Genomic DNA, 72,089 nt, shown 5'->3' on the forward strand with positions numbered 1-72,089 from the left:
CTTGCTCCTCCTGCTCCTCTTGCTCCTCCTACTCCTCCTGCTCCTCCTGTATGTATACTGTGTTCCAGCCTGCCTGTGCTAAACAAAGGCCAGGCAGACAGGAAGTGAACGGACCAATCAGCAGCCTCCTTACATGGTGTGGGTGAGCGTGCCCAGTCTGATCATGTCTTTCATCAGAGCAGTGAGGTGGACAGCTCTCAGAGCCGTGGCTGTGCTCTGAGCAGGGTGAGGGCTGATAGGACTGTCCTCCATGTTCTAATAAGCATTGACATGACACACAGAGTTTGTATCCATGCGTCCACAGAGGTAAGACCCACTTTGTTTCTTTCACATGTGCTTGTCTGTCGATAAGGCACCGCCCACTGTGTGGGATCCATGCCTCAGTAATAATACAGGTTTGTGTGACAGACTGGGGGAGGGGGGGAGTGTTTTACCCCACAGCAAAGGAGTGGAGCTGTTCAGGAAGGGACAGAACGGTCCATGGAGCAGACGTGGTCCCCAGTGGACGGACAGTACAAGGGTGGGGCCACCTGTGAGGTCATTGTTGTACTGACTGACTAAATCTGTTTTCTTCTGTCAGTATCTAAACAGGGTGGTGGTGGTGGTGGTGGGGGGGGGGGTTCTGGTGCCCTTGGCCTGTGCTGTCATGATGACAGGCCTGGGGAGGTAGCCGGGCCGGATGGGACAGAGACAGGGATCAGAGGCATCCCCGGGGGGGGGGTCACAGATGGGAAAGTCACAGCACAGTCAGTAGAATGTAGGCCTCACACCGACAGGAGAGAGGACCACTGGTGTTAACGGAAGAACAGACCGAAGGGAAAAAGAACACATTTATCAGCCCAAACACAGATCACATCACTATTATGACCCCCCCCCTTTTTTGTTAACTTGGTGAATATAATTCAGAGCTAATCCTGTTAGCTGCTCACCACTTTCCTTAAATACCAGTGATCTAAGGCCTAAATATGATAGAGCAGACTTTTATCCAGGTCTGGAGGAAGTACCTCCTCTGTCTGTACCTCCTTTGTCTGTTCCTCCTCTGTCTGTTCCTCCTCTGTCTGTACCTCCTCTGTCTGTACCTCCTTTGTCTGTTCCTCCTCTGTTTGTTCCTCCTCTGTCTGTAACTCCTCTGTCTGTTCCTCCTTTGTCTGTTCCTCCTCTGTCTGTGCTTCCTCTTTCTGTGCCTACTTTGTCTGTTCCTCCTCTGTTTGTTCCTCCTCTGTCTGTAACTCCTCTGTCTGTGCCTCCTCTGTCTGTTCCTCCTGTGCTGTTCCTCCTCTGTCTGTACCTCCTCTGTCTGTAACTCCTCTGTCTGTGCCTCCTCTTTCTGTGTCTCCTGTCTGTACCTCCTCTGTCTGTTCCTCCTCTGTTTGTGCCTCCTGGGTTTGTCTGTACCTCCTCTGTCTGTACCTCCTGTGTCTGTACCTCGTCTGTCTGTTCCTCCTCTGTCTGTGCCTCCTAGGTCTGTACCTCCTTTGTCTGTACCTCCTCTGTCTGTGCTTCCTCTGTCTTTGCCTCCTCTGTCTGTTCCTCCTCTGTCTGTACCTCCTCTGTCTGTTCCTCCTGTGTCTGTTCCTCCTGTGTCCGTGCTTCCTCTGTCTGTGCCTACTTTGTCTGTTCCTCCTCTGTTTGTTCCTCCTCTGTCTGTACCTCCTCTGTCTGTTCCTTCTCTGTCTGTGCCTCCTCTGCCTGTTCCTCCTCTTTCTGTACCACTTCTGTCTGTGCCTCCTCTGTCTGTACCCCTGTGTCTGTTCCTCCTCTGTCCTTGCCTCCTCTGTCTGTACCTCCTGGGTCTGTACCTCCTCTGTCTGTTCCTCCTCTGTCCATGCCTCCTCTTTCTGTACCTACTCTGTCTGTTCCTCTTCTGTCCGTGCCTCCTCTGTCTGTACCTCCTGGGTCTGTACCTCTCTGTCTGTTCTCCTCTGTTTGTTCCTCTTCTGTCCGTTCTCCTCTTTCTGTACCTCCTCTGTCTGTACCTCATTTGTTTGTTCCTCCTCTGTTTGTTCCTCCTCTGTCTGTACCTCCTCTGTCTGTGCCTCCTCTGTCTGTACCTCCTGGGTCTGCACCTCCTCTGTCTGTACCTCCTCTGTCTGTACCTCCTTTGTCTGTTTCTCCTCTGTCTGTGCCTCCTCTTTCTGTTCCTCCTGAGTCTATACCTCCTGTGTCTGTTCCTCCTCTGTCTGTTCTTCCTGGGTCTGTGCCTCCTTCTTCTGTTCCTCCTCTGTGTGTTCCTCCTCTGTCTGTACCTCCTCTGTCTGTTCCTTCTCTGTCTGTGCCTCCTGTTTCTGTTCCTCCTGTTTCTGTACCTCCTCTGTCTGTTGCTCCTCTTTCTGTTCCTCCTCTGTCTTTACATCCTCTGTCTGCACCTCCTCTGTCTGTTCCTCCTCTGTCTGTTCCCTCCCAGTGCTGTCGTCTTCATCCATCTACAGACTGTCGTCCATTTTGTACCTTCCCCTTTCGTCCCTCTGCTCCTAACACTCTGGGTGTTTGTATGGAGGAGGAGAAAGACGAAAGGAAGCCCTTCCTCTGAACAGGCTCTGCACAGAAACTAAAGAGGCTTGAACAGCAGTTTGAAGTTGACCAGGTCTGATTATATTTGGTTATCTTTTCTGTCTTCTTGGATGCATGAGTCGGGACAGTGTTTGGTCCTTTTCTGTTGTCCAGTCCCTCTGTCTTCACACTGGTTCTGGTTCTGTATTGGTTTAGCAGTAGTAGATCCTTCCATATTAGTGTTTTTAATTGTAACCAGAGGAACTATGGCCTGGATTTACTGACACATATACTGTTACTAGGGTTCAGGGGCTGCCTGCAATGACTGAAACAGCCAACCCCCCCCCCCACCCAGTGTTCTGTGAATGGTCCTGGTAATGCGTCTAATCCTTTCATTCCACTCTGGTGGGAGGGTTAGTGTTGGCACACTTCAATCTGCACAAACACACACTTTGTGTCTGTGTTTGAAACAGTGTGACCTGAACTCATATGTACTTTGACTTTGATTAATTAATAAGTATTACTTGTATATTAGTCCAAATATGTTGCATGATTTGAGGACAAGCTTTTAATAAATGTATGATAAGTCACATCTCATTGTCTAAGGACGTTGGAGAAAATGACCTGAAATTCAGGACATAAGAAAAAATCCTTTGCTTTCACACGTAATTCATGCACACAAACATGTGACCAACGCATTCACACAATCTGACCAGTCAGATGAAGCTACTTGAATGAAGCCAAACCTTTCCAAAAACCCTAGTCATTAGCAAAATGACAGTTAACTTAATATATTCATTACAGGTTGGATCCTAATCAGAACCAGAGCAGTGACCCTACATGTGATGGATCAACTCATCTGGAACAAAGACAGAATACGGACGGGTCATGTTTCAACAGCAGAATTAACAGAGGATGGTGAGGGAGGGAGGACAGTGAGGGAGGTGTCCAGTGCACTTAAAAGAGGCCTGGGACATGACTGTTTTTATCTGTGGAGCTGGGGCTGGTGCTGCATTTGAATCCTGTAAGGCTGGCTCATAAAGAGTGCCTGTGGTGTGTTCCTGCAGATTCACACAGCGACCACACACAGGCAGATTGTACCTTCAAAATGGACGCCACACACACACACACACACACACACACACACACACACACACACACACACAGGCTGAGAACACAACGGCAGAGGGAATGTGATCATCAGCCGGTCCATCCTGTGAAGCTGTGTCTGTCACTGCTCTGCTCTGTCTGCTCAGGCTTCGATGGGAAGCATGGACTGTGTTTTCAGGAGCTCTGTGCAGCTCTGGTGTCTGCATTGCAGCACTGAGGCAGAGGAGAGCGGGGAGAAGAGAGCCTGTGTGCCACACTGAGCTCAGCAGCCAATCAGGCACCTCCATGTGGTGCACGAGCCAATCGGCAGCCTGCAGTCGAGGTTAAAGATTGACAATTGCAGGAGAGAGCAGCAGGGAGAGAAGGCCTTCTGGGAAACCTGGACCCATCTTTCCCTCATCGCCCTCAATAATGACAAAGATGAAAGAATAGGCTGAAGAATCAGTGTGTGAGTAAAGGCAGAAGGTACGATGATGATTCCTCTGTTGAAGCATGAATGTTCTGTCAGCTGTGGGTTGTGGGGGGACTGTAGGACTGGGTTACAATAGGCACTGTTTTAAACTGGGTTGGTCTGATTCTGAAGGGGTTGTTCTGTTGTTGTTGTGTTGCTGTTATTGTTGTTGTGTTGTTGACAGCCCAGACAGTATTGATTCCTCTGTTTTTTCCTGTCTCTGTCATTGGTCTTGTCTGGTGTTGCTGATTTTCTGGCCTGAACAGGATGTGGATTTACTGGGATAGACTGTGTGAGTGTGTCCATAAAGGTTAGATGAAGAGGCCAGAAAAAGCCATTTGCTCCAGGTCTGTGTGTGGTGTGTGTGTGTGTGTGCGTGTGCGCGTGTGTGTGTGTGCAGAAGTTGCTGTGCTGTTGTCTGTCATTTCATCTTTCTGTTGTGAGGAAGAACAAGGGTGGGGGTTGGTGTGCATTTGAGAAGGAAGCAGGGTTTGTGTCCTCAGTGGTAAATACACGGAAGACGGTGTTTTCCTCAGACCTAAGTCAAATAGAAAATGTTGACAGCTGAACACATCCAGTTCTGATGCATATGCTGTGGCGTCAACAGTAACAGGTCGAGTCAACGAGGCGCCTGCAGACTGAGGTGGATCCTGTTAGACTCATACTGACACAACCTGTTGGGTCGGTCTGAAGTGGCTGGTGTTTGAAGGCTGTGTTTTTTTTTTTGAACAGTGGCTGTGTTTGTGCCGTCCGTTATGATAGACTGTCTGCTCTGCTCTGGACCAGGGGATGTTTCTGTTCTTCAGCAGGTTCAAACCTACAGGATGGTTCTGGTGTGTGTTTTAATGGTTACTACTACAGGCCGTTGGTCCTTTTAGGCGCATGTTTGATATTGGTTATTCATTTAATTAGAATATGTGACGATATAAATAAGGTAACTCTTACCGTTGAATTGAATTAAAACATTTAGAGGACATGCGCTACACTGCTGAGGCTTTTTCTTCTTTTACTGTAATTTCTTGTCTCATTTCTTCCAAATTTTCAGAATTGCTTTTATGTAATTGATTGAATTCACATAAGATCATGTAATGTACTGTTATATAAAACATATACTAGAGCAGGGGCATCCAACCTGGTCCTCAGATCTACTGTCCTGTATGTTTTAGATGTTTCCTTTCTTCCAGCACCTGATTCTAATGATAAACCTATCATTCAGGTCTGCAGAAGACTGATAACAACCGTCTGCTGGGAAAAATCTAAAACATACAGGAGAGTAGATCTGGAGGACCAGGGTTGGACAGTAGATCTGGAGGACCATGGTTGGACAGTAGACCTGGAGGACCAGGGTTGGACAGTAGATCTGGAGGACCAGGGTTGGAACAGTAGATCTGGAGGACCAGTAGATCTGGAGGACCAGGGTTGGACAGTAGATCTGGAGGACCAGGGTTGGACAGTAGATCTGGAGGACCAGTAGATCTGGAGGACCAGGGTTGGACAGTAGATCTGGAGGACCAGGTTGGACAGTAGATCTGGAGGACCAAGGGTGGACAGTAGGCCTGGAGGACCAAGGGTGGACAGTAGGCCTGGAGGACCAGGGTTGGACACCCCTGGACTAGAGTACCCTGAAGTCACACATTTTCAGCATAGACAAAAAATTGGCCTGTTTTACATAAATGTGTAACCGGTCACAAACAAGACGCTGTAGATAGCTCAATATATTTGATTGATCCCAAACCGGTAAATTGCAGGAATTGTACTGTATCCCAGCATTGTCATTTGTGTTATCTGTAACCTTTGAAAGTGTCGATACTATTTATTTCCAGACTTTTACTCTTCTTTGTGTGACTAGCTGAGTGAACCTGTCTGAAAATGACTGTGGTTGGATACATTTAAGGGTTTATGGAATAAAAAGTACTTATAATTGTGTAAGGATTTATGGAATAAAAACTGTTTTCCGATTGTGTTAAGGGTTGTGGAATAAAAGTACTTATGACTGTGTTCTGACAGATGTCTTCATTTTACCGTACAGACATAAATACTATGACTAAACACCAGACGGACCTACCTGAGCTCTGTATTTGGATAGAAACCAGTCGTGTTGATGATGAAACTGTTTCAGTTCCTGACACTAAACGTTGTTTTTTTAAGGACAGTTTGGTTTTGGCTAAAGTTATGTCCAGATATTGTAGAAAATGAGGAAAAAGTTTAACATTCCAATGAAATAATGATGTGAAGCTTTGACAATTGTCACTTTTCATCAGTTTGTCAGAAGAAGACGGGAGGAAAACGGATCCAGCCACAGAGGGAATGGAGATCTCAACACGATCCAAGGTACAGACTGACAAAGTTAATGATACATAATACTGATGCATATGATAATACTGATGATACTGGTGATACTGGTGATACTGATACAGGTGATACAGATGATACTGATGATACAGATAATACAGGATGATACAGGTGATACTGACGATACAGCTATACAGTTGATACAGGTGATACAGGTATACAGATAATACAGTGGAGACAGATGATACAGATACAGACGATACAGGTAGTACAGCCAGTACAGCCAATACAGCCCTCCTTTTCTTCTTACTTGTACCCAGTTTCTTTAATGTTTCAGTGCGCTCGTACATGTGGAGTATACAGGTCAAAGGTCGCTGTGGACATATTTAATGTCCAATCCAGGTTTGAGGAGGCCCTCAGTGTTTGCTCCCTGGTGTGGGTGACCTTTTGACCTTTGTCTGCAGTTTCAGACTCTGGCTCAACTGACGAATGGCCCACAAACGGAAGATGCCAAGTCCGTCTCAGTCGTCCAACGGTCACTCCTCTGCTGAAGCGTCCCCCTGTCCAGTGAAAAAAAAGAAGAAACCAGGTGCTGTAAGCAGCAGCAAAGACCAGGTAACTAGCCCCAAGGAAACACCCCCCCCCAAAAAAAACCAAACAAAAACAAACAACAAACCTGGATTTGACCCCCCTCCCAATCCAAACCACTAAATCCATTTGGTATATGGTGTCTGGAGCTTTTACTGTTTTGTAACATTTTGATCTTCATATTGTTGTACAAAAAATATTCTAGTGTCATTAATCTGTTATTGTTTAATGTCAGTGTTTTAGTTTTTAGTGTCTTTAATAATAATCACTGATACTTGTTCGTAAGTACAGGGTAGGGAAGCAAAATTTACAATGAACATTTAGTTGTTTTTTTTCTCAGCAGGCACTACGTCAATTGTTTTGAAACCAACATATATTGATGTCATAATCATACCTAACACTATTATCCATACCTTTTCAGAAACTTTTGCCCATATGAGTAATCAGGAAAGCAAACGTCAAAGAGTGTGTGATTTGCTGAATGCACTCGTCACACCAAAGGAGATTTCAAAAATAGTTGGAGTGTCCATAAAGACTGTTTATAATGTAAAGAAGAGAATGACTATGAGCAAAACTATTACGAGAAAGTCTGGAAGTGGAGGAAGCAACAAAAAACGAACCAAAGCTTTTTTTAAAGCTCTCAAATCCTAAAGGATCCAACCAAATCCATGAGAAAAATGGCAATTGAACTTGAGGTAGACACAAGACTGTTATAAATGCAGTAAAATATGATTTGAAGTTAAAATCTTACACAAGAACACCAAAACACTTGTTGACAACAGCAACAAATCCAACTTTAGCAATTTTTGGGAATCATGTTTATGGCCGCCTTCTAGCCCAGATCTAAACCCTCTGGATTATGCTATTTGGGGTGTTTTAGAACATGCTACCAATAGAACATCACACAGCAATGTCAACTTTCTTAAAGATACTATTAAAGAAGAATGGGAGAAGTTGTCACCCGAATATTTGAGGAACACTTGCGCAAGTTTCAGGAAGTGTGTGAAGGCAGTTATTGAGAAGAAGGAGGACACATAGAATAAAAACATTTTCTATTATGTAAATTTTCTTGTGGCAAATAAATTCTCATGACTTTCAATAAACTAATTGGTCATACACTGTCTTTCAATCCCTGCCTCAAAATATTGTAAATTTTGCTTCCCCATCCTGTATCACTGAGTCTCTTTCCATCACCATAAAAGTCTGATAACCGGGACTAATTAGATAATTGTAATAATCCAATCTAACACATTTACATGCACTTCAGAAATTCAATAAAAACTAAACCCTGGTTTGGACACTCCAGTCCATTATCGGGTTTCTGTCAGAGTTCGTACGTTCGTAGTGATGGCCGACTTGAACATCCTTCTGTCTTTTGCTAACGTTTGACTACATCACTTCCATTTTCTATGATTTTAATTGTGTTTCCACATGCGCAGACATCACAGAACTAAATAAATCAGATGAACCTGTATACATGAAGACATTGGGGAGAAATCCAGGTGTGTTCATCTGATTTATTGTAATCAGATTACTGCTGTTACCTGATCAAACAGATTATCCAGTATTGGTGTAGACGTAAACAGACTCACTGACGTTAAAGCACAGGCCCTTTCTGGGAAGTACTCGAACACATAGAATGATACTTTATGGACTTTGACATATTTCTTACTGTTAATGTTCCATTCTTTGATGTTCCGATGGTTCACTGTAGCTCATCTTCCTCTTAATGTGTTTGTTTTACTTCCATTCATCTTAAAAAATCAGCCACTGTGACTCTGTGGGAGGTTTAGTTTGGAATCAGGGCCTGTCCACAGTTTATCCTCATGCATACCAGTGATGCTTTTGTCATGAAACACAGACCGGAACAGAACCACAACAGAGCCAGAGCCAGAACCAGAACCAGAACCCGAACCAGAACCCATTACAGATGATGTTGATGCTGTACATGTCTGCTTGGTGTCTTCAACCTCAGGCCTGATTTTGACCTCCCCCCACTTTGTGTTTCTTTTGCCTGCGTTCCAGTCAGAACTAAGACATGGTCCCTTTTACTATGTGAAGCAGCCAGCACTCACCACAGACCCTGTTGATGTTGTACCGCAGGATGGCAGGAACGACTTCTACTGCTGGCTGTGCCACCGCGAGGGCCAGGTGCTCTGTTGTGAGCTCTGCCCCAGGGTGTACCACGCCAAGTGCCTCAAACTACCAGCCGAGCCCGAGGGCGACTGGTTCTGTCCGGAGTGTGAGGTAGTCGCCCAGGACTGTGTTCTCCACCTGAATGTGCCAGAAACCAAACCATCTGTGCAAAAGCAAAGCCTTCACCGATGTTCCTGTTAATGTCTTTCAGAAAATAACGGTTGCAGAGTGTATAGAGACTCAGAGCAAAGCCATGATGATGCTCACTATAGACCAGCTGTCTTATCTACTAAAGTTTGCGCTTCAGAAGATGAAACAGCCAGGTGTAAGTATTCTGGGCCCCCTCCGCCTTCTTAATACATTTATACAAAAAAAACGTGCATCTATGCTGTTTGGGACAGGAAGCCTTACTCTGTTTACCCTGCTTTAAATTCCCTCCTTCCTAAATTTACTTTCCTTTATATTAGAGACTATTTTGGCTTGTGTTCTCTTCTCTGGTCATCATATTCCCATCAGATGTTAAGGTCTAGTCCCTCTAGTATGACCTGTCCAAATAAATGTCCTGCATGATGAAGTCCAGTTTTGCATGTGCAGTTGATCTGTAATACAGAACTAACTATCAGTCATTGTACTAGACTGGGCCTGTCATGGCTGGAAACCATGAAGGTAATCCCTACTCGAGGTGGTGAGGATACAGCTGCCCCTTTCACTCTCTTTCAGGACCATCCTCGCTTGTCATCCTCGCCCCCCCATGCAGCTTCCACGCAGAGAAAGACTTTTAATTGGGTAATCAATTACACCACTAACAAGACCCCGTCATGATTTCTACCTCACTGGTTTTCCTTCTTTTGTTTGAAGCGCTTTTAGAGTTTGAAGTTGTAGCACGGTGCTAGCATGTTGATGTGCAGTGGGGGGTGGGGGGTTGCAATGAGTTTGACATGAGAGACCGCTTACCTTCAGTCTGTTTCTGTCCACTCACTGTTTATAGACCGAACCCTTCCAGAAAACCTGTGTCACTTGAACAGCATCCAGATTATGCAGAGTACATTTTTCATCCTATGGATCTTTGCACACTTGAGAAGTAAGGTTAGAAGCCTTATTGAGCTCCTGTGGTTACACAGATGTTGAACAGTTTGTCACCTTTCCGTCTGTTTGCAGAATATCAAAAAGAAAATGTACGGCTGCACAGAGGCCTTCCTGGCAGATGCAAAATGGATTTTGCACAACTGTATCATATATAATGGAGGTATGTGGTATAATTTGGAAGACATTACATAAAACAGAACAAAACAATTGAACAGAAAGAACTTTGTTCCACAGCTGTGCATGAAAAAATACCAGTGTGAGAAGTTTGGAATGGCATCAGATTTGGTTTGATCGACACAAAGTTTGATCATTACAGCACATTATTGAACATTTGATATTGTCTATTGAAATATTACCTCCTAGAGGAGTTTAACATAAATCTCTTTCCTTTTCAGGGAATCACAAATTAACTGCTACAGCTAAAGTGATCGTAAAAATCTGTGACATGAGGTATGTGTCTCTTTACATCTGTTTTATTTCCTGCATTTAGTTTAGTGTTTATGTGACAGGGACCAATGCACAATTTTACAATTGCACCCAGAGTCAGCTAACAGCTAATTAACATCCATCATCCCTGGGCAGGTTAGCAACAGTTAATCCAGATAGAACCATAACAATAAATACAAAGTCTATAAAACAGGCAGACAAACTAGTAAGACGACATAAAAGTAATCCATTAAAGTTATAAATATAGTAGGTTTGGGTGTCAGTACAAACTATTGAAACAAGTTCAAATATGAATGATTACACATTTGTGTGGATTTGAACCCGAACCAGAGCTGCAGATGTTTTTTCAACGATACGTAGCTGTTTGACTGACATTAGGAAGGAGATAGTTCCACTGTCCACCACTGGTACTGTGAACGCAGACAGACCAACACGGTCCTCCTAAACTGGTACCAGTCACCCCATGATGGAAGCTCTGGTCTGAGCCCAGACAGTCTGGTCATTGTGGGCGGGGCCAGGCATGTTGTCAAAGAGGAGGATGCGAGTCCATGTGTAATCTGGACCATCAAGCAAACATCTGAATTGAACAGAAAAGGATTAAAACTAAGAAAAAGATACTTAACAGTTTAATTATAATGAAGTGCTTTGTGGTTTACAGAGATAGGACAGTTGAGATGTAATTGGACACTGTTTGCTTCTTTTTTGTGCAGATGAATGAGATTGAAGTTTGCCCTGAATGTTATCTATCCGCCTGCCAAAAGAGGGACAACTGGTTCTGTGAGCCTTGTGTAAGCAGAGGAACCCATTGTTGATTCCATCATCTGTTTTCTACCGTACATCCCTGCAGGACATCCACTTAGTTTCTGTGTTTTACCTGTATTTTTGCAGAGCAATCCACACCCTCTGTTTGGGCCAAACTAAAAGGGTTTCCATTCTGGCCAGCGAAAGCACTGCGGACCAAGATGGACAGGTGGATGCTCGCTTTTTTTGGCCAACATGACAGGTATCAACCCTTTGTGTATCTTTAAAACATGAAGTCATACTTTGTGTGTTGGACACGTTTTGATGGACATCTTTTTCCCTCAGGGCTTGGGTCCCTCTAAACAACTGTTACCTCATGTCCAAGACGATTCCATTTTCTGTAAAGAAGACCAAAAAGCATCTTCAACAGCGCCATGCAAGAGATGGAGGTCTATGTAGAGAACATGAGGAAGAAGTTTGGGGTGTTCAACTACGCCCTCTTCAGGACACCGTACACTCCTGACAACAACTTCCAAATGCTTCTGGACCCATCCAACCCCATTATCCACTCCTGTCAAACCTGAAAAACAGGAGAAGATCAAGTTGAGTTTTGATATGACGGCGTCCCCAAAGATCCCTTTGGTGAGGACCGTGTTGTCTGGTTCTGGGGTGGGAGGGGGCACAGCGAGCCGGCGGCTGCCTCTCACGACATGCCTCGCTACCCCCATGAGTACGAACTCCTCTGCTCACACCGGTTCAGATGGAGAACAGGAAGCTCCAGACAAGTCCCAGACCAAAGCTCCAAACAGCCAGTCGAGTGCAGGAGAAGAGTCCATGGACTGTACAGGTATTCCAACGCCAGAACCATATGTTTAAGAGCTGCCCTTTTCCTCTGCATTTACTGAACACTTGTATCTGTTCACAGCTTCACCTGCCCATCCCAGACCTGGTCCTGCTGGCACCTCCCTGGACAGCCCTAAACCATTCCACTCTCAGACTCCCAGTGTCACCAAGCAGGAGAAGACACCGCCAACGGGAAGCATTCTGAACCTCAATCTGGGTGATTATTTTCATGAAGAACCTTTGACTGATGAATAAATGTATGTTAAAGTCACCGTGTTGGAATTCAGATGCACGTATGTTCCATTGTTCCAGATCGGAGTAAAGCAGAAATGGACCTTAAGGAGCTCAGTGAGACGGTTCAGCAGAAACAGGGGACCACACCGGTACTTACTTCTCCTAAACGCCAGATCAGAGCCGTTTCCAACTGAATCTGGATAAAACCATCGAGGAGCTGCAAGGCACAACTGGGTCAGTGTGAGCTTCAGAGAACAGGGTCACCATGGGATGGTCAAAGTATCATCTACTCATATACAGGTCTGGAAATGTGTGAAAATGTCCTATGACGCATGTTTGATACATCAGTACATTAGCATCAGCTCTTCACAAGTGGAGAATGAAATGATTAGTAAAAATAGGGAGGGGAGGGTTAATGTTCTTATGGGGCCAGATGAGAAACTTTGACAGTGTTTAAGGCCGGACCAGTCCACCTGCAGCTCTGCTCAGTATCTATGAAACAGTAAATGAAACAATACAATGAAAACATGGAGCACAGAATACAACTAGTTAATGAATATTCACAAAACATTTGGAAAATGTGTAAAACCAGCTCCACATGAACGTTAAATGAAAAATTTACCATCTACATAATATGCCTTTAAATTGCATTTATATTCGTCTTAAAAAAAGGTTTATTGACCCTCAGACCTACAGAAAACCTGTAACCAGCTGATAAGTGACAGCATGTGTGCCGTCACTGAAAGGTGCTTGTGTTTGTGCAGGTATAGATGACATCTCTGTGGACGCATACAAAGGTGTAGAACACAGCGACTCAGAAGACTCAGATAAATCTGACTCCAGTGACAGTGAGTATGGTAGTGATGAGGACCCAAAGACCAAGGACAACCAGGAAACGGCGCATGAAGATGACATCCAGAAAGAGACACCCAAAGCTAGAGCTAAAGACCAACCATCCCAGAATAAGAGGACAAATGTGACGCATCTACAGCGCTCCGAGACCACAACGGACCAAACCGGTGTTTCTGCAGCAGAGACTCCGAACACAGAAAAAGACTCTGAGCAGGAGAGTCCAGAGAAGGTCAAAGCACCTTCAGCACCACCTGTTTCCAGGGAAAAGACTCAGGGGAAAGAGGAGACCAAGCAATCGGTGCCAGCAGAGGATTCAGACTCAGAGAGGGAGCTGGTCATTGACCTCGGAGAAGAACAAGGAGGGAAGGACAGGAAGAGGGGCAGGAAGGACCACACTAAAGACCCATCTACTGCTAAACCCGATGGTGAGTGGGACAAATTACAGCCTGTCTCTGTCTGTCTTTTTTAAATGTAATTTTATTTTTCTCAGGGAGGTCATACATAGTCCAGAATTCAAGTCATGTGACAAACATCGCTCTGATGAATAAAAAACCAAACCAAAACCTCATGTTTGGATAGCACTGACCCTCCATCGACTGCTCTGCCTTACACTGTCCATGACATTTCAGTGATGTGATGCATATATTTTTTCTTATAGGTAAAGCCCCGCCCCCTTCGACTCTCCCCTCACAGAACAGCACCGCCCCTTCCACCCCCTCCAGTGCATCTACACAGTCACAGATGGCCATTCCTGTCACCATGGTCTCCTTCACCGCTCCATCTCCTGCTACTATCAGCCTAGCAACCATGTCCAGTGCTACCACAACACCTCCACCCACGACCTCCTCAGCTGCCAACGCACCCAGTGTAAAGAAACAGCGCCCTCTGCTGCCCAGAGAGGCAGTGCCAGTGGTGCAGCGGGCTGTGGTGTGGAATCCCACTGCCAAGTTTCAGACCTCCTCTCAAAAGTGGCACATGCAGAAGGTTCAGCGTCAGCAACAGAGCCAGCAACCTGCAGCAGCGGCCCAAACACAGGCCTCATCTCCAAGGCAAGGCCAGACGCAGGCAACTGGCAACGCAACATCCTCTTCATCAGGAGCACAACAGTCCTCACAAAGCACACGCTATCAAACCAGACAAGCCGTCAAGGTACAGAACATTTGAGATAAAGTTTTACAAATGTGTTCAACAGCTACATTTTCAAGCAGCTTCTACAAGTAATAAGTTAATATCTCCAAAGAATGGGACACTTTCTCAAAATGATATAATTATTTAATGTAAGAAAATAATGATAAAGTGTCCAAGTAATGACAGTATGTCCCACTAGTGTCTGTCCTTATTCTGAGAGCATATGAAGTTAACTCCTTAGGATCTCATGTTAGTGTAAAACCAACAACACGCCAAAAAAGTCCACAATTACAAATTCAAAAAGTGACAAATTAAACCTTTAATGTTTTTATAGATAAACCAGGAATTCTTTCCGTCCTGTATTTTTGTCCAACCCATTTCTCTTAGACTTGTCCCCTGATGCTTTTCAAATGTGACACAGATGTCCTTCCCCTCTAGGACAGGTTCAGTGCAGCGTTTGACGGCTCAATTTCAATTCTAGGATTTTTTTTGAGAAGATTGAAGGTGAAGCCTCTAAATGCATCCCTGGGTGGGCAGGGTTTCAGTGGGCAGGGGGGCCACAGTGACTGGGTGGGCGGGGTTACAGTAAGCAGGGGTGCCACAGTGACTGGGTGGGCGGGGCATCAGTGAGCAGGAGGGCCACAGTGACTGGGTGGGCGGGGTTTCAGTGAGCAGGAGAGCCACAGTGATTGGGTGGGCAGGGTTTCAGTGAGCAGGAGGGCCACAGTGACTGGATGGGCGGGTTTCAGTGAGCAGGAGGGCCACAGTGACTGGGTGGGTGGGGCATCACTCTGCAGGAGGGCCACAGTGGGCGTGTTACTAAGCTTTGTCTACTTTTTCATGTTTTTTACGACTATCGCTTTGTGTCTTAAGAACTTTCTGATTATAAGGGGTGTCTTTTCTAGCTGTTCAACAAAAAGACGCCCCACCCAGCACATCCACCACAGCCATCACCCTGGTTTCCAGTAGTCCGGCCTCTGCTACTGTGGCAACTACAAGTTTAGCGACACCTGCATCATCCTCCCCGGTGGCGACAGATGTATACATCCCAACGGCCTCTGCAGATGTGGCTGCAGATATTGCCAAGTACACTAATAAAGTTAGTATTTAGGCCACTCCCACTGAATACCATCTGAGGCATCATGTCCTGTCTTTGTCCTGTGGCTGGGGTTGGTTCATTTATGCGTTTATCGCTGCAATATTATTTTTTTTAGTCAGACATCAGAATCATCTGCTTTTTTTCAGATCGTGGACGCAATCAAAGGTACAATGACTGAACTCTACAATGACCTCTCTAAATGTGCTTCAGGGAACACAATAGCAGAGGTGGGTGTGTGTTCTGCACCATTCACAGGCTCAATTCAACACACAGGCCTCGAGATTCAAGAATGTTTGTGTGTTTTATTTCATATTTGCAGATAAAGCGACTGAGAATTGAAATAGAAAAACTACAGTGGTTACATCAACAGGAACTGGCAGAAATGAAGCACAACCTTGGTGAGTTTAATATGACACAGTTTCACACTTTTCCACGAAACTATTTGCACAATGAAAAAGGAATACCAAAAAAGGAAACAAATATTTCCATGAAGGAAGACTTATTTTTTCTAATATGTCATTTAATAAATTAATCAGTAAAAATGAATGAAGGTTTGAAAAGAAACAAGATCAAACATTAGTTTGAAAAATCCCAGCAGAAGGACAAACTAATTAATTTATTTAAAGGGAGAATACTTTTAAAAATAACTGCGCATTTAAGAGGCATTTTAATTATTTACTCTTTGAAAATTCAAAACAAAATCTAAAATATATGAATAACACAAAGCTCAGTTTCTTTGTGGAATCACTATGTGATCAAAATAATGATGTTTTGCCTATTTTTCAGTGGCTACACTATTTAAAGAAGTTATTTCTAAGAAATCAAACCAAACCAAATGTTCTGCCCCATTCTTACTGAACACAAAACAATGTGATTATGTGTCAGATTGTATTTCTTCTTTTGACTTGAACTCTTGCTGCTTGTACTTGAGTTTCATCAGGTTTGTGTTGTGTCCTTTAGAGCTGACGATGGCAGAAATGAGGCAGAGTCTGGAGCAGGAGAGAGAGAGGTTAGTGACTGAGGTGAAGAAACAGATGGAGCTGGAGAAGCAGCAGGCAGTGGATGACACTAAGAAGAAGCAGTGGTGCGCCAACTGTAAGAAGGAGGCCATCTTCTACTGCTGCTGGAACACCAGCTACTGCGACTACCCCTGTCAGCAGGCCCACTGGCCAGAGCACATGAAGTCCTGCACGCAGTCAGGTACGAGCAGGAGTTATTTAGTCTGAGGAACAAACACGACCCACACATCCATCCAGTCTGTAGATCCAACACATTTATAAACTAAACACCACTTGTTCAGTAATCCATGTGTACAGTCAGACTGAAATGGAGGAGGCTGAAGCTTTGTTTCCTCTTTATACACGATCTTAAAACACATCTTCATGTGACAATGCACATTCTAGACCTTATTCTTTTTTCCCTTTACCATCTGGAGTCATATTTACTTAAATATTCTGCTTTCTTTCACTTTTGTTCTATTTGTAGCAACTGCCCCCCAGCAGGAACCCGAGGCTGAGTCGACGGTTGAACTCCCAAACAAAGGTCTGGGGCAGTCGAGCAGTGGTCCAAACCCTCTCAGAGACACTGTAGCCTCAACACCATCAGACAAACACTGTGATCTGGAGAAGAGCGCCGACGCACCTCCTGTCCCTCTGTCATAGCTGACATTATTGTACTTGAAAATGTACATTAGAGATTGTTTTTTTATTGTAAGAGTATGTGTATGTAAGATGTTCTGGTCAAGTGATATTAAGGACACAGTCCAAATGTTTTAATTTATATATTTTTGTTTGCCTTTCAATGCACACTGTTTGTCCCCGGTGCACAGTGTTATTTAAAATATTTGAATTGTGGAGAAAAACTGACAACACATAGTTAGTATCCACTAGAGGGGGCAGTTTAATAAATGTCTACTGCATATTCATGGACTCTAGACAGATGTCGGTGTAAAGGTCTGCATGAGTTTAATAAAACATTCACAAAGTGTAAAGGATAACAGTTGAACAGATGGTAAAATGGAACCTCTGTTGATGGACCACCTCAGTTTTAGATCAGGGACTGGGACAGAAATGTATGTATAGTACTTATTTTGTATCTATGTTAATTTATTTGTTATTCTAATGTTGCCTGCTGTATTCTGCAAAGAAATAACAAATACAAACATCTTATATGCTGTGTCTGCTGCTTTCCCAAACAGTCACTATAGTTTCAGCTCTTTGTTAGCAGCTAATCAGATTTTTCAGAGGATGGAATAATATTATTCAGAATATTTTTAATTTTTTTTCCCAACATTCCTATTATATGCTTTAAGGCTACTTTCTGAACTGGCATTATCACCATATGTTTTTGCAAACATCCAGTAGCTGCTTCATGCATTTTAAAAGATATTTACCTGAAGTTATAATTGTGACTGGTGTGGACGCTATAGACATTAACATTTTCTATACAATTGGAGAAAAAAAGGCTTTCTTTCTCTTTATTTATTTATGATATGCAAATAACATACAATATAATCATACAAAACTATTTTTTCACATAAAACATAACATGAAAGAAAATAAATAACAGACAAAATACAGACACAACAGCTCCTTCAGGTCAGCAGTGGTATAGTATATACAGTACATATATTCAGTTAGCACAAGTATTATATATTTGTGGTCAATAGATAGAATCTGCTGATTACGATTCAAATTAAGGCAGAAATATGGACCCAGGTATGAACAATAAGCCAAATGTAAATATTTTTGGTCTCAGCATTTCTAAGCTTTTAGTCAGTTAAACTTTACGCAGTGGTATCTTGAAATAAGACAAGCATCATTTTTTAAATTCATAAATGTAAGTCAAATGACGTGGAGTAATTGACTTTTCATAATTTTCGGGTGTAATTCTCTCAGAGCTAAACCATCAAATTGAACAGAGCATTCCAATATTAGTCGTATTGATGATCCTTGCTGTAGTTCTCCCCCTCACCACTGGGGGCGCTGTAGGTTGTGTGCGCGCATCCCGCCAGCCGTCAGCCATCTGCCGCAGTCAGTTAGCTCAGCTCCAGCGGGAATGGAAAATGGAGGACTGAACCAAGAAAAAACGAGGACAAGTCGTCGTTAGTTTTAGCGTTGGTGGGTACTGCACATTTTAAGGCTCGAGTGGTGCCGTGTTGTCATTCGGTCAGGTGTTCTCCTTTGTCAGTTCCAGTGTCGCAGAAGTTGATGTGCTCTGTCTTCGTATCACATGCAAGGTTGAACAAGATGCGCTGACATTAGCTGTGACGCTAACTTAACAACCACTAGCAGTGACACTACGCCATTTACTTGGACTTGGGTCAGCAGTTACATAGTTTAGTAAAAGCTGTACTGTTTAAAACATTTCCCAACGCGTTTCGTCTCCTGGTTGCTGGGTGTTGTGTAAGTTTAACGCCACTCGTTATATTTGTGTCGGTTGTGTCGAAGGTTAGCATGCTGGTGCTCGTGTTGGCTAATGCTAGCTAGGTTTGCTAGCCACAGGTGCACGTTTCGCAACGGTCGCACGTAACACGAAAAGGCAAACGAACTAAAAAGCCGCACAGCTTAATTTGTACTCAAGTTGGCTAACGCTCCTTGCCCAACCGATGACTTGTTTCTGTGTGTTCCGGTTTAAATTAGCATCAGTGAGCTAACTGGTGTAGCCGTTTGGTTCGGTGCAGTTGACTGCGGCCATCAGTGGTTTTCTCGGATACGCACGCGTGTCCTACAGTAGACTTCATGGATTGTCATGTGATATAATCCTAGGAGGCAATCAGTGGTTGATGTATATTTGCACGTTACATTTTATATGATATGTGGTCATAGCTGTGGTAACTGCACAGAATTATAAATGCGTGGGTCACGTGCACACAGGCCGGGTGCAGCCCCTCGGCTCCGGGCACCAACATGTCGGATCAGCTCACTTCACTTTGGTTTAATATGTCTAAGAGTCAACTTAGTCAACAAAACGACGTTTTGTTGATGCTGTCTTTGCAGTATTTTAAATATTCGATTGTTGTGAATGCGGGGTCTGTTCCGAACCCCTCCCACACCCCTTAACAACACATCTCCTTCCATTCACGTGGCACTGCGTCGTGACCGAGTCATTGGTGGATTCTCCGTCAGAGGAGTTGTTTTCATGGTGGACGGTGCAAAGACCAAGGATCATCAGTTCAATTTAAACCAGCCTTTGTTCTACTTATTAATCAGAGAAATGTCATGAATCCGAAAACTGCCCTCGTTTATGCAAATTATGTGTCCCACGGATTTAAATGTTTATAAAGTGACTTTGATGAAAAGAGCAAAGTTATTATTGCAAATGAATGGAAATTTTAATGTACATGGACAATCCTTAATATCTGGAACATTTATGCTGTTGTGCTAGTATATTCATCAAAACCATTACTTTTGTTTTCTGGTGCATTTACATATTCACACACTGTGTTCACATTGTTGTGAGTTCCACGGTGCTTTGGCTTTAACCTCTGTTCTTTCTTTTTTCAGATCCTGTGACCTTTGCCTAAGACTGATGACTAATGCCAAAAAGCCTTTGTTTGTTAGAAGAGCTTCTGGTATCATCTCTGCAGAACTGCAGGTATAGGCATTACCTAATTTAATTTAGAGTTATTAACAGTAAGTGTGAACAAAGTACAGTCGTTGTTCTTAATACTCACTTATACTTAACAGAATTAAGTGAATAAATGTGATGAAAAACATTTTTGTTTTAGCTTTGGATTCCTGAACTTAAGCAACTGTTTAACATTATTTTGTTATATATAGTTATACACAGCTATACACTAAAGATGGAGGAAGCAGTTAATGAGCAGGTTTTTGAATTTCTGAAAGTGTGATGAAATCTGAAATGTTTTACAAACCTGTCTAGAGATGACTTGGAAGCGCAGGCATCTGTTTTATTATTAATTTGACTGAATATGGAAGAAGGATGTGGTAGGCGGGCATGAATCTGCTTTTATGTCTAATGTACTGTCACAATTTTTTACACGTCCATATTCTATATGTATTTGTTTCAAACTACATTTTTTGGTTACTTTTTCCAGATCTTGTCATGTCATTGTATACCCTCTGTGTAGCTTTTATTGAAGAATACTGAGGCAATCAGTGCTGTTTTATTCACATGAAGGTTTAGTTTAAAGTTTGAAATATGATTTTGGAGTGGGAATGTCATGTAAGAAATTTAGGAATACAATCACTGCAGTCCCCAGTGTTTGTCATGAAATGCGCAACAAATAGTGACTCAAAGATGGTGTCCTGTGCTCTTCTCCTAACTGTAGACATTCAGTTTGAAAGTAGTGATTGACTCCATCATCTATGAAGGAGAATGCAAACCCTGAGCTCTCTCTAGCTCCTGAGCCAGAGCAGAGCCAGGACCATATGGATAGCTTCTCTCAAGGTATCTTGATGAGCTTATTTTCCGTCCTAAGTAATTAATTGGTGTAGATGTTAAGTCTGGGCATAAATTTGGTGTTAGGTCCTGTGGTCTTTAATCATTTTAATTATGGGTTATAGTAAGGGTGAATAAGTGAAGGACACTTTAAATTCACATGAATGATTAATCACAACACAATCGGAAGTTTCTTAATAACATTGTGTTGCACTGTGGTAATAGATTACTAGAAATGTTGCTATAGCTTTCATCAATCTTGTGCCTACAGGGGTTAGAGAGGGAGATAACGACCAGAAGGAGCCAGCTCAAACCCAGACTGAGAATGTGGCCCAAGAGATGCTAGAAGAGCCACATAAATCATCAAAGGTCAACACTGAAGTAAAAAAAACTTGGGGTTTCCGTCAGTCCACTGTTGCAAAGAGAGAGATGCCAGTGGAGGCAACAGACAGTCCAAATCCTGTACGTCGCAGTGGCAGGCAATCGAAGCGCACTGACAAACTTGAGGAATTCCTCTCCACTGCTAAAAGAGGGTCAAGAAGGAGTGCCCCTGCCACTCTTGAAAGTGGGGATCCCCCTTCCCAAACTCCAACTGATGCTGAAACGGCATCTGAGGCCAGTTTTGATGGTAGTGTTGATGTTAAAACTGCAGAAGACAATGTAGAGTCTCCGGAAAGAAAAACGAGAAGTGTCACAAGGAGACAGATCCAGAGGAAAGGACGTGGAGGCAGACGAACCAGAGCAAGCCGGGGCGGGGCCGTGAAAGACGATGGCAGCTCAGAGAACGAGGAAGACTGCAGAGGAGATGATGCTACGACGCCTCAGGTAGAGACTAAAGATGAGGAAAAGACTGATGAGCAGAGTCATCCAAGTCCTGCAGACGTGGGAAACAGTGGACAGCCTCAGTCAGAGCAGGACTCTGAGAACAAACATGATCATGGAGATAATAACGAGAAAGTGGAGACAGACGAGACTGAAAAAGATGACGAGGAGGAGGAGACGGACAAGCCTGCAGCGATGCAAGTAAAACGTGGACCGGTCAGGACGTACATCAACAAAAAGAGGGCAGCCAATAAGAACACAACCCCTGTCAAAGCCCCTGTTACTGTCAACAGGGCTACCGCTGCAGTCAAAAAGGAAAACCAACCAAAAGGGGGCTTAAAGACACGCAAGACCCACATACAAGAGGACAATGAAGATGAAAATGACTCCTCCATGTCCTCGTCATCCTCATCATCATCATCCTCATCATCCATTGAGTCTGACGATGGTGGTTATGATCCAAACGCACTTTACTGCATCTGTCGCCAGAAACACAATAAACGGTAGGTTTTCTTATTATTTTTAGAATTAATACTGTAACTTTTACATTTTCACATCAGTCTCAGTGTTTGTTTTTTCTCTAATTGTTCGGTGTACAGGGATTTTTGCTGTGTCATTTGGTTTTGCCTTCATATAGTGATGTCTTGATTTGAAATGTCATGAAAAGTGCTGGTTAGCATTACTTTGAGAGGAAACCTACTATAAATGTTCTGTGGTCTCTAGGTTCATGATCTGCTGTGACCGCTGTGAGGAGTGGTTTCATGGAGATTGTGTGGGGATCACTGAGGCCCGTGGACGCCTGATGGAGAGAAATGGAGAAGACTATATCTGTCCCAACTGCACTGCCAAGAAGAGCCAGGTGGTCAGACCAGCCACATGTACTCTGTCTGCAAACGCTGATACCGGGAAGCCCAAAGCCGATGTTGCGTCTCCCACCTCTGCTACCCCTGTTCCTGCTGTCACCTCCTCTGAAACAGCCGAGAGAACTACTGTAAAGGTGTCCGAGGCCTCTGTACCCAGCTCTCAGGGTGCATCAGTTCCTCCATCCTCTACATCTACTGCAACTGAAGAGAAGGCAGCAGAGGACCAGGGCATCAAGGGGAGGATAGAGAAAGCCACCAACCCAACTGGGAAAAAGAAGATTAAGATCTTTCAGCCGGTAGGTGACTGGTACTGGGTTCAACATGGCATTGACTTATGTGGATGGTGTTCTTACTTTACAGACTGGAATTAGAAAGTAGAGACCAGTTTGTCTGTGTTCTGGTTCTTAACTGACTAGTGCTTTACAGTAGCCAAAGCCAATAAAAGAACAGGTCACATTTATATTCAGGCCTTCATAGGAGTCTTTACTCTAACCTCTGTAGTTACCTACAGTGCACTCATTCAGTATAAAATCAACAGAATGTAATGGGTTTGTGGAAGGCTTCTGTGCTCTGATGCAGGTTTTTGGTTGTTTGACGTTAAAACAGAGTTTCTAGGAGTGTTGTAATAGTTTGGAACACCCTGTAAATGTCAGTATTTAATCAAATCTAAACTAAGAGTTCTGACTAAAAATGATTGTGGTTCACGTAACAGCAACATTTATCAGCAGATACTGGCATCTTGTGTGTGAGAATGAACATTTTCAGATGTTTACATACATTTTTATTTGAAATATTTGCTAGCTGATGATGTAAAACAGGCTGATGCCAATTTTCTACAATGACATTTAATCAGTCACCTAATTAATCAGCCTATCTGTACTTTTCTATCCCTGATCCATAATAATACCAAACATACTGTAACAACTTTAAGCTATTAAAGCTGCGTGACAAAAATGTCTACATGTTTAAACAAACACTATTGTATCTATCATTGTTACTCACATAATTGCTAGTGAAGACTTAATCACATGATTCAAAACATCACTTGATTTTTATTGTGCACTGACTTGAAGCAGGTAGTACAGCAGTCAGCTGAGCAGAAGGCAGCACCAAAGTCGGAAAAGACCGTACCGTCATCAGAGCCCAAAGCGCTACCAGACACAGAGCAGAAAGTGGCATCAAATGTGGAGGTGAAAACCACACCGTCCACAGAGGAGAAGACAGCCCAGCAGAAGACGGAGTCTGTGCTTCCCAAATGTATTGGACCTGGTTGTGAAAACAACGCCCAACCAGACTCTGTTTACTGCGGCAACGACTGCATCCTGAGACATGCTGCTGCTGCTATGAAGTCCATTACTGATGTGAAAGAGCCCAAGCAGAAGGACAAGGCAAAGACTCCGAAAGCCAAGTCTACACATAAGGTAACTGGGACCGCTTCAATCAGTGCTTTTAGCCTGACCTTCAACTAAAATGATCTGTCATTCATCCAATGACAAAGAGCTGTGCAGGTTATAAGGTTATAAAGTTCTTGGAATTTTCAATATTACTAATAACTGAAATTATGTGTGACTCTAAAACCACCTGTGGAACAGTAATGTCTGTGTAAAACCGTATATTTCATGTCTTGAGCACATTTAAAACATGTGAGCATCAAATGACTGGTTTATTGTTGATGTATCATGACCGTTCACACTGTATCCTGTTGAATGTGTTTTTTCATTCATAAATTAATGGAAATGGACTAAACAATAACCTTATTTAAGTCTCATCTGGATTTGGGGAAACACTAAAATGTTTTCCAATGTTTCTCAGAGTTGTCATCTCAGAGTTCCCAGTTTCTTGCTGTGCCGGTACTGTCTTCATGTTAATGTTTTATGTCAGTACAGGAACTATCGTCATAGCCTTAATAAAATGGTTCTGGTTTACGCAAAAGTTCTTGAAGAACTTGACAAATGGTAGTGTTTGCTACATATTTATATCTGAATATCTCGATGGATGAAAAGTCTTAATCTTTTTTTGCCTTCGCTTGTCTTTGTCACAGTAGAGGTAATTATTGATCTAGAGTTAATTGAACAGGACATCAGTGGTGTATTTATTGGAAAAGAACAATTGTAAGCTCCGCTGCTTTGCTAACATGATTTGGAACATTTTCAGTGGCTCAGAATGAGGGAGTTGCACATCTACTGGCCTATCATCTACTGGAATAATGGAACGGCCATTTGCACTGGATCATGACATGGATTAAAAACACTGCATGTACAATAAAGTGACATTTATTTGAAGAATGGAGCCATGTGTTAAGACACCCTGAATGAATTTGCTTCTCATAGTTATAGTGTTTACATGATATTAGTGCTAAGTAAAGCAACAATGCTCTCAGCCTGGGTGGAAGTTTGGTGGAAATATATTTTAGATGTAAATATATGGGCTGTAAAGGTGACATATTGTGTTCACTGCATATGGGTTTCAGTCACAGATGGTCATCAAAAGTGCATAAACCTTTGGCAATATTTGCTTATATTTTTGTAGATCGTAGTTCGTTCTATACTTGTACTGGCTTAAAGGGCATCTATTAACTCTGTGTTAAGAATCTGTGTTATTCTTTCATCATGAAGTCATGAAGTTCATGTTTGTGCCCAAGTTTTGTCTGTAATTAATTCAATCACCAGCCTGTCTTGTTGGAAGTGATTAGTAATTTCTTAAAAGCACCATCACTTCATGTTCCGACCTAGAAAAACTTAAGAAGCCTCTGTCCACATTATCTTAGAGGTGTTTAAGATATTGACCTTAAACGGTCTTTCATGTGCACAGATACTGGATTTGAACAGATATTTAAAGGTATTAGGTGTGAAGGGGACGTATTCTGGATCCATCCCAGAGGATGCATTTCTTGTGGTTTCTATTCTGTGCACATTGTCTAGTCATCAGTAAGGATGAAGACAGAGCAGTTGAAACCATTAGATGGTCAAAATGTCTTGGTGATCTTCTAAAGCAGCACATTTGCCAAAACGGCATGAAATGGAATTATTAAAATGCAACTTATTTTTTAGAAAAAACTCTGTGGATTGCAATAAAACACCACATGCTGTGGTTGATGTGTCTAATTGTCTTCTCCTGCCCATGCAGAGGAGCTCCACTGATGGAAGGAAGACAGCGAAGAAGACCCAGGATGACTCTGATAGCGATGAAGACTACAGTCCTGATCCAGATGATGATGATGAAGAGGAGCATGCTGAGGAACATCCGCCTCACCCGGCCACTGCGTCCTGGTCCAGTGACCATAATTACATTGCAGTAACACCAGAAAAGACTTCATCCATATCATCAACAGTGTTAAACAAAAAGTGTATGTATCTCTTTGAAGGTCTTGAGCTGTTGTTGAAACCACATTGCTGTCTTTTCGTTTTAAAATGTGGTTCTTGCCATGCTATTGATTTAGATATGATCCATACCTCAACATGAGAGATGAACTTCTCTGTACATTAGACTTCACTAATTCACACTGTTGGGACAGTTAATGTAAAGGTTTGTTACTCAATGAAATATTGGCAGCTGTGGAAAAGGTAAGTTTCTAACCTTGGTTTTGGGTAAGTATTCAACCATGCAGCTTCTGTTTCTGGAGTCACTGAGGCCAAAGTCAGATTCAACATGTATAAATACCATTTGGTAGATGTAAGATGAGTAACCCAGCTGCTTTACTGTCATGTGGTGGGATGCATGTGCAGCCGATGCTCCATTTGCTGCTTATTTGCCTGAGTTTCTTCACATCCTGGGCTCATGTCAGCTGATGGTCTCAGAAAACCTCCTTTCCCCTTTCTCCAGCAGGTAGGTGTCAGAATCCCCTGTTTATGTGGATGCTAGAAGCTAACTGTTGATACTGAGCAGACAGTATCAGGCATAAACCTGCTTTGAAGCACCACCTTGTATTTTTGACCTTTAATTCTGTGGGTAACAGGCTGAACTTTTTTTCAAAGTTTTTCAATCCTATTGAATTTCATACTTCTTCTCGTGGGAAACTGGCTTTAAAATAAAAGGTGATATGACAGATTTTTGGATGCCTCGATTGATTCTGTGAGCAGTGTTGGCTTGCTGTAGGATGTCCTCACCACTTCAGCTATTAACAAGCACATAGAAGTGATGAATCTACACACACTATGGCAACGTGACACTCCTGACCTGCCAGATGGTTAGCGGCCACACAAGGAAGACCCTGCCTCAGAGACCGGACCACCTGGGGTTGCAGTGAAAGTCAGGAAAGCCACAAGACGCTGAAGACGGGGGCTGAGTGCACAGAATCAGAAGAGTCATCCTCAGTTTTTCACACATTTGAGTGGAGATGTGAAAAGTGGATATTTGGTTTTCATTAGTAACAGGTCTCTGAGCACAATAAGCTTTTACTGACATGACTTTAAATGAAGAGTACATCTGCTTCGTCAACAGATCAGATAGTTTTGTGGTTTGACGACATTCTTGTAGTTACTTGTTCATTCTAAACCTATGTCAAGTGAACGGGCAAAGGTTTAATGTTTCATGATTTGGAGAATGGGCGTCTTGGTGCTTTGGTTTTCAGAACTGCTGGACTGTTAATGATTATTGTGTATTTCACTGCTGTGGGGTTGTGTGAACATTTTTAAGCAACTTTAATCCACGGTATAATGGGCTTTAAGCAGTTTGTGTGATAAGAGCTTACTATTACTATTTATCAGCAGGTGTAATTGTTACTGAACTTTCTAAGAATGGGACTTTGCCAGAAACCCTCTGCACCTCATGCACTTGTGCTGAAGCATTAACCAGACCAAGGGCTGTGGCTCTGCTGATCACAGCTCCTTCCTCCTGTCAATAGATGATATTTGGAAGGGTTTGCACAGATCCAGTGGTGTTAAGCACCGTGTCCGTACACCTTAAGATGAATAAGTTAGGTTTAAAGTGAATTCCCAGTTCCTATTTTTCCTTTAATATGCATGTAATCTGTGCAAGTCTTAGGAAAATAATTATCTACACCTGAGTTAATGATTAATTAGCTGATGCTGTGTTTTCCCACTAGTAAAGGAGTCTGATTACATTTGATGTATTCCCTACAGCAGTTAATAAGTGACTTAAAGTAATAAATTAGGAAAAAAAAAACAACAAAAATCACTCCTCCACAGCAGTCAAGTTTTAAAATAATGGCCTGATGCAATTTAAAGCAACCGTTGTATAATATTTAGGAGGGAACAAAAACTTTTCAAACCCATGTGTGAAGAACATCATGTATCTGCAGTTCAGTGTCCAGCCCCAAATAAAGAGGGAACAAGCATCTGCCGAGGGTCATGTTTGTGTTCCATGCAAGACGTTATTTTCACTGTGCACTGAAATATGGTTATTAATGTGACAATTATTTGTTTCAGTTAAGGAAGACCCTTGCCTAGATTTTTCATCCTTTCATTTTGTGTTCTATAACTTTCTCAGTGTGTATTTTTTAATCCCACCACTAGTGTTGTTAATATTAATACCTATAGAGAGGATATCCAAGTGGGTACTGGAAGTTGTGGTGTGTTTTAAAATGTGTGGTCTTGTTCTGGATTATTTCAGCCCCGCAGAAAGAGGAGAAGCCCAGCGAGAAGGAGCAGAAAATGAAGGAACCCACCCAGACACCAGAGAAGCCTTCTCCAGCATCTACAACCCCAGCAAAGGCAAACAAGAAGTCCCCAGCTGCTAAAGGAACGAAGGTGTCCCCGAAGGGTAAGAAGCCTTCGCTTCAATCCCCGAGCTCAAAGGCTTCCAAGAAACCTGCAGCACCCCCAAGTAAAGCTGCAGCAAAGTCCAAGAAGCCAGGTCCACCACCCGCCCATGCACCGTCCCCCTTCCCTCCTGGTCCCATCCATGTCACAGGAGCCCTGAGGGTCACCAAGTCCAACTTTACCATTCCAAAGAAGCAGCCGCAACACAAGGACACTACATCCCATAGTCAGTCATCGTCGTCCTCGAGGGTCCCATCGGCTCCAGTTTCTTCAGCTCCCTCCAGCCAATCCACCTCCTCCAGACCACCCCATCCAGGCGCATCTGCACCCACTGTGTCCCCCATGCCACCTCCACCCAACAACCAAATGAGACAGAACATCCGCCGCTCTCTGACAGACATCCTCTATAAGAGGTGAGTGTCCCTCACAGCCTGTGTTCAGTATGTTTTCACACTTTAGGATGAATTAAGTGTATTTTCTGTGGATATTATACTTATTGTGTCACTTCTCACCAGGGTGAGTGACAGTGATGATCTGAAAATGACTGAGAGTGAGGTGGGACGGTTGGCAGTTGGTATTGAGAAGGAGATGTTCAACCTATGCCTTAGCACCGACAGCAAGTACAAGAATAAATACAGGTCCCTCATGTTTAACCTCAAGGACCCCAAAAACAAAGTGAGTCCACACAATCATGATATAAAGCGAAGGAATGAAAAGTTCTTAGCATCAAATCCATTTGGTTGAGTCTGTGTCTGAATTTGACACTGGCAAATGGTAAAGCTTTGGTTTTGTGACTTTCCATAACGGTGCTCCATGCTTGTTCCCAGGGATTGTTCTACAGGGTGATTGGTGGAGAGGTTAGTCCATTCAGACTGGTGCGACTAAGTGCTGAAGAGCTGCTTTCCAAAGAGATATCTGAGTGGAGGAAGCCTGAAGCCCCAGAGGTAACTGTTGACCCTCTAAAAACCAAGATCAGCCAATGTGTTGAAGTTTACATTTGTTATAGTCACTACAGGTTATATGGTATGGTCTGTACGTAGCAGATATTGTTAATGTTTGGACATAATGCATAAAATTACAACATTATATGGCGTCCTCCCACAGACCCAGTCTCCAAGTGCTAGAGCACATTCAGGACACAAACTGGGCAACAGGCATGACTCCAGCTCCCACAGCATGGACATGGAAGACGCTCCACCAGCATCTGATGCAGATGTATGTATCTCTGCCACCACTTCCTCTTCTCGCATGGCTTCTGCTGCAGTAAGTGGTGGCATGTGGTTCTTCTGCTTTCACCCTTGACCTTTTCTCTGAGTTCTTGTGCACAGACTGTGGAGCTGTAGATATTCCAAGTATTTCACTGTAGTCATCTTACCAACTGTGTTTCCCTCTGCTGTTTCTTTTCTTTGGACACTATAGCAGCTTGTGTCTACTTTGCAGTACACCATGGTCCAGAACAATATCATTTGATTTAATTTTTGACTGATATCCTCTTCTCTGTCCCACAGGACCAAGACGAAGGTGGCTCCACTCCGTCAGTTTCATCTCAGCCTTCCTCTGCGGAGGGGAGCAGCATGCCAGATATTTTCAGCAGCATGCTTAAAGACACCACTTCTGAACACAGGACTCATTTATTTGACCTCAACTGTAAAATCTGCACAGGTAAATGAGAGGCCAGTGCGACGTGTGGTCGGTGTTCTGCCAGTGTGACGTGTTGTACAGCAGTTAACTTCTTTACTTTTGTAAAATCTTGGCGTTTTAGGTCAGAAAGCAGAAGATGAGCCAGCAGCGAAGAAAGCCAAACTGACCAAGAAACCAGAAACTAAACCACCAAGACCAGAGCTGCATCCATCCAGGTCAGATGTTCCACCTGCAGGCCAACCACAAGTCCCAACACCCTACCAACACCAAGATGCCTCATCCTACCAATCCAGCACGGAGCCAGCTGTCCCAGAGTCACAACCACAGCTTTACAAAGATGACCTCACCAGTGTCACACCTCAGGCTGTGGCCCCTGCTGCTGTCACACCCACAGTGTCTTCCGTCAGCATCACCCGCAGAGACCCACGCATGGCCCGGCACAGCTCTGCTGTGACTGTGACCTACACAGCTCCAGAAAAACCTGCCAACAACTCAACAGAACCAGCACCAGCTGCTGTCACTACTCTTATGGATGTTGGACCCAAAGGACCCCTGCCGATGCCCCCAGCTCCACCACCACCCAAAACTACTAAAACAAGGTACTCCACAAGTGTCACTACTTTTGTTATGAGAGCTGTAATAAAATAAAACACATATCCATTTGGAACAGCAGTGATAGTGTTACTGTCAGGGCACCTGCTTGTCATCTCATGTGTCTTGAATTGATTTGTGAAGTAGGATGTTGTTTTACAGTATGTCTGAGCCTCCACCTGAAGGTGAAACGGCAATCTTCCTCCATGGTCAAGAAAAGATCTGGAAAGGATTTATTAACATGCAGTCAGTGGCCAAGTTTGTGACCAAAGCTTATCTGGTGTCAGGATCCTTTGAACACCTGAAGGAGGTTAGGTTCTTTCCCTGCTTTTCTGACCTTTATACTCAGTGTTTCCTGCTGGTCTTTATTTTTTAATAAATAAGCAAAAACCTAAATATTTCCTTTGTGTGGCAGGATTTGCCCGACACAATCTATATCGGAGGGCGGATATCTCCAAACACAGTGTGGGACTATGTCGGGAAGCTGAAAACCTCACTCTCTAAGGTTTGTTTGAAGATTTCTATATAGAGAAATACTTGACTTTTTTATTTCAAGCCCTGCATTAATATGTTTTGCTGTCTTTCACTTTTTAGGAGTTGTGTTTGATCCGTTTCCACCCAGCTACAGAGGAGGAGGAGGTGGCATATGTCTCTCTCTTCTGTTACTTTAGCAGCAGGAAGCGATTTGGTGTTGTGGCAAACAACAACCGGCGTATCAAAGACCTGTATCTCATCCCACTGAGCTCAAAGGACCCGTTACCCCCCAAACTTTTACCATTTGATGGGCCAGGTAAGGATTTACAGGGATACACAAACATGCTTCTGGGGTGAATTGAATATAATTTTGTATTTTTCTTGTCATAAATGTTGATTTTCAAGCGGTGAGTATATTTTTAATGTGTCTTGTGTTTTTTTGGTTTGTGGTTGAGGTGAAAGCTTGTTTGATTGATTCATGGGTTTGTACACTAGGGGGCACTCACACTCTTTGTTGGACCTCCTTTGGAAACCACTTGTGTGCATGTAACAGCTACTCTGTTTTCTTCTATATGTATCTGGTTTTGTATGACACATTTCTAATAAAAGAAGTTTGCATCGCAGGTTGGTGCAATTTGAGTTCAGTCTCAGCCTGTTGTTTCTTAAGACATGGCTTATTCTGCATCATTTAATAATAAGTTACTTTTCATTCTGTAACATTTTGGATCATAAAAATAAAACTAAGTCAGTGTACACTTCGTACAAAAAAAGTAGTTATTGTACATCACTGTTAACGGTAGCACAGGATAAGGAAGCCTGACTAAAAAAATGAGGACTTAAGCCCTGGGCATCTCAAGCATCCGTTAATAAATTGTCTGTCAGACGATGGCATCATCACATCCAGAGATATTCCTCTTTCGACTGAGTGGGAGTGAGCGGAATGCTGAACAGAAACTCAGAGCTACATGTTTAATATAATAATGTAACTTGCACATTTAAGTGATTTCATATGAAAATGTACATCTTCCACATCACTTCAGGCCTAAAGTAAATGAAAGTTAAATTACCTGTGGTGGTAATGAATATAAACTTGTTTCACATATGAAGGAAGGAAATATTAGGAAGTGTAACGTAATAAATACCAGTCAGTTTCATTTAAAATTTTTGTCTGAGTTGACTGAACTTTGCTTTTACCTCTGATACAGTCTTGTTTTTGACTGTTTCGGTCTGTGTGAAGTGGCTCTCATATCACCTCAAGTCATTCTTGCAAAAAAATGCTAGATATTATTGAAGTTGCTTGGGGTATTCACAAAGATTCTTGTGTTGTCCATCTTGCAGGACTTGAACCAGCTCGTCCCAACCTCCTCTTGGGGCTACTGATCTGCCAGAAGGACAGGAAGCGTGCTGGTGCTCCACTGGAAACTGAAGAGAAGCGGACAAAAAGTCAAACCAAAGATGCTGATGAGGCTGGCCTTCCGAAGCCCGTCCCTGTTGGAAAATCTGAAAAAACCACTCGACAGAGTCTGGAAATTCCCTTCAGTACAACTCCTCCAGGATCACCTCCGTCTAACTCCTGTGAGCCCCCAAGCAGCACTGCAGCAGCCTCCTCAGTCCTGTCCTTTCTGTCTTCTGTCAAAGCACCCGCAACATCCATGGCTACTGGCAGGGACTCTCCATCTTCATCCAGCTCTGTTATGTCCTCAGCAGCAAATAGTACTCCACTTCAGACCATCCTCAAGACACTGTTTGGGAAGAAAAAGGACTCAGAGTCTTCCGACTCTCCATCCGACCAGGGTGGGGAGCTCTCCGTGCCTCCTGTCACAATGCTGGACCCAATTGTGCAGGCAGTTTGCACAAAGTTCTAAAGAAAAGCAGGTGGAGGAGGATGAAGATGACCGACCTTATGACCCAGAAGAAGAGTATGATCCCAGTAGGGGCTACAGTTGCCCAAAAAGACTCTAACAAACCTGAGATCTCCAAGCCTGACGTAGCAACAGGTGAAGTTGATGATGTAGCTTATGACCCAGAGGATGACTCAATTTTTGATGATGTCAAACCTTTAACATCAGGTCAGGCTGGTGCTGAAAGTGTTAGTGATCCACAGAAAATCCTGGAGAGCCTTAACAAAATTGGGGATCAGACATTCCAGAAAACAAGGAGAACAGCAAACAGACACACTTTTATCTCAACCATCTAAATCCCTTTTGGCCAGCAGTCAGCCCTGCAACTGGGCAAAAAAGTGGAGGAGCTAGTAAAAGTCATCATCAGTGCTCCTTTGATTAATCAGAAAAAGAGATCCAGCGGCAGAGCAGAGATCCACGGCAGAGCACAACAAGCAAAAAAAGAGACCGATGAGGCTGAGGAGGAAGAGGAGGAAGAGAAGAAGAAGAAGATCTTTGTACCTCCACACAGACTATGGGTCAGGAGCCACCAGTGACTCATGTAGCAGAACTGCCAGACACCTCACAAGGCTCAGAGACAAGAGTGCCTCAAGAGGATGTGAAAAGTTGAGACACTTCCTTTCATGGAGTCTGACAAAGATGAGGTGTTGATTCCATTGTTAGGAGAGGAGGTGGAACCTGATATGGAGGTCAACTACATGGACGAGAAAGAGGTGAAAAGTGAGGAAGACGAGCCAGCTAAGGCTGAAACAGAGATGGATAAGTACAGTATTTGGCCAAATGCTGCCAGCATTTTAAAAGCCACTGAGGTCTCAGACTATGAGGAGCAGGACAGAGATGTACCATCTTCAGGGTACTACAGTAAACCAGTGACCTCCTCCATAATAACCTCTTCAATCCCAGTTCTCACTCAGAGCTCCACATTGGTCGATACTCAGTCTCATCACATGCCACATCGCATTTCAACATCAGACTTTGATAGCGAGTACAGACCTCCACCTGACATACCTGCACCATCCACCTTCCCTCCCCTGAACAAATGCAGGGACAAAATCTAATGGCAAGGCCCTCCCCCAATGTCTCTGCAACCTCCCATGCAAGGCCTTCCTCAATAGCAGGGCCCCCTCCGATGCAGGGACCTCCCCACCCATGCATGTTCCTCCCCCTGTCCGTGGTCCCTCTCCCGATGCAAGGAGTCAGTGGTCCGCAGTATGGCCCACCTCCAGCTACATACCTCCTTATCAGAACCAGTGGGCGGGGTCACAACCACCACCACAGCAGCAGCTGCCTCCTGGACCACCTCAGAACATCATGCCAGCCAGAGGTCCACCACCTCCCTTCCTCCACTGGCTCAGAGAGGGACCACCTCCTCAAATGTTTGACTCTGCCATGCCCCTCAGCACATTGTACAACAAGGTCCACCTCCAGGTCTTCCCCCTCCTCCCACTTTTGATGGACAGAATAGCATACCCCCCACCCAGATTCACTAGTCCACCACCCCCATTTAATTTCCCTGGAAATAGAGGTCCTCCTCTACCTTTCACAGCGCCACCTCCTAGTCATTTTGAGAACAGGCTTCCTCCTCCGTCCCTTTTCCAGGCTCTAGGGGTCCTCCACCATCTCAGTTTGGCGACCATGGCACTCCAGCCTCCAAATGCCGACCAACCTCGTGGTCCTCCAGAACAATACAACAACGACACCCCCCAACTCTTTCAAATTGAATGTAGAACAGCAACCAGAGTCAAAACCCTCTCCATATTTATAAGAGCAATCAAGGTCCCCCATCCGGTCCATCTTATCGGGGACCTCCCATAAATCAGTATGAGGACAGAAGAGGTCCACCCTCCCAGTGGGGAGATTGGGTGGAGGACACTTCAATCCACACAACCAGTATGGAGGCTCCATATTACACTCCTCACCACCCCACCGAGGAACCTTTTGAAGACCACAGAGGTCCTCCCCCTCAAGAAATCGAGCTCAGCCTTTTGGAGGATCAGAGCGTACCGCTTTGATAGGCACTCAGATGAGGCAAGACCTGTTCGTCATGGAGGGGCACTGCTGCCCACTCCACCAGAGGCTCCCATCGGTCCTCCAAGTCGCATGTAGGCCACAGTCCTGATCTGCACAGGGATGATCACTGGCGCCGCCATTCTCCTGAAATGAGGAGGAGGAGGAGTACTACCCGAGAGGACTCCGAACCCCGCAGTGGAGACCGCTTCAGTCGCTTTGAAGGAGGCCACAGAGAACCTCCTCCTTGTCCTCAATCCTCTGAAGATAGACAGAGGGAGCTGTCAGAGGACCGCGGAGGGAAAGGGAGCGGGAGGTCCTCCACCCTGGAAGAACCATCCTGGGACAGGGGTCCAGGCCAAGAGGTGGAGCCGGAGCAGGAGTGGACAGAAACAGAGACAGTGGACAGGGAGACAGAACGCAGTCGTGAAAGAGAACGGAGTCGAGAAAGAGAACGCAAGTCGAGGGAGGGGAAAATGAGAGGCACCGGGAGGCCGAGGGAGAACGGCAACAGGGATCATAACCATACAAGAGGAGAGACAGTGGAGAGGGACAGAGACAAGGAGAGGGAAAGGGACAAAGAAAGGGAAAGAGAGAAGGAACGGGAGAAGGAGAAGGAACGGGAGAAGGAACGGGACAGAGCCAGAGAAAGAGACTCGGACAGGCGGGACCACGATCGTGACAGAGGGATAAACCGTGACCGAGAACGGAACGTGATCGGAGAACGTGACCGAGAACGAGACAGGAGACGGACAGATCTCGAAGTAGAGACCGAGATCGTGACCGGGACCGGCGGAAAAGAACGACTTCGGGACAGAGACAGGAGAACGGGACAGAGACAGGGATAGGGGACAGGACAGAGAGACAAAGACAGAAGTCGCACAGAAAGTAGTAGAAGCCGAGAAAAGAGAGAAGACAAGAAGACAGTAAACACGAGACACTCAGAGAAATCTGAAAAGACTGTTTGAAAATGACAAAATACATCCTAGTCTCTGTTCAGTGGACTCTGAGACACTCTGCCCATTAAATGAATGAGTGCAGACCGGGGGATGGACAGTATTTCATCAACTTCCACCTTTGTATGCGGTCAATTTAGGGTTTATACTTTTTTATCATGTTGGACAAAACTGAAGGCCATCGAGTGGTTTGTGTACAGGATATCTGGTAGGCCAAGTCCCATTACATGTCCTTTCTTCTAATCAAAGTGGATTTTTTTTTTTTTAAAGAAACCATTATGTAACTGATTTACACAATTTAGAACATGTAAATATGAATGTCTATGTGTATATACTGATGTTTTTAATCATACTTTTCTAAGTAGAGAGAGTAAAGCCATATATCTGAGATGGTTATGGAAAGTAAAGAAACACTGTTCCCAACTGTGGCCATTGCACGGTATTTTGTGTTTATATGTTTAGGCAGCTTTGAATGGAAAAGGCTCCGCCTACCTGCAGTAATAAACCCATCAATGATTGGTATTCATGTCCTGATTTTCTTTCAACTCAACAATTAAAACCCGTTTGATTACATTTATTCCTCCTTGTTTATACACATTTGTTGTTCTCAGGGTTACACAAGAATTGCTGTTTCATTATAATTTTTAATGAATCAACTCCATACATGATTCCAAACTTGAAAACACAGATTTAGTATTTAAATATGAACACACTGAGCACCGTGAAGGCAGCGTTTACATGTGCAGTTTACCAGTAGAACCAAAGGAGGACTGACAACAGTTTAGTTGCCATTTAACCAGTGACATTTGTTGGTGATTGTTATGTGTGATACTGACTGAAGTCCTTATCCACCCCCATGTCCTTCAGGGGACAGTGGGGGGGCCTTCAGTGTCACATTGAAGGGACACTACAGCAGAATGGACTTTGCTCCTCTTCAGCTTGAATTCTGTTGTCGGGGGTCCACCACGGGCCGAGGGAGTCGAGGCTGCCCCCCACCCGTCGGTCATGTCCTCATCCTGCTTTGACTCGGACACACCAGACCACTTCATCTGGACTTTCTTTGACACCACACAAAACTCATCTCTGCGGTCATAGTTCAAATAGGCGAACTTAGGAGCTTCCTGCGCTGTTTCTTATCTCGAACAGCAAAGATGAAGTAGTTCAGACGCTGTCTTGACATTAGCCAGTTCCCCTTTGACCAGGGTCTCCTCCAGGTAGAAGTGGACCAGGGGTTCTTGGTACTGAGGTACCCCAGCGTTGCCAGGCACTTGAGGATGCGGGTGATGCGCAGGTTGTTGTGGGTGTGACTGACAAGAACAAAAACAAATGATTGAAGTCTTTTACTGAGTCTGTTTCCATGAACTTAAAAGTCCGGTAACTAATAATCTGATCTAATGCATTTACAGGCACTTCAGAATGTGATAATCACTAAACCCTGGTTTCGACGCTCCAGTCCATTATTGGATTACTGTCAGAGTTCGTACGTACACTACAAACAAAAAGTTAAGGATATTTCCTTTTTTTTTGTCATATTTTTGCCATTTGTAAATAAAACTATGAATGGTCATTAAAAAAATGTGTTTCAATTCAATTCACACAAAAAAAGTAAAAAATGCTGTGCAAGAATCCCAACTGAAAAAAATAGCCAAAAAATTAAAAATATCCTTAACTTTTGTTTGTAGTGTACATCGTGATGGTAGACTTGAACATCCTGTTATTGGCTTCTTGTGTTTTTAGTACGTAACTTCCATTTCCTACTATTTTTAATTGTTTCCACATGTAGACCTAAAAGAACTAAATAAATCTGATGAACCTGTAAACATGCAGGAAGACATGGGAACTATTGGGGATAAAGTCCAGATGTGTTACTCGATGTTTGTAATCAGATTACTTCTGTTGTCTGATCAAACAGATCAAATTATCCTGTTTACATGATCAATAATAATCCGATAATTTAAGAACTGATGGACTATTGGTGCGGACGTAAACAGATTTCCTGTTAATGTTTTAGTTGAAGGGGTGCGTACTTGTTGAGGTGTTCGAATCGGTCTCTCCGTTGGAAGATCTCCGGACTTCTCCTGTTTCCCTCGTCACACAACTCGATGCCATAAAAGTCCAACATGAGCTTGTACGACTTCAACAGGTTTTCTTTTGCAGTCGTGTTTTGACAAAATTCCTAAAACAAAAGGAAAAAAATCTGTCAGGATATGGAACGTTTTATCAGAGTAAGATAAGATTTTATTTATGTCAGTGGGGAAATTTAGAGGAAACCGGAAAGATAGGAATACAACATGAAGACCATAAAAAATTTTAGAAACCTACATATATTCATATATTAATAGATCATTGAAGGAAATTACAGGAATTCAACAGCATTTTTATTAGATTAAAAGGATTATAATAGTTAAATAATAGTTGTAGAAGTGAACCTGGATCTCTGCCTTGGTCAGGACACTGGCCTGTTGGTTCACTCCTGGCTCTTGTAAAGGAAACAACCTGAACAAACCAAGAGAAAGCAAATCAAGTATCACATCTGAAACCTATTCTATCATATTTGTGATTCTTCAGACTCTTACCACTGAATATAGGTGTGCACATATTCCAGTGCCTCGTATTCTCTGTACCACATTCATTGTGGAAGTTCATCAATGTAAACACCTAATGAACCAGAAACTCATTAATGTGAATCTAGAAGTCGGTTTATGATTATGTATCGCTGTGGTTCCCACTACAGAACCAGATTCCTGTTGTTAACTACAGTGAACGTCCTACCCATCAGTAAAGACGGGCTCCGTCCAAGGTAGAAGTCCAGGTTGGGTTTACCCGTTCTGTTCAAGAGTTCACATGAACTGAATCAACTTTAATCCACGTCAGCCACAGACAGTTAACTGTGTTACAAATTTATTCAGTAATATTAGACTTACAAGGTGCTTCACTTCCCCAACGCCGCGGTTTGAACTGGAACCGAGAAAAATAAACAGAGTCTTACGCCTCCTTCTATTACAGATATATATATGTGTGTATGTTGTGTGTGTGTGTGTATATATATATATATAATATATAGATATATATATATATATATATATTATATATATATGCGTGTGTGTGTTTGACTTACTGTGGTAGTCATGCCTGTAGTTCTGCATGTCTCTTGCAGCATCTTCAAATCTCCTAAACTTGTACTAGTAATAGAAAGAAGACAGATCATTTTATATGGAAAGAATGGATTATTTGTGGTGATATTTAAACAAACATTTCTCTATAACTAAATACTAAAGTTATTTATCATCAACTATTATGACACTATTCGGTATATTTGCATTTTTTTGTGAAAATCAGGTATTTTCCTACATATAATTTACCAACTGTAGATGTTCATTAAAGCTCAGATAAATTCAAAGCTTATTACATCACAATGAAGAAAGAAGAAGCAAAATTGACTTTTTCACCCAAACCTATGATTAACTGGACTACAAAACCAAAGGTGTATGACTACATGGGTTTAATCAGGTTCTATCTGGGAACGTTTATAAATTTACTGGATAAATACACTTCAACCAACCTATACATGTGGAATTACCATATACATTAATAATCAACTAAACAGCACTTTGGTCAGTTATTTCCAATTCCTCTGATTAAAGTATATAAGATTTAGCACATTTAAGAACATTAATCTGAGGCAGATGATTTCTAAAAGGCTGTAGCTCAGTGGAAACTGAGAAACATCTGAATGTATTAGTAGGAAGAGTGGGTCACATGGTATTTAACAGTTTACATCTGTAGATGGTCATAGTATTAGGACTAGTATTAATACTAGTACTAATGCTAATATTAGTTCTAGTATTAGTACTAATAGTAGTATTAGTATTAGTACTAGTACTAGTACTAGTACTACCCCCCGCCCCCGACTCACAGATCTGGACCTTGACCTGGGGCTGGTCCTGTCCGGTGGGTTCTGCTGGTCTTCGTGGTCCCAGGTGGAGTCATACTCACACGTATATTCATCTGTGGGCTCCACTTGTACTCTTCCTCCTCCTCGGACGCCGTGGCCTCTTACCTATCTGGTCCTCCCGGGCCCCCCCATGCCGTCCTGGACCCTCCTCCTCCTCGGACCCCTCGGCTCTCTTACCCACCCGTTCCTCCTGGAGCCCCCCTGGCCCCTCTTCCTCCTCCTCAGTTCTTTTCTTCATCTCTTCCTCCCTTCTGTCTCAGTTTGTACCGGACTGTAAATAAAGCCAGTCCGGCCAAAACCATCCGGATCAAGAACCGCCATGGGATCCCCTGTCGGAGCCGAACCCACCCAGAATAGACCCAGCTGAAGAACCGACCCATCCCGGACTGTGCCGGTCTGTAAAGTCCTGACAGACCAGACTGACTGGGTCTGAGTCTGTTTCACTTTCATTTAGGCTGAAAACTCCTCCTGTCACAGAAGTGAAACTGAAGTGAAACTAAGTATGAGAACCAAGATTATCGTTAACGAAACGAAATGACGAAAACTAGAACTGTAAAAACATTTTCGTTAACTGAAATAAATAAAAACTATAATTAAAAGCAAAAAAGATAACTAACTGAAACTGTATTGTCTGCTTATAAACTAAACTAAAATATATAAAAATTATCGAAAAAAATTCCCTAGTTTTCGTCTTTGTCAATGACGGACTGATTCGAAATCGGTTTATTTAGCTAGCAGCACCATGCAGAACTTCATGGTCCGTCACTTGAGGTTTCCAGTCGTCTTCTGGGCCCACACTCTACCTGGAAACATGGAGACTAAAGTTGGGAGAAAACAGCAGAGTCCTGTCTGGGATTTATTTGAATACGACGGGCGAGGGAAGAGAAAAGTTATGAAAAAAAAATTAAAACTAAACTAAAACTAAGCACTTAGAAGAAAAATGAAAACTGATAAAACTAGCAAACCTGCTCTAAAAACGAATTAAAACTAACTGGATTTGAGAAAAAAAAGTAAAAACTAAATAAAATTAACTAGAATGAAAAATCCAAAACTATTAGAACCTTGATGAGAACCACAGTGAATGAAGGGGGGGTCCAGTACCACAGCAGCTAGACACCCCCCCGCCCCCCCCACATACGTAATGAGGGGGGTCTTAATGGTTCAGTACCACATCAGTTAAACAGGGTTTATTTAGAAATAGAAACACTGAAAGACTGTTTATCTGTAAAATATGTTCAATGAACTGAACATGAACTAGTTTGAATTAAAGATGTTGAATTATGAAGGTGAATCAGAATGAACTGAACTGACACAACACTGACTATTCTATTCTATTCTATTCTATTCTATTCTATTCTATTCTATTCTATTCTATTCTATTCTATTCTGTTTATATGTGTACTTGTCCAGCCTTTGCCTTTTGTGCAGACTAGAACAGTTGAAGTTGAACAGTTGAACAGTTGTCAGTTCAGGTGGAATCAGACTGAAATGCTTTTTTCAGATGAGATCACTGAGTGGAAATAACAGATGTGAATGTCCACCATCTGATCTTCTATCATCTTGATCATTAATTCAGTTCTTTCAAAAGTAATACTGATGAACTGAATGGACTGGAACAGATCCATGAATGGACAGACAGTACATCCATATGTTCAGGCCTTTAATTATTGTCTTCTGAGTTTCATAAACAGACAGAGAACACAAGACCTTCAGTATGTCCACAGTTATTCCATTTGGTCAAAGTTGACAAACAGCCCCCCCCCCAATACTGTAATACAGACATGACATTTATATACAGACTGACTGGTACAGGCCTCTGATTAATGAGAGGTTCATAAAATAATTAATCTAATTGAATCACAGGATCTCACAGGTTCTACTCCTTCAGCTGTGAAGTTCAAGCCTGCCTCTGTGACACAGACACCACTCATCCATTTATGAACAAACTGATGTAACTCATGTATTTTCTGCTAAAGGTGTTTTTTGTTTTCTTTTTTTTTTTTTTTTTTTACAGTTGTAGTGTTTGTGTTTTATTTGAAGGTCCATTGTGTCTCCATGTGACCACTGTAATGACAGTCTTTATCTCCACTGCCATCACCTCATTGTCGCTGTACAGATAAAATCATGTTTACAATGTATGTTCTCAGTTTGATGACACTTGGACAGATAAGTGTGTCTGTGAGGGGACATCCTGCTCTTAATGTCTTCCGGTGTCAGATAGTGGGACGTACCAGTCGTCCTGTAGATACCAGATGGACACAGCAGATAAGACGCCATCAGTACTTCATGGATGGAGTCGTTCAACTACTGCATCCTCATTAAAATGTCTCTTGTCCTTTGCTCAGATTGGAAAATAAACCGTTGAACTCATGTGTCTGTTTGGGACTTTATAAAGTTACTGTGGACGTTTATTCCAAACATACAATATGAAATGGACACAAACGGATGGACAATAATACTGATGCACGTCCCTGTGCAGGCACTGAGCGGACTCTGAGTGGGGACACTATTGTCTCTGGGGGGACACTGTTGTCTGTGGGGGGACACTATTGTCTCTGGGGGGACTCCTTTGAAAAGGGGACAATGGGCAGCAGGTCTATATAATTTTGCACAAACTCTTCCAGACAAACATTCCTTTTGAGTTTGTATCGTTATATTTAGGAGTTCTAACAGAAAATATCTCTAATGACTAATATTTTTTTCAGATTTTAAAAACTGCCTGTAGGAAAAGTCATAAGAAGGAAGTGGGTAAAACTAGAAACACCTCCAGTGGATTTACACCATTTATGGCATTTTTAAGATGGAAACAATTACTTTTACAATAAGATGACAACAAGGTCTGTTTATGAACAGATGGGACAGATGGACCAGATCTGTCCCACCAGTTTGTCCATCGTTTGTCTAAGACCATGTCTGATGTCCATTTCACCCCCTTTTTTTCCTTTTAAACCCTTTTGTATTGATGCTTTCTATTTAATTAATAACAACAACAACAACAATAATAATAATAATAATAATAATAATAATAATAATACATCAGTTTTATATAGCGCTTTTCTAAGTACTCAAAGACGCATTACAATAAACAACCAAGGGACAAACATACATCCAACGGGTAAGCAGATACAAAGTTAATGCTAAATGGTAATCGAAGAACAAATACAGAGACAAATACTGACAAAAGAAAAAAACACACAAAAGAAGGTAGGTGAGAGTGGAGGAGGTTGAGCAGGCAGTCAGTTTTCAAATGATGTTTTGAAGAGGTGGGATTTTTATTTATTTATTTATTTATTTTAAATATCACAAATGTTCACCCCAGTGTTCCTGTTCTAGGGGCTTTAGTTCTTAGTTCTGTATAAATTCTGTCTTTGGTTTGGCAGACAGAGGACCAATCATCCTATTATTTTTTTGCCTAATTTATTTTTGTCAGAGAATAAATATTGGATTTCCCCAAGTGAATGTCAACAGAAGGTCCAGTGTAGATGGAAAATGTTCCAGAGTAAAAGACTGATCAGTCTAATTATAGACATGATCTTTATCATTAGTTTGAACTCATCTAGAAATAAGAACAGTTGTATTATTTACTACGTATCTATGGATGAAGTGTTAGTGCATGAGCCTTGTTCATCTAGAACACTGTGTCCAGACTAAAAACAAAGTTTGAATACTTTTACAGCTGTAAATACCATTATTTCAGTGAACACATTATACATGAACAACATCGATCAAAGCTCATTTTCTTCCACCTGTCAGTCACATCTGTGGAACAGTGAATGTATGTAGGTTTTTAGTGTGATTTGAAGAAAACTGTGAAGTGACAGGACAAACGTTGCGTTCAGGATGTTCACCTCTGATGGTTGGCCACTCCAGCTCTTCTTCGGTCAGAATAAATAAACTCTATCCAACCTGGGAAAATGTTTCCTGCTTTGACTGTGTTTGTACTTTTCTATTTGTCTGTTTCTGTCAAACTAAGGCTAAGTGTTGAAACCTGTGATAATATGAGTGTCCACTGGGGGTGTCGGCTTCAAAAGGGACTCCGTGAACATAGAACCCTGTGTTCATCCTGTTGAACCCTGGGCTGTTTGTTTCCAGTAGGAGTCATTTGAATGTGACACAAAACAATGGGTTTGTCGGTAACAGAAGCTTCATTCATATAAAACCCAGTTCTGAGCAGAAAACAGCCACTGTATAACATACAACATACATAAAACATACAATATATAACATACATATAATATACACAGTCACTGCCTCCGAATGGAAACTTTATTTGTGCTCTACTTTGTGTCGTTCAGTGAGTTTAAATGGTACAGAAATAAAACTTGTACTGTTGGATCTGTTTAATGTTAGTTTAGCGCTTGTTTGTCACATTGGTTTTTCATTTTATGAACTCATTACTAACCCTTTAAACTCTTCTTTCGAGTGTGTTCTGTTTCTGACAGTTGGTTTGGTTGAGTCTGTAGCTGATGTTTTGGTTTTGTGGATGTATACATCATGTACATCGCTACAAGTGTTGTGTAGCATTACGATGGCAACACGCCCTCAGGTACTGAGGGCATCTGGGCTTCAGAGGCTAAAGTGGACACCTTTACAGTTGAAGTGAACATGTGGGCATAAAAGGACACTTTGGTCTGTTTGTAACGTCTTCATGTACACAAACTAAACCCTTATATAACTCAGCTTTTTTGTGATGTAAAACTGCAACATTCTGTTTCATAAAGGGCGTAGCTACGGTGATGGACAGGGCAGAACCTTGTGTGTCAGCCATGATGAGGTAGGAGTAATCCAATCTGATACCAAGTAAATACAGGGCTAGTATTGCCGATACTGACACTCACCCTGGTATCGATGCTATCGAGTTTTCAATCGATATGCCCAGCCCTCCATAACAGGCAGCTCTGCCATAGTTGAGTTCAGTGACTGACACATTCTGTCCTGATGTTTGTGGTCCTTAATTAACTGATGTGACTTGGCTGCAGAAGCTAATGTTAGCATTAATTATACGATCTGTCTGTTATGATGCTAATTAGCTCCATTATTTCACAACTTTGACATCACTACTATTAAGCACAACTGTATGTGTTGATATTTAATAAGTAACTGGAGTAATTTGATGTAATTTATTCTTAGTTTTAGCCGATGTGGTCAGTGTTTCCAGTAGGTTCTGGGTTCATCCTTCTCTCTTCTCTAACTCCACCCTGTGTTTCCATTAAACTATCATAACATCCACCTTGAGGATCCAGGCCTGTAGTTTCCAAACCAGTGGGTGATAATACGCTGTGTATGTGCTCTACATATTGTATGGCTGGTGATTTATAGACATAATGATTAACCTGACATGTACGTTTATTTATTATGCACAATTACCTCTTGTTGAACTGTATTCCATGCAGAGTAATGAGTAGTTTTCCCACGGCTCATCTCACTTAACCTTTTGTCCTCTGGATGCAGCATGATATACTTCAGAGTGCACTTACACACATAATTAGATAAGAGTAGAAGTATATGTATGATCCTTTATTACTGAAATAATCATTATGCTAGTTATGCAGTAGACTAGTGCATTGACCTGTGAGGAACCCCAGGTTCTAGATGTGGTGGTTTTGATGCTGGGGAAAGCTGACTTATGGGAAAAGATGTGAGTCTATATTTTATAAGTACTGATACAGAAATTAATTGGTAAATCACTATAGTGAGAGTGAGAGTTGGGGGTACTTGGATAAAAAGTCTATTTCAGGGGGGTAGTCCACTGTAAAAAGTCTATTTCAGGGGGTACTCCACTGTAAAAAGTCTACTTCAGGGGGTAGTCTGCTGTATAAAGTATAAAGTCTATTTCAGGGGGTACTCCACTGTAAAAACTGTATTTAAGGGGATAGTCCGCTGTAAAAAGTCTATTTCAGGGGGTACTCCACTGTGAAAGGTCTATTTCAGGGGGTACTCCACTGTAAAAGGTCTATTTCAGGGGTAGTCCACTGTAAAAAGTCTATTTCAGGGGGTACTCCACTGTAAAAAGTCTATTTCAGGGATAGTCCGCTGTAAAAAAAAGTCTATTTTAGGGGGTACTCCACTGTAAAAAGTCTATTTCAGGGGTAGTCCACTGTTTAAAGGTCTATTTCAGGGAGTACTCCACTGCAAAAAGTCTATTTCAGGGGGTAGTCTGCAGTAAAAAGTCTATTTTAGGGGTACTCCACTGTGAAAAGTCTATTTCAGGGGTAGTCCACTGTTTAAAGCTCTATTTCAGGGGGTAGTCCACTGTAAAAAGTCTATTTAAGGGGGTACTCCGCTGTAAAAAGTCAATTTCAGGGGGTAGTCCACTGTAAAAAGTCTATTTTAGGGGGTACTCCGCTGTAAAAAGTTGGAGAATCACTGGGTTATGTCCACCTTTAAACATGTGGAGGACACTTGTCATGTGGGACAGGACGTGAGCCCCTTTAATGAGGTCAGACACGCCCCCTCCTCAGACTCCAGGTGTTGACAGGAGCTCAGGTGACTGGTCCAGACACGCGCGCATCCGTGCCGTTCCATCAATAAGGCGCTAATTGAACAGGCTTCAGTTTCAACACGCAAACTGTGGAGGGTTCTGTTGTAACCCTAGGAGGGCAGCACACCAACCGGACTAACCCGGTCTAACCCGAACCAGGTCTAACCCTAACCCTACCCCTGACCCTCCTATTCCTGTATGAGGACCAGTCCCGCTCCGCGCGCCCCGGAGCCCAGGATGCAGACGCAAAGTGTCCGGACCCTGGTCCTGATCCTGGCCATGGTCCTGTACCTGCTCATAGGAGCCGCTGTGTTTGATGCACTGGAGTCTGAGAGTGAAGGTCTGAGGAAACAGGATCTGGAGCAGAAGCTGAACGAGCTGAAGAGGAAGTACGGCTTCAGGGACCAGGACCTGAAGGACATGGAGACAGTGGTCCTGCAGGCGGAGCCGCACCGAGCCGGTACGCAGTGGAAGTTCACCGGATCCTTCTATTTCGCCATCACTGTCATCACCACAATCGGTAAATATTGAATTCAATCTGTTTTACTATTATTTATTATTATATTTATGATTAAAAGACTGAAACAGGCAGAGGTGAAACTGGAGGAAAGACAGGTATGGAAAACACACTACACGGAAAAACGAAAAAAAAAAAAAAAACCCAGAACAGAATTAAAGCAGTGAAACTAATAAAAAATAAAATAATATCAAACATACTGGTTCAAAATGTGAAATTATCTGAATTTATGACAGAAAAATGAATGTTTGACTTCAGAACCCTGTCTGCACATGATATTCAATACTTCATACTTTATTCTTTATGGTAGAAAATCTATAAATCGACTAAAATTTGCTTAGAGGTCTTATTTATGTCTTTGGCTGACGTTCTGTGACGCTACGCTCTCATTGGCTGACGTTCTGTGACGCTGTGCTCTGATTGGTTGACGTTCTGTGACGCTCCACTCTCATTGGCTGGCGTTCCGTGACGCTGCGTTCTCATTGGCTGGCGTTCCATGACGCTGCGCTCTCATTGGCTGGCATTCCGTGACGCTGCGCTCTCATTGGCTAACGTTCTGTGATGCTGCGCTCTCATTGGCTGGCGTTCCGTGACGCTCCGCTGTGATTGGCTGACATTCAGTGATGCTGCGCTCTGATTGGCTGACATTCTGTGACACTACGCTCTCATTGCCTGATGTTCAGTGACGCTGCGTTCTCATTGGTTGGCGTTTTGTGACGCTGCGCTCTCATTGGCTGATGTTCCGTGATGCTGCTCTCTGATTGGCTGACGTTCCGTGACACTGTGCTCTGATTGACTGACGTTCTGTGATGCTGCGCTCTCATTGGCTGATGTTCTGTGACGCTGCGCTCTGATTGGTTGATGTTCTGTGACGCTACAGTCTCATTGGCTGACGTTCAGTGACGCTGTGCTCTGATTGGTTGACGTTCTGTGACGCTGTGTTCTCATTGGTTGGCGTTTTGTGACGCTGCGCTCTCATTGGCTGACGTTCTGTGACGCTATGCTCTCATTGGCTTGGCATTCTGTGATGCTGTGCTCTCATTGGCTGGCGTTTTGTGACGCTGTGCTCTCATTGGCTGATGTTCTGTGACGCTGCGCTCCGATTTGCTGGCGTTCTGTGACGCTCTGCTCTGATTGGCTGGCGTTCTGTGACGCTCCGCTGTGATTGGCTGACGTTCTGAGACGCTGCGCTCTGATTGGCTGACGTTCTGTGACGCTGCGCTCTGATTGGCTGACGTTCTGTGACACTACGCTCTCATTGCCTGATTTTCAGTGACACTGCGTTCTCATTGGTTGGCGTTCTTTGATGCTGCGCTCTCATTGGCTGGCATTCTGTGACACTGCGCTCTCATTGGCTGGCGTTCCGTGACGCTCCGCTCTCATTGGCTGGCGTTCTGTGACGCTGCGCTCTGATTGGTTGGTGTTCTGTGACGCTACACTCTCATTGGTTGGCGTTCTGTGACGCTGCACTCTCATTGGCTGGCGTTCTGTGATGCTGCCCTCTTATTGGCTGGTGTTCTGTGACGCTGCGTTCTCATTGGCTGACATTCTGTGATGCTCCGCTGACATTCTGTGATGCTGCGCTCTCATTGGCTGGCGTTCTGTGATGCTGCCCTCTTATTGGCTGGTGTTCTGTGACACTGCGTTCTCATTGGCTGACATTCTGTGATGCTCCACTCTCATTGGCTTGCATTCTTTGATGCTCCGCTCTCATTGGCTGGCGTTCTGTGATGCTCGCTCTGATTGGCTGGTGTTCTGTGACACTCCGCTCTTATTGGCTAGTGTTCTGTGACGCTCCGCTCTCATTGGCAGCTCAACACAAATCAATGAATGAATGAAAAAAAGCCTGTTTTGTTTAAAATCATGGCTTTCTGGTGCTTTTTATGGCCAAAAACTCAAAAAGACTGTTCTAGGTAATTTGCAAATGCCCATGTTCCTGTGACTTTAATAAAAGAAGCCTGAAATGATCGCGACTTTCACTGCAATTTTTTGGAAAAGTTGCTGCAAAATCAGGCATTTTAGGCCACAATAATAAAAAAAAAATCCCGCAAAATTCATGAGGGACTGACATACATGTGCTATTCAAAATCCAATATTTCTGAAATTATAGCTTCCGCTACCAAATAATATCAGTAGTCTGTGCACAAATGTATTAGCATTATTTCATCACAGTTCTATACATTTCTTACAACTGTTTTGTTTTTTTTGTTTTTTTTGACAAAAATGGCCACTCAATTGACCCCCTAAGTAAATTTTAGCCTAAATCTAGTCCATATGTGTAATAATATATTGAAATCATCAGCATAAGCAGCACTTTGGTCATTTATGTTATAGTTCATGTTATCAAAGTTAGTCAGATTTAGTCCATGAGCAGATCATTTATTCAATAAATAAACAATTTGTACACCAGTGGAATTGGTGGAGTTGGTTCAGATGTGATCAGCTGTGTTAGTTCTGGTGTTAGTGTTCTGCCAGTGTTCTATTAGTGTTCCATAAGTTTTCTGTTAGTGTTCTAGGTCACAGCGGACAGAACATCTTCAAACTTCAGTTACAGATTATTTGTCAAAGTGTGAATAAATCCACGTATCCTGCAGAAAGTGTCAAAGTGATGGCGCTGAGCTCATTGTATCGCACGTTTCAGCCACCTTTGGATTTAGAATGAGATGGAACCAGTGGAGACTGTTTGGATCCAGAGTCTGCTGGAAATGAAGAGGACAGAAGTGACAGAGGCTTAGAAGGACCGTTTATTCTGTCTGTTTAAAACCATCAGATCCAGCTGGACTGACGTAAACAGAGTCCGACCACAGCTCAGTACATGATCAAACCCACTCAGCTCCACTCTGGTTTTCTGTCCACAGCAGACACATGTCCTTTTGGCAGATTTATGGGTGTGTTTTCCATCCTGTTGTTATAAACAGACTCAGCTGTTACTGGTCAGAGTTTGTCTGGGACGATCATGAGGAAAGTCACAAACAGGAAGATGAATAATTCACAACCAGACGACCAATCAGACAACCCATCAGATGACCAATCAGACAACCGACCAGATGACCAATCACATGACCAACCAGATGACCAACCAGAAAACCGCGTAGATGACCAATCAGATGACCAACCAGATGACCAATCAGATGACCAACCGGATGACCAGCCAGATGACTCACCGGACGACCAACCAGACAACCGCCTAGATGACCAATCAGACGACCAACCAGATGACCAACTGGACGACCAACCGGATGACCAACCAGACAACCAACCGGACCACCAACCAGACAACCCATCAGACAACCAACCAGACGACCAACCAGACGACCCATCAGACAACCGACCAGAGGACCAATCACATGACCAACCAGACAACCAATCAGACAACCGCCTAGATGACCAACCAGGTGACCAATCAGACGACCAACTGGATGACCAACCAGACGACCCATCAGATGACCGACCAGATGACCAACCAGACAACCAACCAGACGACCCATCAGATGACCAATCAGACGACCAACCGGACGACCAGCCATGCGACCAACCAGACGACCAATCAGATGACCGACCAGACAACCGACCAGCGAATGACCGGACAACTGACCGGACAGCTGACCAGATGACCAACCAGATGACCAATCAGACGACTGACCAGATGCTGAAAACAAACAAGTGGTTGAAGATTCAAAGGGAACATTTCGGTTTTCCTTTTTTTTTTTTTTTTGTATATAGCACCTTTAAAAACAAAGTTTACAAAGTGCTTCGACAGACAAAGCAGAGGGCACAACAGCAGGATACACGATCCAAGTAAAGACAGTAAAACAGAAGCAACACAATATTAAAGCCGCAAGCGGCATCTAAAGGCCCTCGCCAAGGGCACGTCCAGTGAAAGTATGCCCATCGTTCAGCAGGTGGCGCTCTAGCACCAAATTTCAGTTTCTTCTGATGAATGGGTGTAGGCCTGGGAGATTGACAACTGATTGAAATTTGAGGGAAATCGTTGCTCGTATGTCCGAAGTAAGGAAATTTTTGTATAAGTAAATCTGTAGGGGGCGCTATGCAGCTAAAATTAAATTTCTTCAATTGATTGGGTGTAGGCCTGGGAGATGTACCACTGATTCAAATTTGAGCCAAATCGGTGTTCTTATGTCCGAATTGATGCAATTTTCGTGAAGGTAAATTTGTAGGGGGCGCTATTGAGCGAAATGGCAATTTCTTCTGATAAATGGGTGTAGGCCTGGGAGATTGACAACTGATTCAAATTTGAGCCAAATTGGTGTTCGTATATCTGAAGTGAAGTTATTTTCGTAAAGGTAAATTTGTAGGGGGCGCTATGGCACCAAATTTCAAATTTTTCTGATAAATGGGTGTAGGCCTGGGAGATAGACGTCTGAGTCAAATTTGAGCCAAATCGGTGTTCGTATGTCCGAACTGAAGCAATTTTAATAAAAAAATATTAAAAATTTTTGTAGGGGGCGCTGTAGTGCAAAATTTCAGTTTCTTTTGATAAATAGGTGTAGGCCTGGGAGACAGATGTCTGAGTGAAATTTGAGCCAAATCGGTGTCTGTATGTCCGAACTGATGTCATTTTTGTAAATGTACATTTGTAGGGGGCGCTATGGTGCGAAATTCCAATTTCTTTTAGTAAATGGGTGTAGGCCTGGGAGATGGACGTCTGAGTCAAATTTCAGCCAAATCGGTGTTTGTATGTCTGAGCTGAAGCAATTTTTGTGATGGTAAATTTTCGAAAAAACTTCGCAAAGTTTGCAACCTCGTCGCACAAAAACGGTGACACCGATTCAAAAAATTTGGCTAAATTTTGATGCCCCACTTGTCTAGATACTGTACACCGATTTTGAGCTCATTTGGCCAAACGGCTTAGTAGGAGATAGTTAAAATACAACGTCAGCGAAAACGCTGACTCAGCATTTTGGAAATTTCAATCCAATATGGCCGACAAAGGGTTGGTTTAGGGGCGTGGCCATAATAACATTTTTTGTTTGTCTCCTCATGATGAATCTGTGTACCGATTTTCGTGGCTCTATGACAAACTTTATGCTGGACATGCTCCCATTGGCGCAATGATTTCCACTTTTCAAGGGGGCGCTGCAGCAACATTTCTTTACCGACATCTACGAAACCTATATGTAAATGCAATTTCTCACATTTCTGAATTTTGTGCAAGTTTTGGTGAGTTTTCGTAAATGTTAAGGGGGTCAAAATTGAGCTCAAAGCGCAGGAGAAAGAAAAATAAGACAAAAAAAAAAAAATTAAAGCCGCAAGCGGCATCTAAAGGCCCTCGCCACGGGCACGTCCAGTAGAAGTATGTCCATCGTTCAGCAGGTGGCACTCTAGCACCAAATTTCAATGTCTTCTGATGAATGGGTGTAGGCCTGGGAGATCGACAACTGATTCAAATTTGAGGCAAATCTTTGTTTGTATGTCCAAACTAAAGAAAGTTTTGTATAAGTAAATCTGTAGGGGGCGCTATGCAGCTAAAAATAAATTTCTACCATTGAATGGGTGTAGGTTTGCGAGATGTACCACTGAGTCAAATTTGAGCTAAATCAGTGTTCGTATGTCCGAATTAATGCAATTTTCGTGAAGGTAAATTATTAGGGGGCGCTAATGAGCGAAGTGGCAATTTCTTTTGATAAATGGGTGTAGGCCTGGGAGACTGAACACTGATTCAAATTTGAGCCAAATTGGTATTCGTATGTCTAACGTGAAGTAATTTTCGTAAAGGTAAAATTGTAGGGGGCGCTATGGCACCGAATTTCAAATATTTCTGATAAATGGGTGTAGGCCTGGGAGATAGACGTCTGAGTCAAATTTGAGCCAAATCGGTGTTCGTATGTCCGAACTGAAGAAATTTTAATAAAAAAATATTAAAAATTTTTGTAGGGGGCGCTGTAGTGCAAAATTTCAGTTTCTTTTGACAAATAGGTGTAGGCCTGGGAGACAGATGTCGAGTTAAATTTGAGCCAAATTGGTGCTCGTATGTTTGAACTGATTTCATTTTTGTAAATGTACATTTGTAAGGGGGCGCTATAGTGCAAAATTTCAATTCTTTTAATAAATGGGTGTAGGCCTCGAGAGAGACATCTGAGTGAAATTTCAGCCAAATCGGTGTTCGTATGTCTGAGCTTAAGCAATTTTGTAATGGTAAATTCACGAAGAAACTTTGCAAAGTTTGCGACGTCGTCACACAAAAACAGTGACAACCTATCCAAAAAATTTGGCTAACTTTTGATGCCCTACTTCTCTAGATACTGTACACCGATTTTAGAGCTCATTCGGCCAAACGGCCAAGGAGGAGATAGTTAAAATACAACGTCAGCGAAAACGCTGACTCAGCATTTTGGAAATTTCAATCCAATATGGCTGACAAAGGGTTGGTTTTGGGGCGTGGCCATAATAATATTTTTTGTTTGTCTCCTCATGATGAATCTGTGTACCGATTTTCGTGGCTCTACAACAAACTTTACGTTGGACGTGCTCCCATTGGCGTAATGCATTTCCACTTTTCAAGGGGGCGCTGCGGCAACATTTCTTTACTGACATCTTCGAAACCTATATGTAAATTCAATTTCTCGCATTTCTGAATTTTGTGCAAAATTTGGTGAGTTTTCGTAAATGTTCAGGGGGTCAAAATTGAGCTCAAAGCGCAGGAGAAAGAAAAATAAGACAAAAAATAAATAAAAATAAAAAAAATAATAATCTGAGCAAGAACAATATAGGCGTTACCGTGGCAACCACGTATTTGACTGTATTTGAAAGTTCTCGAGGTCCCCCACATGTGTGTGGGGTCAGATGTCACCTGTCGTGCACTTACACACATGTGACTGACCGCGACTGGGCGTGTCCCATTGACTCCCATTCATTCTGAGCAGGTGTAAATATGCGATTGGTGCACATGTCATGTACATCGTCGGAAAGGTCTCAGTGCCGTGAATGTGAATATGTGTGAGAGTGGCGACAGTGGCGAAAGGCGACCGCGTCACTGGCGATTTCGTCCCCATGCGCCCACTGCAGACTCAATAGGCCCTGCGCCGGCTTTAATCGGCTCGGGCCTAATAAATAAAAATAAAAATAATAATAATCTGACCAAGAACAATATAGCCGTTTCTATGGCAACCACATATTTGGCCTTATTTGAAAGCTGTTGAGGTCCCCCACATGTCTGTGGGGTCAGATGTCACGTGTCGTGCACTTACACCCACATGACTGACTGCAACCGGTCGTGTCCCATTGACTCCCATTGATTCTGAGCAGGTGTAAATATGCGATGTGTGCACATGTCATATACATCGTCGGAAAGGTCTCAGTGCCGTGAATGTGAATATGTGTGAGAGTGGCGACAGTGGCGAAAGGCAACCGCGTCACTGGCGATTTCGTCCCCATGCGCCCACTGCAGACTCAATAGGCCCTGCGCCGGCTTTACTCAGCTCGGGCCTAAAAAGAGATAGGTACAGCAAATGCAATAACATGACACTTCAAATAAATTAAGTGAATCGGAGTAAAGAGGGCAGGGATAACACGATGCTGTCTAATCAATGGAAAAATGAAGGAGTGAAATAAAACAACATCGTGTATGAGAATAGAAATTAATAACCAAACAGGATAAAATTCAAATTTAAACAATTAAAATTAAAATTATTCAATTTACTTATCAGCTTCATTATTTCTGCTTAGTTTAAATATTTCATGTCTAATATGTGATTGGATGTTTTCTTATCCAACTTAAATCCAACTTCAAATGTTCCGTGGACTTTATTTTTAGCTTTGTCAGTTTTACACAAAGAGAAAGTTCGGCAATTAACGACATCAGCTTTATTTGACTGTCTTCATCTAAAAGCCTGGTGGTTTCATCACAGCTCTGGACAATAAAGAAACTTAATTAGATTAATTACAGAGCTCCAAATGTTGCAGTTGTGACATGATAATTTTTTTTCCACTGAACACAGAGTTAAGGTTCAGTGATCAAAAGTGTTTCGTTCTTAGGTGTGAAAAATTAATGGCTTTATTTGAAATAGTTAAAGTGTTTGAGAACAAATCAAAGTCTTGGATTAACCCATAAAGACCCAGAGCTACTTCTGTGGCACCTCCCAAACAAATATTTTTCTGTATTTAACCTTTATTAAGTAATTTAACACCATTTACTATAATATTATTCTCTGTATTTAGCATTTTTAAGAGAAAAATCAGGTATTTTCTATATTTAATTCACTGATCATGTAGATGTTCATAAAAAGTCAGATTAAAGTTGATAGTTTTTAAATCAGAAACAGATCAAACTGAATAAACCATGTCTTTTTCAGTCCAATCTGTCATGAACTGAACATAAACCCAGTGTGTCCATCCACTGTCATTGATCCAACTCCATGGGTTTTACGTGGGGATCAATGTTGGAGAAGATGACGGTGTTTCCACGGTAATTATGGAGCCTCGGAATGTTCAAATATGGTCATATCTGATGACCATGAAAAGATGAAGAACAGTATTTTACACCAATTACTTACATGGATTGATAGGATTAATGGATCAACAGGAATTAAACAGTTTAGATCAGTAGATGGTTTAGGTTAAAGGTGGACATTTGAGTCTTTAAGGGTTAAAGGTGGACGTTTGAGTCTTTAAGGGTTAAAGGTGGACGTTTGAGTCTTTAAGGGTTAAAGGTGGACGTTTGAGTCTTTAAGGGTTAAAGGCTGTCTTTGTGTTCTGGTAGGTTACGGTCACGCCGCTCCTCGTACTGATGCTGGAAAGGCCTTCTGCATGTTCTACGCGGTGCTGGGCATTCCTCTGACCTTGGTCATGTTCCAGAGTCTTGGTGAACGCATCAACACCTGTGTCCGCCTGGTCCTGAGCAGAGCCAAGCAGGGCCTGGGTCTACAAAAGACAGATGTGTCCATGGGGAACATGGTTGTGGTGGGTTTACTGTCCTGCATGAGTATGCTGTGTATTGGAGCTGCAGCGTTCTCCCACTTTGAAGACTGGACCTTCTTCAACGCCTACTACTTCTGCTTTGTCACCTTAACCACCATCGGCTTCGGGGACTTCGTGGCCCTACAGAAGACAGACGCTCTGCAGAAGCGCTACACCTACGTGGTCTTCAGCTTCATGTACATCCTGGTGGGACTCACAGTCGTTGGGGCTTTTCTTAATCTGGTGGTGCTCAGGTTTTTGACCGTCAGCGCCGGGGAGCTTAATGGGAGGCAGGAGGTGGGACCACAGCCCAAGGAAACCCAGGAGGGGTCAGGGGAGTCAGAGGGGTCAGAGGCTGTGGCACAAACAGCTGATGTTAATGAAGGTGGAGGTTTCCGCAGCAGCCGTTGTGACCTGCACCTGCCCATGGAGGCGGGCACCAGCCAGATGAACCTCCTGTCCTCTGCTGAAGACTGCAGTCCTGTCCCATTGAGGACAACCCCCCACTGCCTCCCCCCTAAACTCAGCAGGTTCGGGGCCTTGTGTTCCTGCATGTGCTGCAGCGATGACGTCTACGAACACCCCACGCCACCTCACAGCCCACAGATGGGGGGGCACTGTAACCCTGTCTTTTACAGCTCCATCTCCTACAGGGTGGACCGGACCTCCTGCAGCTCCGGCACCAGGTCCCCACTGGCCTCCCCAAGCAGCGCTGCTCTACTCTTAGACGGGAACCAGCCCCACACCAGGAGGAGGTCACTTTGATGCTCTGACCTTTGATCTCACATGTCTAAACAACCTTTTGCCGCGTTTCCACTATGTGGTGTCGACTCGACTCTGCCTTTTTGCGTTTCCATTATGAAAAAGGACCTGGAATCTGGTACCCGGTACTAGTTTTTTGGTATCACCTCCGCCGAGGTTCCAAGACTGGGGAACAGATACTAAAATGTGACGTGTAAACACTGCAGACTACTGATTGGTCAGAGAGTCGTCTCTGTGACCTGCCGTTTTACAAAAAACAAATGTGGAAGTTTACAGTAAATATAGCGGTAGGTTAATCCACATGACAGCCAGTAAAACTACACCATGGTTTGTCAAGGAGGTTCAGACGTAAAAATTCAGCGTGAGCTTGACGAGATGACACGCAACGAGCGAGTTTATCAGCAACTCTCGACACAGAAGTAACGTGTCGCATCGCTATGACGTCCAGGTACTGTAAAGTCGGTAGTATCCTGTGATGGAAACGGTCTACAGGAATAGGACCTGGTACCCGAGTAGAGCCGAGCTGAGTCAAGCCAATTCCACATAGTGGAAACGCGGCATTAGTCTCAGACGTTCGTTCAGGTCAGATCCTCCTGGTTTGTGGAACAGACTCTTATCGGCTTTACTCTGAAATAATAAGAATCAGATCAAATACAGTTTGTATATTTTTATACAGTGGTTATGTTTAAAAAGTATGTACATGTGAATGTAAAGAATAAAGTTATTTCTGAATACCAAAGTTTATCTATTAATGTCCCTGTGTTTGTGTAAAACTTAGCGATATGGTCAAAAATGTAATTGAACAAATAAATACATTAATCAATAAAATAAATCCTATCATATCAGTCAGTTTCTATCATTTATTAAGGACCACACCAAAACACAGGTATTAACAGTGTCATTTTTATTTTTTTAGAAAAAGTAAGAACTTTATGGGAATAAACATATAAAATATGAGGGGAACAGTCCTTCCTGACATTATTCAGTGAAGGTTTCACACAGACTCAGTTCTGGATCGAGCTCAAATTATAAAGTTACTCATAGATGGACGTCCAGGGTTCAGCAGGGACTTTATTTCATGAGGCAAAATTAGAAATTTTCACCAGTATGGTTTCAACTTTATCAAAGTTTATTATTAAAATATGTTTTTTTCTTTGGTGTGACTCCAAACCTCCTTCATATTAATTATAACAATAAATATCAAATGATTATTTGTCTCAAGTTTAACCCTTTCATGCATGACGTCCATATTTGTGGACACATAGTTTAAGCTCACTTTCCAAAGGTTGTAAAGGCAATATTGTCCAAACCACATGGGGGCAGTCTCTATAGACTCTAAGCAACACAATGAAAAAAAGTATCATCTTAGTTTTAGAATTTGGACTGCTCTGTGATCTCATAAAGTTAACCTCCTAAGACCCAGCTATGGGTTTTCTGTCCACGTTTGTGGACAAGAGTTCTACAGCTTTATAAAAAAAAAAAAAAGTCCACCGCAAAGGACATTCCATAAAAATTGTAAAAAAAAATGCATCTGAAAAAATGGTTGCATCATGATGTTTCCAGTATAGGAAATTGTTTAATTAAAAAAAGCCAAATCTTGTACATTCCTGGGTCTCAGGAGGTTAAATATCTTCTTAATAAAACCATATTTGAAAAAAATCAAAATGCATGTCAACTTTTGCCTAATTTTGTGTAATAAAATCAATCTAAAAAAAAAAATCTAGATACTTTTTTTTTCATAATTCATGCATGAAAGGGGTTACAAACAAATTGAAAGAAAAAAAAAAAACAGAAGATACCCTTGAGGTTTTAAAGGGTAGAACCGGTTAGAACATTTATAATAATAATAATAATAATAATAATAATAATAATAAACAACAACAACTATGTCTACGCATGTGCTGATGTCATCATAAACTCATTTCACCCATGATAAGTAAATGGGGGAAATTTTTTTTTTTTTTAAATTCATAATAAATCTGAACGTTGACCTACTTTTCCCAAAATGTAATCACATCTAGTCTGTTTCACTGATAATCTATAAACCCAATTAGATCTGAATTCAACCAGTCGTTTTGCTGTTAAAGTGTAAACGAACAAATAAAATGAACCTCCCTTTGGGGGCGGGGCAATAATGATCCTGATAGTGGTATGAGCCAGCCCTGTGTGTGTCTGTGTGTATATGTGTGTGTGCTCCTTCAGATCACTGAAGGCTGTTTGGGTGAATATTCTCCATGTCAGGTGTTCTGTAGCCCCGTCACCTGTGACCTTGCCTTCTTCCTCCTCTGCTGTCATCAGACTCCTCTCATAGGAGCCCCCCCTCTTGGCCAGATTCCCTCGGTAATGGTTCCATCCCCTGGAGCTTTGAGCAGTGTTAAACTCCAGATGCATAGAGCGGTGTTTGTTGAAGCTGTGGTTTCCAGAGCGTGTCCACTGTGATGAATGAGGACGTCAAGAAGGATGAAGTTCTGAGCAGTTAAAGCCATTAATAAGAATTACTAATATCTCCAACGGACTGTTTGATTGTTGGCTTTTCTTTCTTAAATGTGATTTAGTCACATTGTTTTTCTGTTAGTACTGATACAAAGGGAACTTTTTTTCATCCTATTCTAATATAAAGAATGAAATTGTGATATGAAAATGGGACATATTTTGTTCTTTGTAAAAGACAATACAGTGATAAACTAAGGTTTAGGCTCCAGTGGTTTAATGTCATCCATTTTAACCATGTTATTTAACCCTGAAACAGCTACTTAGGTGGTAATCTTTTAAATGAAAATAACTCTACCTTTAGCCTTTTCACCATTTATAGAATAATGCCCTATTTATGAAGCATTTTTCAGCTCAAATCCATTATTTTCCTACATTCCTACAAAGGGTTGTCTGGGGGTACGGATAGAAACCCTCACCCAGGGATAAATGCGGTCTGCCTGTCAGTTCTCCCCAAATTTTGCAAGGTCACCTGGGTCCGGCCAATTGGTACTTGGCATTTATTGACATCACGAGGTCACATGACGCGGTACACCAGGTAGCGTTTCCCCTGTTATCACTATTATCACCAGTGGTGGTTCAACCAGATGTAGTGTGAACACTGGAGGGAATTGGTTTACATGGACGCGGTTAGCCGCGTTAGCCTAGCCGCAGCCCATTGATCTATATGGATGCGGCTAGTCACTTATTTTGATAGTATTGATCCCGTTTCCATAAAAATATGCCGTCTAAGTGTTATCCACAGCTGAATGTTCATACTTGTTAGCTTTGAGTCATGGTACTGAATGCATGGGTCGGCCAGTTTCTGTCCTTATTTAATACGTAGGCCTACTTAGTGTAGAAAAAATCCTTCACACAAGGATCTTCTGATTACCCCAGAAATGTGCGGTGTCGTGTATGATTTCTACTCCCATGTTATTTTTGTACTTCCGGTGTTTTCGCACATGTGCACTATGTGGGTAAATTAGTTCCAGGATGCAGCGTACTGGTTTTACGCATGAATTATTTTGACCCCATTGACTGTGTAGTTTTGAACATCCACATACAGTGACATTTATTCCAGTAAATATTAAATAAACAACGGTAAATTCAGTATGACAGGTGTCACTACCAGATGTTTACATACTAAAGAATGTGGTTGCTCCTTAGTGGGTAAAAAAAATATGGGGGTAAAACTTGTCCAGGGGCACCGAGCACACACCTTCTTTTGTAAAATAGTCTAACTATTATGTATTCTACATATGTAGAATCAGTCTAATGCACCACTGATGATTTTTTGTATCAAATGTATGATGTGGCGGTAAGGTTTTGCCGCGGTGGTATGCTTTGGCAAAAACCTTCCCAGTGAAAACACTGACTCACACATACTGGTTTTGGCTTCACCCACATCCAAATGTTTCCAAACTCTGATGCACTTTCTAGACACATGGATTCACTTCTGTAAAATACCCAGGCAGTGTGGGTAATGAACTGTTGGTGGGCAGAGCTTAGGTTTTGCAGACTCTGTCAATCCTGTTTGTTTTGCCAAAGTGGTTATTGAATCCAAATGTTAATATTGTGTTGAATTGTGTGTTCAGTTGTATAACTGACCCATTGAATGGACTGATTCACTGTCTGCTTTACTTTAATGTATGGAACCAGTTTAAATCAAATGTTCAGTCTGTTCCTCTGTCTCCTAGAGCTGGTCCTGGTCTTCTGGTCTCTGTCTGCTAGAGCTGGTCCTGGTCTTCTGGTCTCTGTCTCCTAGAGCTGGTCCTGGTCTTCTGGTCTCTGTCTGCTAGAGCTGGTCCTGGTCTTCTGGTCTCTGTCTCCTAGAGCTGATCCTGGTACTGGTCCTGCAAAACAAATCTACCCATGGGTATAAATAAAGTAACCTTGAACCTTGGTCTTCTGGTGTCTGTCTCTTAGAGCTGACCCTGGTCTTCTGGTCTCCAGTCTATTACCATATAGTTCCTGGGGTCCAACATTCCACAGTCCTTTAATGGTCTCCACACACACAGATGAGCCTTTGGACCTTTGTAGTAACACAGATGATACAGTAGTTTCACCAGTAACACATGACTGTGGTTTGGACTGGAACGGTCTGGTACAGATCCAGGGGCTGTTTTTGCCCCGGTCTGCTCCTGTTCACCATCCACTAAAATCTATCAAACAGACAAAAAACAAAAATCAATCAGTCACTGGATATAAAAACCCAAAGACTTAGATTAAATCAAATGAATGGAGGGGGGAGGGGTCATCCTCCTCATAACTCCGCCCACCCAGGACACCCACCCTCAGCTGGGAACCACAGGTGCATCCTCTCACCTGATCAACAGAAGCTGAAGGTAGGCTCTCATTTCAGTTACAAGACGCATTTGGTCGTTAACTGTGAGGGAAATATCATGATAAACTAACACAAACTCAGGAATTCCTCGTCTATTCTTCATCTTTAATTTTTGCGTCAGTTCCTCTGAATCACTCATATCTGTATGTTTTAGATGACGTCACCCTTAACATTTCTGCAGACTTGTGTGCTATACATTTGTTCTATTCCTCACTGCCATTCCAAAAATTCCCTCTGAACTGAAAACTAATGTGGTGTCAAAATTAAGGAAAAAAAACACAACTTTCACAGATATAGAGAATGTTATGTAACGTGAGAATCTGTCACTGATGTGTGGCACTTATGAACAGTCATTGTTAAATACTTGAGCTCAGTTCTAGTAACCCTGCTGGCTTTTATTGTGCCAGTTGAATGAGGTTTGATCTGATGCGAGAAGCAGGGGTTCAGAGAGACTGTCAATTAACCGGAGGAGGACTGAGACCAGACCCTGACCCCCCGGGAGTGCTCCTCAGTGGCTCACTCTGAATTCAGAGGAGCGACCACTTGACTACTGTCAGCTTCCAGTGCACTTTAGTGGGAATGATCTCCCCTTTTCATATTGGAGCCATCTGCAGCTGGCCTGTTCTCTGACCTCCTTGTGGAGGGTCATCTTGAGGATCACTCACGTTTTGCATTCTATTCTATTATTACAGGAGGAGGGCAGTGACTGGCATTAATACATGTAGTTCCCAGTTTGGACACCAGGGGGCAGCATTGTTCGTTTAAATCAGGGGTGTCAAACTCATTTTACTTCAGAGGGGCCACATAAAGCCAAATTTGATCTGAAGTGGGCCAAACTAGTGAAAAAATAACATAATAATATACAAATAATGTCAACTCCAAATTTTCTTCAATGGTTTTAGAGCAAAAAAAAGTAAAATTATGTGATGACAATGTTTGCATCTACCAACTATCCTTTAAAACAATGTGAATAACATGAACAAACTGAAATTCTTAAGAAAACTAAGTGCAATTTCAACAATATTATGTCTCAGTTTATCATTTACACATGTAAATTACAACTTGCAGATCACAGTGGATCAACAAACACACAAAACATTTAATAAAGAGGCAGAATATTGGTAAACTTATACTTCAGATATTTCAAATTTTTTCCTGGTTGTTCAGGTTATTTGTGTTTTTTTTGTGAAATGACTGTTTGTTTTTAGTGTTTTTTTTTTGGGGGGGGGGGTGCAAAATGACATAAAAATGTTTACATTTAGAAGAGAAACATTTGGAGTTGTGAGTATTTATAGGTTATTTATGATAGTATTTTACTGATCCAACCCACTTGAGATTAAATTGATCTGAATATGGAACCTGAACTAAAATGATTAATATCTTCAGTGCAATTTTTACTTTTCACAAATTAATCCCACGGGCCGGACTGGACCCTTTAGTGGGCCGGATTGGGCCCCCAGGACACATGTTTGACACCTGTGGTTTAAAAGGTAAGGCAGATTTATTAGTATAGTACTCATACAGTATTCATACACAGGGTAATTCACAGTGTTTTACAAAAATGGAAAAGAGACAAATTAAAAACACATAATTACAATTGAAACATAATCTATAAAACATAAATGATAATCAGTTAAAATAAAGTAAAAGGTCAAAGGTCAGATAGAACCCTATCAGTTGAACAGAGCCATTTTCAGTCTAGACTTAAACACTGTCCCAGTAGAGGTCTGTCTCACTGTTCCACAGTTTAGCTCATGGAACTGAAACACAGCTTCACCTGTTTAGTCCTGACTCTGGGCTCCAGAAAACTCTTGCATTGTACAGTTGGACTTTTGGAACCCACACTCGTCTCTCTGAGGACCAATAAACTAATGACCCTGCAGTGGTTCATATTATCTGTATTATTAAGTTAGAAACTGGGAGATTTACCTAAACCCCAGAAGAAAACAGACTTAGTGGACTGTGTGATTTGGGGGAAGTGGAAAATGAGTCACATTTTCTTTTGTATTGTCCTCTATATGATGAACTGAGAGCCTCTTTGTTTGATGTCATTTTTATCCGAAATCCTGATCTGTTCTGGAGCACTGATGATGACAAGATGAAATGGTTGTTTAGTTCAAATGTATTTAAATTAGCATTATTTGTTTGTAAAGCCTGGAAAAAGCGGCAGATATGTTTGTTTAAACAGGTCAGTATTTTGTTTTGTTTATATACTGTGCCTATTGTATGGTATTTGATCTTTGGTTTGTATTTATGGTGTCTTATAAGCCCATGGAAGGGCTGGGCATGTCTGTATGCAAGACACAAAAATAAAAACATTCATTCATTCATTCATTCATTCATTCAATGATAGTGTCAGTTTCCAACAGTAGGTCACATGTCCACAGTTTCAGACATGGCATCAAAGCCTGTCCTTAGATACTGGGACATAAAACAGACCGAGGGACGAAGTGAGGACAGGCCTTTGAGTGCAGCGAACAGATAAGCATCTGTTTGTGTCATTATCAGCTCTGATGTAGGCAGACATATGTGAACCAACAGAGCCGATGGAGAGGTCTAGACAATAAGCTTCATGTTTATGTGGTGTAACAAGATCACCATTTAGTGAGTGATGAAAGCCAGGCGCTCATCTGCATAATCAGCCCATCAGTACTGGCTTTATTCTGTTATGATGCTTCAGATGCCTCTTCCTATCTATTACTGCGGACAGTGTCTTCCTCAAAGTATTCAAACTGTCTCCACAGACCACTCATCAAATATTCCACAGCGCAGAAGAGTTAAACGGGGCCATGGGCATGCAGAGTGAACAGCTTCAGTCCTGCACAAACACACTGTTCTGGTGTGTTTTCTTCTTCATGTATGACTTTGGTGTCCAGTTACAGCCTGGTGTTGTGTCTGACTTCCTGTGTGTCAGGGAGGGGAGGGGCCATACTTTTATGTTAAGACCATAATGAAGGTCGTGTAGTGGCTTATGTTCTTACAGGTAGTGAGCTGTAGGTGGGGGTAGTGGTCTTCTTCAGATGCTTTTTGTGGGTCTAGTTTCAGTCAGTGTGTTGGATCACATGCACGTCCATAAATATAATTCAGATTTTTAATATCAAACAGGTTAATTAAAAACCAACAGTTACAGATATATTTGAGTTCATGTATTAGTTTCAAAGCTGGGTTCCTCCACCAAAGCCCTGATCCTTTGCTCCTCCTCTGCTGTCAGGACTGGGCGTCCAGTAAATTATTGATTATATTGTTAGATTGTTCTTTGTTAACGTACCCTGTTCAGTCCTGCAGTGAAAGGCCTTCGCATGGGGGGGTGGGGGACAGGCAGTTGGTTCAAGCAGAGTGCAACAGGACTCTAAAGGGTTAATAGCTTTAATATGGCACAAAGATAAGATATGCAAGGGAGGTTCACAATAGAAAACTGCATGTAAATAAAGTATTTATGAATGTTGAATTAAACGGAGGCAGCAGTGGGTGCCATGTTTGGATTCTGCTGAAATATGTTTGTCTGTGTACACACTGCACTCCCATTCTTTCAGGAGGAGCTGGAGATTAGGAGTTATTTTCCCGGATGCACAACAGAAAGCGAAGGCCCATTTCTCTGCAGCTCGCGGGGAGCTCAATGAAAGATTAAGGAACTAAAAACAAGTGCCATATTTATTCAGATTAAATAAATAGAAATTCAGATTCCATTTGAGAGCGATGGGAAAAGGCCTTAATAGAAGTTCATTGGTGGGGTAATTGCTCATTAGTTTTAATTTCTGTCTAATTTGCTGCTTGTGTTGAACAGTGTGAAAAAGCTGTTTTTATTTGTCGGTTGTCTCGTCCAATCACACACAGTGTCTTGACACACCGGGACGTCTGGAGTCAAAGTCTACGCCCTGCTTGATTAATTACAGTTTACTCACTTTTAAAGGACAATATCACCCTTTAATCAACAATCCTTCCATCTCTTCAGTGCTAAATTCGATGATGGAAATTGCATCTTGGTAATTTAAAGCTTTAAAGCCAATGCATCTACTGATCTAAAATGTTTCTTTTCAATACATTGATCAAACCAAACAGTCCAAGACCTGAACAGTCACCAGCGTCCAAAAACACCCACTCATCTAACATGTTAAATACCTGTAGATCCACTAATCCAATCAATAAATTGGAAGAATTGAGGTAAAATATAGTTATTGATCTTTTCATGGTCATCAGACGTTCAGAGGCTCTGTAGTTACTGTGGAAACGCAGTCATCTTCTACAACATCAATTCACCAGTAAAACCCTCATGGGTCAATGGTCGTAGATGTTCATTTATAATTATTTGAAAAAGTCTCGTTTTGCTTCAGTGTTCTCTTTAGTTTGATTAAATAACCTTTGAATTTTTTCTGAGATTTTACGAACAGCTACATGAATAAATTAAAAATATGAAAAAATACCTGATTTTCACTGAAAAATGTTAATTGCTGTCATTTGGGAGTAGTTCTAGTTATTAAAGGGTTAAATAATTCATGTAAAATTCCATTTCTGTGCATTAGATTGGACTCATTTGGACATTCAGAGACTCTGCAGTGAACATGAAAATAATGTCATGTTCCTGAACATCAATAAAACCTACGGAGTTCAGCTGTAAATGCGTGTTTGGATATTGAGTTCATTATATGTTTTCTGAGGAAGTCAGTTTTTCTTCAGTTTTGTCTGTTTTGACATAACCTTCAAATGTAATGTGAGCTTTAATGAACTTCTACATAATTAGTAAGTTAAACACAGGAAAATACCTGCTTTCCATTAAAAAAGCAGAGGATAATAGTAGAGTTAATGGTGGAAAGGTTAAATATAGAAACAATAACGTTATCAGTCAGATGAATCCTAGTGTGTTTGACTCTAAAGCCCGCATGGAGTCAGAGTGGTTTGATCCTTTTATTTTCATTCATTCAATCATACATTTATTAAAATGAACTTTTCTACACACAACAGGTACAATCAACCAAACATGAGGTCAAGGAAAAGGTCTGGAATATTTATATGGATAAAGAGCAAACACTCCGTTTATTACACTAATGAAAATTACTAATACTATAATGCATCAAAGAAAAAGTAAAATAAAAGAAATTAAAATCAAAATAATGAAAACAAAATAACAAATACAGAAAATTTCAGAGTGAATAAAGACGATACCTTTTTTTCCATGTATTGTACACACAGCATATAGTAAATGATGACTTGAAATGTGCTGTGCTTTTATTGTGAAGAGAATGCATCAGTTTTCTGGTCTAAATGCACCTAAATTACAATTTTTTAAATCTTTTTTTTTAATTTATCATTTTTTTTTAGAACTGTTTGATCCTGCAGAGTGTTTGGACAGTTGGACTTTAGTCACATGACAGAGTAAAACATCCACCTGTTTTCAGCTTTAATACAAACTGACCCAAAGAAACGGAACCGAACAAAACCCAAGGTTGTTTCACAGGAAACGGCGGTCTAAATGATTCATATTCTCTGATGTGTTTAAAAAGCAGAGCTGCAGCAGGAATGACGAAGATAACTAATAAGACAGAGGTCTGTGATGGGGAGGATTCAGTCTGGGGTCTGAGGAGGATGAAGTCAGTGTCAAGGTTGGCCTGGATCTATTTCCTTTGTTTCATTTGTACCATTTAAGAAGACAACAGCTTCTCCAGCACATGGTTTCTGTCTGAGATGAAGAGAGGAGAGGAGAAGGGGGGAGGAGCTGTTGAAGTCCACCTCCTCCTGGAAACATATCTGCGTCCGTGGATCAAGGCTGCATCCGGTGGCAGATTCATGTGTGAGACGCTCTTCATCAGCTCCTTTTCTGCTGGAGGACAGGTTGGAAACAGGTGGGAGTCATTCCATCAAAGGGACGACAGCGACGACACAGAGGACAGAGTTCTAGAAAAGTGGTGGAACACAACAACAAGTGTTCAGAGAACGCAAACCTCCACCGAGCACCCCGACAGTGTGCATGTGTGGATCAACTATTTCTTTTTAAATTAAACAGTTTCAAGGTTGTTCCATACAGCAGAAAAAGTTTAAGCTTGGTACCAGTCATGTGTATGTCAAATTCTATTAAATTCCAATCAATATTTGTTGAGTTATAATGAAAAATATGTTGTAAATGGGATTTTCAATGTTAAATTGAAATGTCCACAGAGTCCACATTCCACAGTGGATGCGGACAATTTTGTGCCAGATACAAGATATTGTTACAAGCTATATATGTGTATCAAATTAGAGGCTAATTGGAGTCATTTTGAATTTTTATGAAGTTCCGAAAATGCTCAATGATGAGAGATAGGAAAATTGAGATTTTGTGACCTTGCCTGTGACCTTGAACGTTGGCCTACATGGCCCAAATTTAATGGGTCATCCCAGGGCCTAGGCCTATCTGTGGGTACAATTTGTAAAGATGGTTGAATAGTTCTCCCGTAAAGTTGCTAACAAACAAACAAACAAACAAACAAACAAAGCAAAGCAATCACAATACCTCCTGGCAGAGGTAACAAACACACATTCTAAGTACAATCCACTGAACATGCATATTTGTTCTACCTAATCTGAGGCTAGTCGGCTCTGGGTGTCACTCAGGACACACTTATCTCCAGTCCAGCAGCGGCTCTGGTTGTCATGATGTGCAACTTACAGAAATGTGTTTCCATCTGTAACTAAGACAGATTCACAAGTTGCTGTCGGGGCAGAATTTGAATGAGCGAGATAAGACCAGAGAGGAAAATGTAGCACAATGGCCCTCAGTCCCTTTGGATAACAAATGCATCCTTTCTTATTTTTAGAGGAACTGCGCAGGGGAGGGAAGAAAAAAGGGCTGTCATAAAGAAGACATCCCATTGGAGATATGGAACAGCACTTCTTCATGGTTCTACGGCTCAGAACTGGAAAACACTGACAGAACACAGTGATTTGCCACATGTGTTAATCTTCCCAAATGAGCCAGTTTTCAGATGTGGGTGCTAAATTATTCAACATATTACACTTGTGCTTTATTCCATTCACATATTCTTCTTCCTGTCATCTGCCACCATCCCATAATTCCGCCTGTATCCATCAGAGTAATGCAGTATTTTCTCTCTACAGTCACACGCCTTTTGAACAATAGCTGATAATAAGTAAAAATGGAGACAACAAAAAGAAGCTCTTTTTCTGTGATTCAGAACCAGAGGTACCCGTAACCCATGGAGGACCCTCCATGGACTGGGTTAGTGGACTGTGATGCCTTTCCCAAATTTAATGTCAGGACTCATGATGAATCACAAATGTGTTTGTTCCTCCAGCATCACATGTGTCAGTGCTGTGACGGGTGGATTCATTTCACTAATTCACTAATCCAAACAGTAGAAGGAGGTTCTTTTTGGTTCCACTGGTCCGTTCAGAACACAGAGGAAGGGTCTGATATGGACCAGAATCAACCAAAGCCCACATCAGTGACAAACAGTAAAGGTTCATCTATAATAATAATAATAATAATAATAATAATAATAGTAATAATAATAATAATAATCCTACTATATAATGCACGTCCTGTGTCCAATCAATCGATGTTGCAGCACAGGAGGGCGGATTTTCCTCAGTCTTCACAGGCCCAATCGCCACCAAACTTGGCAAATGGATAGAAACATCACCTGACTATCTACTAGGCACAATTTTATGTCCGTATTCAGATGTTGTGAGGTATGCTAGGTGATTTTAGCCTCTCTATTCTTCGAATTCTTCATCCCTGCCGCCATATTCCATTTTTGGAAGTGGTTATGCTGCCATTACGAAATTTCTACTGCTAGCAGACGATGCTACAGTGTGAAGGCTGCAGTTCATTACTGCTGTATGAATTTCATCATGCTTGACAGGCCCAAACAAATACATGCTCTTCCCTTCATGCCTCGCATGTTGGCTCAAATTATTACCTGCACAATGCATGATTAAATGGTAGTTTACAAATGGGATAGTGGTGGCAGACAAGTTCTACTTCTCATGCTATCGTACAATAGCACCACGGGTACAATGCCGCTGGTAATAATAAAAATAATTTTAAAAATCATATATGTAAATGCACTATTAACTTTGATCCTGGGGGCGGGGGGGTAGCCCCATCAATGACCGCAAACCAGTTGAAATAACATGCAGGTTGGGACAATTTTCTTCCATCTATATTCTTCATCACTGGCACTAAGTTTCACCCTGAACCAAACTGTTGCAATCTCAGAAGTTACGAACATCCCCATGTACATAATCGTATACCTTACCTATCTGTCTGTATAGATTAGTGTGTCTGCCTCTCAAATGTCCCTCAGTATGTGTGACAGACACATCACTAGTACGTATGTACGTCTGCAGATGTCAATGTACATGTTGAACACATGATGTCCAACCTCAGACCAAACTGCTGACTTAGTCTAATTACCTCAATTATTTAGACATGATGTCAAATCTGAATTATTCGGTTTTATGTCCAGTTTTACAGTCTGGTTGAGTTTCCTGTTACCCATAAATCCTCTCTCATGTTGGCATGATCGGCCCTTATCCATGGTCCTGAAGCTTAACAAGGCCACTCCCACATTGCAGAAAATTAAATGTTTCATGTATTTTTAGTTTAAAGATGAATCTCCAACTGTTGGACATGTGATATGTGATAGGACGCACTATTAACTGAAGCAAAAATTAGGCAGTTGATTACTTCTGTTTTCATTACTGAAAAAACAACACCCGCCCCCCACATTTTTTTTTTTTTTGTTTACCACACCCCACCCTGATTATTGTTCCTAAAAACCTGTGGTGTATATAATCATTCCACAGTCAAACAGAAGTGATGGGTTTGGTTGTTGACGTCTCCTTCTCATCCATTTTAACACCAGTATTGACCACATGTGTCTGAGTACAACGGTTCCTTTTGACCAATCAGTGCACTTTCATCACAGTCCCCCCTCCCACCTCCAGCGCTGTCATTTGTACCCGCTCAGATGGAATGATTTTAATATTCCATTGACTGTGTTGAGCAGAACGCAGACGTTTCCATCAGCAGAGCGGCGCTGACGTTCATCATCAAAGGTCTGCCCAGGAAGGAAACGGCATTGTGTCCATCTGCATCTGCTTGGTATGCCAACAGAGTCAACATTCACATCATCCTACCCACTCGCTTAGTTCTGATTAGCATATAATGCATCAATTACTTCACTTTTACTAAACACAGAAGCTACCATAAGTTTTGTTTCCAAGGCAACAATGGAAAGAGCTGGTGCCAAGAGTAAATTAGTTTGGCAGTGAATCTGCATGGTGATGGTTGGATGCCAAATATGTGAGCAACAGTTGTCCTTCAGAGTTGATCGAACATATGGAAACCGATAAGAGCGGGGAAAGCGGATTTTGAACAGTTTAAATACGAAGAACAGGTGGATCCACAGCAGCCAAAGCTGGTGGAATTTCAGTTCTTCAGAGGATGCTGACAGTTTCTTCTGCAGTGTCTGAACGTAGTCATCCCCTGATCCATGGAATCAGCCACAGAAAGACTCAAACTGACCCAGTTCACTTCTCTGAGTGCTTTAAAGAACTGAAATAGTCTTTTTTCAATGTTCTTCTTCCTTTTCCCACATTTCCTTGTGGTCTCCATAAAACTGTAAATGCTCTGCTTGGGTCTGATTCTTCATTCATTCAACTCCACAGGTCCATCTTCAACCCTATTTCTGAGTAATGACACCAGAAAGGTGGTTTGGAGCGCTGGCCTTTTAAATGCACATGAGCCACTTCAGGCCCCCGCCCCCTCCAGGTTGTTGGCCGTGCTGCTCTGTCCCGTTCAACCCAACAACTGAACATTTTAGGTAATGGGCTCCAAGTTTGGACATATTTTCAGTATGGACTACAACCGCTGCTGCTGACAAACAGTTATGGAGAAATACTGGAGAAATGTTGGTCTGAATGTCTGGACCTTATTTGTCCAAATACGGAGATGGAACTAGTTATAGACGCAACTAATTAAGAAGGAATTCAACAGATAATCCTGAATATAAAGTAGTTTTTCAGCAGCTGGAGGGTTCAAATTCAAACTATATGAACTATTAGGGTCCAAATACACAAAGAAATGAACCACCGACTAAGAAAAGTGGGTTTAGATAAATATGATCCTTAAATCCAAACTGACAGTTCTTCAGTCCAACTCCATGATGTGTACTTGTTGTTCTTCATCTGATGTAAATGTTATTTGGACTGAACTGTTTATTCACCTCCGCCAAGGAGGTCATGTTTTTGCCAGCATTGGTTTCTCTGTTTGTCTCTCTGTCTGTCTGTGTGCAAGATAACTCAAAAAGTTAAGATGGATTTGGATGAAAATTTCAGGAATGTTGATACTGGCCACAAGGAACAAATGATTAAATGTTGGGGGTGATCGGAGGGGGGCACTGATCTGCCTTGGCGAAGGTCTACGCTCTCCGAGTGCTTTTTCTAGTTGCCAATGTGTGTGTTTTATCTGTGGAATCCTCTGTCTGCTGTATTTGCTGCCTGCTGATCTGGGCCAGGGACACCTTTGGAAATAAGGTTCTTAATGGGATATTCAATGGTTAAATAAAGATCAATCAATCAATCAATCAATCAATCAATCTCCAGACCTACTGTATCTCCACACTTTGTGAGCTTTTATGAACATATTCAGGAAAATAAATGTAGGAAAATACCTGATTTTCACTGAAAAATGCTGAAAACATAGTATAAATATTATTATCAGAAATAAATGCTGCTAAATCCTTTCAGAAAGGTTAAATGTAATTAAAG

At 42.3% G+C, this 72,089-nt stretch overlaps 1 protein-coding gene, 2 long non-coding RNA genes and 2 pseudogenes across 3 annotated transcripts; 3 read left to right on the plus strand and 2 right to left on the minus strand.

Moving 5' to 3' along the window:
• Positions 1 to 6,814: 6,814 nt before the first annotated feature.
• On the plus strand, positions 6,815 to 17,674 carry LOC115419210 (protein kinase C-binding protein 1-like; annotated as a pseudogene).
• Positions 17,675 to 18,463: 789 nt separating this feature from the next.
• Positions 18,464 to 35,892, plus strand: LOC115419207 (death-inducer obliterator 1-like; annotated as a pseudogene).
• Positions 35,893 to 37,967: 2,075 nt separating this feature from the next.
• LOC115419211 (uncharacterized) lies at positions 37,968 to 38,501 on the minus strand. The gene is made up of 3 exons (XR_003935414.1): positions 38,452 to 38,501; positions 38,305 to 38,371; positions 37,968 to 38,051 (listed from the first exon to the last, which is right to left on the minus strand). It is a non-coding gene; the product is annotated as an uncharacterized LOC115419211 (long non-coding RNA).
• Positions 38,502 to 38,800: 299 nt separating this feature from the next.
• LOC115419212 (uncharacterized) lies at positions 38,801 to 39,908 on the minus strand. Its single transcript, XR_003935415.1, has 3 exons — positions 39,792 to 39,908; positions 38,994 to 39,057; positions 38,801 to 38,833 (listed from the first exon to the last, which is right to left on the minus strand). It is a non-coding gene; the product is annotated as an uncharacterized LOC115419212 (long non-coding RNA).
• A 6,640-nt stretch (positions 39,909 to 46,548) lies between these two features.
• Positions 46,549 to 56,509, plus strand: LOC115419204 (potassium channel subfamily K member 15-like). Its single transcript, XM_030133857.1, has 3 exons — positions 46,549 to 46,831; positions 55,548 to 56,121; positions 56,260 to 56,509. Exons 1-3 carry the CDS (start codon positions 46,549 to 46,551, stop codon positions 56,507 to 56,509), a joined length of 1,107 nt encoding a protein of 368 aa, XP_029989717.1.
• The last annotated feature ends 15,580 nt before the right edge of the window (positions 56,510 to 72,089 follow it).

Source organism: Sphaeramia orbicularis, chromosome 5 (assembly GCF_902148855.1).
Source record: "Sphaeramia orbicularis chromosome 5, fSphaOr1.1, whole genome shotgun sequence".
NCBI lineage: Eukaryota > Metazoa > Chordata > Actinopteri > Kurtiformes > Apogonidae > Sphaeramia > Sphaeramia orbicularis.

Excerpts from the sequence above, each read along its gene's own strand:
- LOC115419204 (XM_030133857.1), top strand. The coding sequence starts at position 46,549 with ATGCAGACGCAAAGTGTCCGGACCCTGGTCCTGATCCTGGCCATGGTC. Across the intron at positions 46,832-55,547 it reads CACTGTCATCACCACAATCG|GTTACGGTCACGCCGCTCCT; the intron begins GTAAATATTGAA and ends GTGTTCTGGTAG. Across the intron at positions 56,122-56,259 it reads GTGGCACAAACAGCTGATGT|CCCTAAACTCAGCAGGTTCG; the intron begins TAATGAAGGTGG and ends CCACTGCCTCCC.